The sequence below is a fragment of the Xiphias gladius genome, chromosome 22, assembly GCF_016859285.1.
Source record: "Xiphias gladius isolate SHS-SW01 ecotype Sanya breed wild chromosome 22, ASM1685928v1, whole genome shotgun sequence".
Lineage (NCBI taxonomy): Eukaryota > Metazoa > Chordata > Actinopteri > Istiophoriformes > Xiphiidae > Xiphias > Xiphias gladius.
The window spans coordinates 1923988-1996076 of record NC_053421.1 but is presented as its reverse complement, the minus strand read 5'-3'; the positions used below and the strand labels follow the sequence as shown (position 1 = coordinate 1996076).

At 39.2% G+C, this 72089-nt stretch overlaps 3 protein-coding genes across 5 annotated transcripts in view; 1 reads left to right on the top strand and 2 right to left on the bottom strand.

Moving 5' to 3' along the window:
- enpp2 (ectonucleotide pyrophosphatase/phosphodiesterase 2) overlaps nucleotides 1-24351 on the bottom strand; it is a 36532-nt gene extending 12181 nt beyond the window's left edge. For 2 of the 3 annotated variants that reach the window (XM_040118753.1, XM_040118755.1), the window contains exons 1-15: nucleotides 24262-24351; nucleotides 23361-23466; nucleotides 18786-18941; nucleotides 16849-16974; nucleotides 12792-12852; nucleotides 11133-11230; nucleotides 10806-10885; nucleotides 10100-10219; nucleotides 9353-9408; nucleotides 7092-7157; nucleotides 6311-6383; nucleotides 5798-5906; nucleotides 5460-5585; nucleotides 4879-4910; nucleotides 4588-4715 (exon numbers count right to left, since the gene is read on the bottom strand). In XM_040118753.1, coding sequence (XP_039974687.1) covers nucleotides 4588-4715; nucleotides 4879-4910; nucleotides 5460-5585; nucleotides 5798-5906; nucleotides 6311-6383; nucleotides 7092-7157; nucleotides 9353-9408; nucleotides 10100-10219; nucleotides 10806-10885; nucleotides 11133-11230; nucleotides 12792-12852; nucleotides 16849-16974; nucleotides 18786-18941; nucleotides 23361-23466; nucleotides 24262-24279 — 1355 coding nt within the window. In that variant the 5' untranslated portion in view covers nucleotides 24280-24351. Of the gene's footprint in view, nucleotides 1-4587; nucleotides 4716-4878; nucleotides 4911-5459; nucleotides 5586-5797; nucleotides 5907-6310; nucleotides 6384-7091; nucleotides 7158-9352; nucleotides 9409-10099; nucleotides 10220-10805; nucleotides 10886-11132; nucleotides 11231-12791; nucleotides 12853-16848; nucleotides 16975-18785; nucleotides 18942-23360; nucleotides 23467-24261 lie in introns of those variants that run through there. The other variant, XM_040118756.1, reaches the window with a different exon arrangement.
- A 3853-nt stretch (nucleotides 24352-28204) lies between these two features.
- Nucleotides 28205-60076, bottom strand: taf2 (TAF2 RNA polymerase II, TATA box binding protein (TBP)-associated factor). The gene is made up of 28 exons (XM_040117708.1): nucleotides 60034-60076; nucleotides 59554-59733; nucleotides 59239-59293; nucleotides 58550-58710; nucleotides 58199-58317; nucleotides 57734-57875; nucleotides 56340-56571; nucleotides 54817-55001; nucleotides 54505-54618; nucleotides 51020-51119; nucleotides 50102-50187; nucleotides 49882-50017; nucleotides 49597-49751; nucleotides 48373-48487; nucleotides 48041-48150; nucleotides 47306-47371; nucleotides 46955-47081; nucleotides 41967-42092; nucleotides 39099-39239; nucleotides 38377-38487; nucleotides 37876-38069; nucleotides 36979-37118; nucleotides 36439-36508; nucleotides 35704-35813; nucleotides 31448-31677; nucleotides 30487-30651; nucleotides 30101-30203; nucleotides 28205-30004 (listed from the first exon to the last, which is right to left on the bottom strand). The coding sequence occupies exons 2-28, from the start codon at nucleotides 59601-59603 to the stop codon at nucleotides 29706-29708; spliced, it is 3642 nt and encodes a 1213-aa protein (XP_039973642.1). The 5' UTR covers nucleotides 59604-59733; nucleotides 60034-60076; the 3' UTR covers nucleotides 28205-29705.
- Nucleotides 60077-64881: 4805 nt separating this feature from the next.
- The window catches only part of zgc:114181 (uncharacterized protein LOC619255 homolog), an 11068-nt gene continuing 3860 nt past the window's right edge, over nucleotides 64882-72089 (top strand). The window contains exons 1-7 of the mRNA XM_040116706.1: nucleotides 64882-64927; nucleotides 65795-65905; nucleotides 67487-67630; nucleotides 68353-68515; nucleotides 69507-69595; nucleotides 70303-70500; nucleotides 70639-70723. Of these exons, the coding sequence (XP_039972640.1) occupies nucleotides 65795-65905; nucleotides 67487-67630; nucleotides 68353-68515; nucleotides 69507-69595; nucleotides 70303-70500; nucleotides 70639-70723 (790 nt within the window). The 5' untranslated portion in view covers nucleotides 64882-64927. The remainder of the gene's footprint in view (nucleotides 64928-65794; nucleotides 65906-67486; nucleotides 67631-68352; nucleotides 68516-69506; nucleotides 69596-70302; nucleotides 70501-70638; nucleotides 70724-72089) is intronic.

The following is a 72089-nucleotide window of genomic DNA, read 5'->3' as shown; positions in this document are numbered from 1 at the left end:
TCCTCTAATTTAAAGACAGCCACTTTTTATTAAGTGCCCATTAAAACACTACTCCCAGTTATACACCATAATATATATGGATGTGTGGGTGTGGGTGTGCGTGTGTGTGTGTGTGTGTGTGTATGGGTGTGCGTGTCTTGGGTGAAGCCAAAAGCATGTTGAAAATGTAAATGACTAGCTGAAAGGGAAATGAGACAAACTCAGTGTTTCATTTGGTGTTAACAGTTAGTTGGTTTGGGATTTACGCAGACACTGACTAATGTAAATGTGTCTGTGTGTGTGTGTGTGTGTGTGTGTGTGTGTGTGTGTGTGTGTGCGTGCGTGCGTGTGTGTGTGTGTGTGTGTGAAAGAGAGAGAGAGAGAGAGAGAGAGCGTCTGTAAATGTTCCAACACTCTGCTCACAGCTCCGGTGCCAACGATTAGCCTGTCTGTCTATCTGAGCTGCAAAGAACCCTCAAAGATCTCTTTCATTTAGCAGCCCTGGATGTGTATGTGTGTAGCTGTGAGACAGAATGTAGCTCTCCCATGGTTCACCAACCACAACAGCATGACAGCTCCATGCAAGGATGCTGAACTGACAATGAACATGTACAGATACACACAAACACACACACTCATGCACACACACAAACACAAACACACACACACACACACACACACACACACACAACACAGTTCAGTGGTGGAGACTTCATGGTTTACGTTGTCACTGAATCACTGCAGTAAGACTTTTCACTGCTTTACATCAAATGCTTGTCAGACATCATTTTAGCAAATCATTAATGTTTTAGCAGCTGAACTTTTGACAAAGATGTGGATTGTTTACATGAGTGTGACTTGGGACAACTCATCTGAAAACTTTTTAGAGCTACATGTGTTAATGTTGTGTCGATAGCAGCCCATGTTGACATAAAATGTGTTTCTAAGTAATGCAAGATGTGCAGTAAAAAGCTTCACTGATGAGGAGGCTGAACATGCCACATCTACACTGACTGTACACAATGTTAGAGCCACAAATTAAAACTTAATTTCTTAGAACTTATTCTCTATCACCTGGCTGACTGGTTTGGATTTAACCCTTTGAAGTCATGGCATGTTTTTTGCTTGTTTTCCCTCCATTTATTAACAGGCTTATGAGTCACTATGTCTTAGCTAGGCATCTCATATTCAGGATAAATTAAGCTACTCAGAAATGGCAACATTTGGCCTCTGACTGGTCCTATGCATGTTGTAGGACAGTTTTTATGATGAAAAGGTTTACACAATTTGAAATGATCTGGGTTTCTCCCTGTATGACCACAGATCTGCTCTGCAAGGGTACAGCAAATCTGATGATAATGATATAGGAGAGTGTAAATCTCCCATTCACAGTATATAAAAACCATTTTGATTGGACATATTGAGATTAAGCAGGCATTCAGACCAAAAACAGCCCTGCGTTAAGACAATGTAAGGGGCATTGTGGTGGGGGCATGCTGTTTCAGGTACCGGTAAGGAATGAAAAGTAAGGCCAGTTTGAGTAATAGATCCACGGGCCCGAAGGCTTATCAGATGCCAAAACACTCTACAGCAGTGTATAATACTATGAAACAGGATTTTAAAACTCTGGAAGGTTATCGTGGTGAATTATTTTATGTTTCGTTGTGACAATCACAAGATAAACAGTAGAAATTTGGTGTTCATGTTACAAAGCACTCCACCAGGAATGTGCCCTTACATGAACAGATGTGGCCAAAAGTGTTGGTACCCTTCCAATTTTTTCTGAAATAAACTGAAACTGACAAAAGTAATTGGCATCCACTGTTCTCTGTTCCATATTTAATAGAACAGAGATGTAGCTTTTGATTTTTGTTATTTTAAATAATACAAAAAAGGAAAATGGCATGGACAAAAATACTGGGACAATAACCTAATATATTGCAGCACGCCCTTTTGAGGAAATCGCTTTTTGTAGTTCTTAATGAGACTTCTACACTTCTCAGCTAGTTTGGCCCAGTCTTCTTGAGCAAACTGCTCCGGTTCTCTCAGGTTTCATGGGTGCCTGATCCCATCTGTGATGTTCAGTTGGATTTAGATCAGGATTCATAGAAGGCCGCCTTGGAACGGTCCAGTGTTTTCTTGTCATCCATTGTTGACTGCTTTTAGATGTATGTTTTGAGTCATTACCCTGTCAGAGGAGCCATGACCTGCGACTGAGACAAAGTTCTGACACCAGGCAGTATGTTTGCTCCAGAATGCTTTAACAATCTTCTGATTTCATTGTGCCCTGCACAGATTCAAGGCATCAAAGCAACCCCATTACATAACTGAGCCATGTTTCACAGTGCAGATGGTGTTCTTTTCTTTGAAAACTTAATTTTTTCTTCTGTGAACATGGAGCTCATGTGTACTTACCAAAAAGCTCCAATTGTGTTTCATCTGTCCAAAGGACATTCTCCCACAAGCACTGTGGCTTGTCTACACGCATTTTACGCAGTCCAGTTCTCTTTCAAAGTTGGGTCTTCCTGGGTCTTCTTCCACGGAGCCCTTCATTGAGAAAGCGACATAATCGAAGCTTTCGAACTTTCCCTCTGTTCAGTGTGGAGTCTGTTTTCCTCTTGTGGCCACGTGCAGAGAGGTCCTCATAATATTAGCAGCTGTGGTCACAGGAACATGAAGCTGCTTGGAGATGGTCTTGTAGCCTTCACCTTGACCACACTTGGCAATTCTTGTCTTCCTCATCTCCTCAGACAGCTCTCTTCTTTTCTTTCTCTTGTCCATGTTCAGTGTGGTGCACACAATGACACCAAACAGCACAATGAGAACTTTTCTCCATTTAAATGGGCTGAATGACTGAATATCAGATTGAAGGCATCTGTGATGCTAAATGAAGAAACAATGGTCTGCTTGAAATACCACTACAATGCTTTTATATATCACCACTTCTAAGGAGTACCAATAATTATTTCCAGGCCAGCTTAGAAGAGTTTTGTAAAATAAGCAAGAATTCAGCTCTTTTCACAGCTTCTTTGTTTTATTCTCTGGCAACCCAAAGGCATGCAGGTATGAACGACAAAAGAGCTTTTAATTGCAATACTTTTCAGGAAGAACAGAGCATTGTTTCAACAAGGTGTAAGGATACCAACACTTTTGGCCACGTCTGTATGTGATTAACTACCGTAATGTCTAGCTGGCAGATGTTGTGGTGCATTGCATTGGGCCAGATTCAAACTGACATTCACTCTGTGAAAAAAACGCAGCCTTTCGCATTGATTTGAATGGGGTAAGTACACTGATGCAGTGGGAGGGCCATAAAGGGGGTGTCATCCAAAACAATGCAAAAGTTGAGTCTTGTTCAGCTTTTGCTGCAACACAATGTGATGTCATCTGGCAAGGCACTGCATTGTCCAATTATATACATGCAAGCGTGAATTCCTGGTGGATCACTTTGTAACGTGACTAGTGTATTTTGCTGTTTACCTCAAGACTGTTGCAACGAAAGATAAAATAATTGTTGCCGTGATAAATTTCCACAGTTGTTAAATCTGTGTTATTACTTCAAACCACTGTGTTGTGCTAATAAGCTTTTAAACCCTAAATCAATTCCTCCAACTGGAATTCTAGGATGGTATTTCATTGTCTCACTGGGATATGAAACAACACGCCACCACGAACGCACGTCACTGTGCTATTAAAAGCAGGGCTTTTTTTAGTGTGTATGGTGCCTTACATTTGTGATGCATGGAGTTGTGTTGTGCTGTATTGTGCTGCGTTGCGTTACACTGAGTTGTAGAAAAAGTTGAGCCATGTTCAACCTTTTGCTGGATGACCCTGTGTGTTTTTTTCTCCATAGCCCTCTGCGTTGATACCCCAGCTGTGTGGCTGAACTGGGCACATTCAAATGAATAACAGAGCCAAAAGACTGTTTCCATGAGGGATAAACATGTTTTTGCATTTTTGGTGTTACAGTTTTCTTTGGGTGATGTAATCCGGACATATCATTTTACCATGGAGTGAGTGAGAAAGCTGCACCTGTTTACATTTTGGTGAATCTGCATCATGGAAAGTCATCCTGCATTAACGAGCTGTGTGCTGTTGCCACGGATGTACATACAACAATCGCCCGGATTACTTTTTTTACTTAAAACATAGTACAATAAAATCTGAGGTTATTAGAGCTTTCTTGTATTTCTTGTCACCTGAGGTTCCCTGTTGAGCCTAATATGATACAGTATTGTAGCAGGTCAAAGGAGGAAAGAGAGAGTTCTCAGTCCATATTTCTAGGTTTCACAGTGTCAGTGGAAAGTGTGACAGGTAGAATACTGCAGGTCAAAATGTATTCCCCCTGGTTTGGAAATTATAGAAAAGTTATGAGATATGTCAGTTTCCTGCAGATCTCTCCAATCCGAAAGCTATAATCTAAGATTTACTGTCACTATTTTAAACATTCAACACTACAATGAATGTCTTCTTGTGTGCCCTGTGAACTTCCAATGTGGCTATTTCTACTGTATCCCCCATTTGTCCAGAGGTGTCCAGTTTAGCTTCTAAACACTCCTGTTCAAATCATATATATTTGCACTTCCTGTTGTAGTAGTGGTACTATACCTGGCAATGTGCCACTTCCTCTCCACCATCAGATGAATCTCTTCAATTCGTCGATTGTTAGCGTAGTGCAGTCTCTTAGGCAGGTGCTTCTTAAGGTACGGCTTAAAGTGCTGGTCAGCTTTCTTACACTGAAAAAACAAGTATCAGTATTGCATGTCTAACCTTACAGGCTCTACAATAGTACAATTCTCTTGTTATTAAATTTAACAAAATTCTCTATCAGCTCTTTTAAAATTCACAATGTTCATACTTAAGGAGTCCTCATATTTTTCATGCAGGCCTTATACTTACTGTTAGATTTGCAACAACAGCCTTGGGGTCATCTGAAAAAAGAACAATGGTCGAGGCAGTGAAAACTGTTGCAAAGCATTTAACATCCACATATACCGCATACGATATTTTAACATACAGAAAAACTGAACTTATTGACCTTCAATTGCTGTACTGCTGAGAAGTACATTACTAGGACAAATAAAATAAATGTCGATTTTACAAGAAGTTTAAGTTGTACCATCACTTTGGTTTGACACAGCACAGTGGTAGCCACTATACTCTAGATACTGTGCACACTGCCAGTGATCAGATCAGATTATTGTTACATGTTTGCTTATGAAGGTCTAACAGACCAAAAGCTCAGAATACAGTGAAGCTGTATCTACAAATAAGAGGGCAGAAATCCTAAACAATGTCAAGTGAGGATTCGTGAAAAATGGCAAGGGAGGCACAAACACAACAGGAAAAGAAGAAACTGTACAAACAAATTAAAAACACTCATACAAATGGGTATCAGTGTATGTGCAAAAGAGGATGGAAGACCTCAGTAAAAAATTAAACATCATAAACTTTTCTCCTGGTCCCTCCATCTGTCTCACATTTAGGGTTGTTGGGGTATCTGGAGCGTATTCTGCCCAGGGACCCAGGGATGAGGATGATGTCATCAACATCGGTCATGTAGTTACTGAGGAACTCAGTGCGATCGCAGTGGGCCTCCTCCATACCTGAGAACACACAGGAAGATTGCCGAAGTGCGTTTGAGCAAAGCTCTTCTATTTAAGTTGTGTCAGTGGAGCTGCTTTTTGTTGGTGTAGTACTGAGCATGCATGTAACCTTCCCTGCTACCTTTCATGTAAGGTTTCAAATAAAAGTAGTCTTTCAGCATAATAATTTGATGCCACAGTGTTTGTTTTTTTGCTGGTTTTTGTGTCTGTACCATGATCTCCCACCAGGATGATGTTGACACAGCGGTGAAGTTTCATCTGCTTTAATCCGTCCATCAGCTGGCCAACGATTCTGTCAATAACCCTCAGAGGGTTGTTCAACTGGAAAGCACGAAGGGAGTCATGATCCAGTGTTTGTTTTGATGATACATAATACAGACAAACATCAACACACATCCACTCACCCCACAGTATACACACATACACACATACAGTACTTTGCAAAAACATTTTGGGCACTTTAGATGTTTAGATTCTTATCCATCCCGCTATCTAATCAAGGAGGCGTCTGATTGGTGCCAAATTCATTATAACATACAGCCAGAATCATAAAGAACTGTCTTCAGAGACCAGAACAAGGAGTCCTGCACCAGATGGTCTGGCCCCCACAGTGCCCTGATCTCAACATCATTGAGTCAGTCTGGGATCACATGTAGAGACAAAAAACACTGAGACAGACTAAATCCACAGAAGAACTATGGCAAATTCAGATACACAGTACTCACTTCTGTGCTCATAGGCCCCATTTTGTGTCCATATGTGTCTGGTTGTTCAGAGTGCATTGCATAAACATAGGGCCTGAAACAAGACACAGGTCATATTGGATATGTGTTTGATACAGTTGTACTGGCAGTTATAACTAACAATAACTATGGCAGGGGATTCTTCTGAGTTTTTTGATATGACAGAGAATAAAGTAGCTGAATTTTTGGTACTCATATCAAAATTATTCTTTTTGAAATACTTGACTTTGCAGAATATAAACTTGCTATATATATAATCTTAAATCTTCTCTAAAATGAAGCAGCTGTACAAGAAAAGCAAAACTGCAATACGTCCAATACTACTACAGTTCTGATATAAATTAATTAGTAAATTAAATACAAATTGAAAACATTCATTAGATGAAAGTTTTATTTGATGCCCAACCCTAATAATAACTTTGGGCTTCCAACACAAGTTGTTTGGAGGCCCGTAAAAGGACTGTTAGTTCACATTTAAGTCAGATTTTATGTTTTAAGTTGGCATATTCAACCAGTTAGAAACATTATAACTGAGAAAAAATGCACTGTCATTAGCAAATTAACGCAAAAGTCTATTATCATTCTGAACACTAAGTTTTAGCACAAGATTACATTATATAACTCAAAATAACTAATGAGATATGCTGAAACTGTTTTTCTCCCACTGTAGCTAAGCTTTGGCTACAAATGTTGACAAAGAAAATAAGCAAAGCGTGAGAAAACAGATGATGACAAGTGTGAAAAAATGTAAAACTGAATTCACCTCTCTCCTTCAGGGAGGTGGAGCCACTGCAGCATGGTCAGTATCCTCCTCTCTAATGGGATGGCACTGGAAAACACACAAACACACAATGTAGCGTAACACTGGTTATCATTTGAAGAAAACCATAGCTGCTAGGGACAAACAAGCCAAAGACATAAACACAGATTTTACGATAATAGAACCATTAAACCTCATAAAGTTGAGGGTTGTAGTGCATAACACATTTAAAGCCTTCTCACTGTTTAAAGGGTCTGAAAGTGAAAGGCTGCCTGTGGAGTGATGAGGCCACCAACCAAGCTGCTGGCTGTCATACAGCCCACAGCTGTCAACCATCAAGCCCAGGACCGAGGCCCCGAATGGGGCTTGATGTATGAGGCAGTGGGGGGTGACATGGAGGTATGGTTACACTGCGTTAACACTTGACAGCAAGCTTCTCTCTCCATGTCTGCTCCCTTTCTATACTTTTGTCTATGTTCATACTTTCAAATTCCTTTGTCTTTTGCCCAATGTCTGTTTTTTTATACTTTTTGTTCTTCTTCTCTCTTATTTCTATCCTCCCCTGTTCTCTGCTTGTGGTCGGGGGAGACTCCCAGAAAGCTGAGTTCAACAAAGATCTTCAACATCCCTGGCCCCCTTTACCATGTGGATCCCCACAGTGGTGCTATAACACTAAACTATGTGATGTGTTTTATAAGAAGGCTTTCTTAGCCACACAGTAATGTCAGCAAAGACTTCCAGTCTCTCAGCCTCCCTGTCATACGCGTACTCCTGTCTCTTTCTGCTTATTCTCTTTCTTCTTTTTCTGTCAGTGCCAAGTGCAAGAAAAGCAATGTGAACCATACTCTGGCCCCATGGTTCTATGGAGTGGCATGTCTTTGACCCCATTCACAGAGGAATCCTGCGTAGTTTAAACATGCCCATTTGCACAAATTGCTGTAAAAACAGCCCAACGCCATCCCTGCTGAGATCTGCCTCCCGTTTCATCAAAGCCTTCTCTGTGCTGATAAATGTGGGTTCCTTTGTGTTCCGCAGGCTATAGCTGTAGTGCGGTGGTCTGAGGGAGCAGAAGGAACATGAAGGGGCATGTTCTGATGACTTGGAGAATTTCACCACCAAATCATTAACAGTCTCTGAATTCTTTAGAGTCAAAGCATCTGCAGTGTTTTTCAGACACATTAACACCAAGAATATTTATTTAAACTCTGGAGAGTTTGCACTTTGTTTTGGCAGGTCAGAACAATGCCAACTGAGCTCACAAGCTCCTACATCAGATCCCAGTCGTCTTCCAAATACAATGCAGCTCGGTTCATGTCAGAAACGAGAACATAATCTGACCCAACAAGCGGTAACAAGTCCATGACAATGTTTTATGGATACAAGGAGATGGATGTTACCATTTGGTGGTGGTGATTGGAAGCAATTACTCATGACACTCAAAACAAAATAAGCCACCATGCTCAAATTATGGCAAGGAGCACACACACGGTATTCATGTCATGCCAACATTAGTTATAGTAAATCTAATTTGTGGCAGGCCCTCCTGCTGCCAAAATCTTATCTGGTTTACCAAAATTCAGTGTAATAAACAAGCTACTTCTGACTGCCTGGGAGGTTAGTTTACAAACTCTGTTTTACTTGTTATCAGGCAGAGAAAACCCCAGATACAAAAGTGCCAAAGTCAGCTATTCTGGAATGGATCAGACCAGATAAAACCAAATGTACTGTATATGTACTGTACTGTACATGTATCATTAGTTTTACATTGAGCCTTTCTGCCCAGGGCAGCACGGTGGTGCAGTAGTCCAGCGGAAGTGCCTGTGAGGAAGTCACTGAATACATATTAGCTCCATAGCCTTGCTCAGGAGATGGTGTGAATAGGTTTGAATAATCAATCAGTCCTGGTATTGCTGGATCATTGTCACACTGTCATGGCAAGTCAAAATGTCTGCTGTGACAAGGCTTCACTGACCTGGGGCTGGCCTTGATACCTAAGCTTCGTGCAAAGGGCAGCAAGTGAAGAAACAATTTACTCTGTAGATAACAATAAGATACCAATTTAAAAAAAAAAAAAAAGTTCCATTGAGGAACCGTGAGTCATTGTAATTAGTTTTGAATTGATATAGTGACTTTTTACCTTTTCTATTGTGCCAAGCATCATATATTGCTTGACGATCCTCATTCAAAGGGTCATTTGACTGTAGATACTATTTTACTAACACAGAAATTACTTTATGCATGTGTGTGTGTTTGTGTAGACTTACATAGGCCAGAAGAAGGTCGCAGCCTTCACTCCCTGTTTGAGTGCTGTGATCCATATCTAGGAAACAAACCGTACAGTCTCATTGTTTTACCAGTCTGACATAGTTTATTTGGACACTATTGGAGAATTACCCAGGACACAAACAGAGTGTGAGGAAACCAAGCTCATTGTGTACAGTACACTACAGTATGATAAGAAGGATAGAGGATCCCTCCATATGGGTTTTGTGGGAAGAGACCAACTGCTGTTGCTCCAAGTGATACAAAACCATATATGTTGGCAGCGTTGATATGGTATTTTGAAAGGTACTGGTAAAGCCTTGTTAGTTAAGCAATATATCCTGAGTCCTTATTCTATTTGCTCAATTTGGCAAACAACATATTCAATCCTAGCAAAGGTTTGGTCTTTAAGTAAATCCAGAAAAATGCACTCCAGGATTCTTAATGTCAAAGCTTTGGTCTTGTCAGAATTAAGAGTGATCCCAAACAAGCCTTTTTATTAATCACATTTTACCATCTGTCATTAATCAATGGATGATAAACCTATCAGACTTGGTTCCTTAGATCTGAGTCCTGCTATTCCTATTGTAGTTGGCTTCAAAGTAAAAGCCTTTCCTGCTTTTGTTGGCCTCTGATCTGTGACCTGACAGATTCATTTAAAAAGCACTAATGTTAAAAACCAAACACAGAAAGAGAAAAAGAGAAGAGAAGAGAAGAGAAGAGAAGAGAAGAGAAGAGTCAGTACTTACTGGTTGTCCTCCCCACCAGCGATGATTGAGTTTCTCTCGGCTTCTCAGGTTGAAGGTGGCATCAAACACAGGGTCATACATGGAGTTGCCAACGATACCATGAGACTCTGGATAGAGACCCTGAGATTGAAAGATTGATGAATGAAAATTATTACTTGGATCGATAGTTTTTCTCCTCTTTTCTCTACCTTTCCTATGAAAACATTTAAAGATGATACTGTATATAAGTGTGCATTGCATGCATACTGTGATCCCCCAGTTTCATGGTAGCCATTTTAAGCATTTCCAGAAGAGGAATGTAAACTCATTTACTCAAATATTATCCTTAAATACAATTTTTGAGGCATTTGTACTTGACTCGAGTATTTATTTAAAGCTTTGTTTTATACATTACTTCTCCTGAAAGACACTTCATAAGGAATTATTGCACATTTTGCTCCACTACATTTATGCAACAGCTATAGTTCCTATTTACTTTGCAGATTTAGATTTTATGTACAAAACAAGTTCAGTAGAAATAAATAAAAATCTAAATCCTCGGTCCGCAACTTTTTAAGCTCAACTTTACACTGTCATGGCCCAAATTTCATCAGCCTCAACTGTTCTCTGTCAGCCTCACCTCAGCTGTACTTTAAGCCTAATGCTAATTTTAGCATGCTGTATTTGCTTTTGTTTACATGACATCATCAGTGTCCTTGTGCCATACCGTAGCCAGTGAGTAGAGGTTGGGAAAGGTTTTGGAGGGATAAACAGGTCTCATGTATGGAGCATGGGTTCCACAGGTTCCTGAAAAGAGGAACAGAACAGAACAGAACAAACACCTTAGTTAGCACAGTCACCCACTAATGACACTACATCGGTTAGTGATTGTCTATTCACACTTATTTCTCCATATAATAATAATCTCACTTCTCACCCAATGCACCACCTCAACATTGTTGTCTTCTCCCTCACCACTGAAACAATAATGTCTCATTTTCAGAGATCTTACAGCTAAACCAAATCCATCTCATAATCCCCATTAAGGCCTTACTGAGTTTGTCGATGTTGGGTATGACAGTGTTTCCTCTCTTCACGTAAGAAGCCCTAAATCCATCCACTGACAGCATGATGAGTGGTGGACGCACAAACCTGCACACACACAAAATGAGAGGAGGAAAACAAATGCTGTTATATGAAATCAAAATGGGAAGTAAATAATTCCGATACTGTATGTGGCTTATAGAAAAGGTCCAAGGGAGGAAACAAAGTGCACTTTGGAGAAACGAGAGAATGTCCACAGGCAAAAGAAGTCTGGAACCCGTGGACATCACCAAATGCTGAGTTTCCTCGCTTGTGATGCTTTGCCAGGCCTTTGCTGCAGCTGCCTTCAGTTGCTGCTTGTTTGTTGGTCTTTCTGCCCTAAGTTTTGTCTTCAGGAAGTGAAAAGCATGCTCAGTTGGGTTGAAGCTCATTGGGTTGAGGTGACTGACTTGGCCATTGAAGAATATTCCATTTCTTTGCCTTGAGAAGCTCTCTGGTTGCTTTTGCATGTTTTGGGTCATTATCCATCTGTACTGTGAAGCACCATCCTATCAGTTTTGCAGCATTTAGCTGAATCTGAGCAGACAGTATAGCCCTATACACTTCAGACTTCATCCTGCTACTTCTAACAGCAGTCACATCAATAAACACCAGTGAACCAGTTCCATTGGCATCAATACATGTCGATGCCATAACACTGCCTCCACCATGTTAGACAGATGATGTGATCATAAGCCGTTCCTTTTCTTCTCCATACCCTTCACTTCCCATCATTCTGGTCCAAGTTAATCTTTTTCCAAAACAGGGCAGGCTTTTTTAGATGATTTCTGTCTAAATCTAATCTGGACTTTCTTGAGTGTTACCAGTTGTTTAAACCTTGTGGTTAACCCGTTTTTATTTACATGATTTACTTGATCTCAAGGTGTCTCTTGATTGTTGACTTTGACAATGATACACATACCTCCTTGAGAGTGTTCTTGACCTGGCTAGATGTTGTGAAGAGTTTTTCTTCGCCGAGGAAAGAATTCTGCGATCATCCACTTTAGTTGTCTTCTGAGGTCTTCCAGGGCTTTTGGTGTTGCTTAGCTCGCCAGTGCATTCTTCGTTTTTAAGAATGTACCAAGTTGGTGATTTGGCCACTCCTAAAGTTTCTGCTATCTGTCTAATAGGTTTGTTTTGTTTTTTTCAGCCTAATGATGGCCTACTTCATTTGCATCGACACCTCTTTGGACTGCATATTGGGAGTTCCCATGAACGGCTCCCAAATGCAAATTCAACATTTGGAATCAACTCCAGACCTTTTATCTGCTGAATTTCTCATGATATAAAGACGGAACAGGCCGCACCTGGCCATGAAACTGATCAATTATCAATTGTCCAATTACTTTGAAGACTCTGAAAATGAGGGATTATGTATAAAAATGGCTGTAATTCATAAATGGTTAATGGTATTTATGTTAAACTTGAATTAAAGCTGAAAGTCTACACTTCAATCACATCTCAATTACTTCGTTTCAAACCCATTGTGACGGTTTTACAGAGGCAAAACTACGAAAATTGTGTTACTGCCCAAATACTTATGTACCTAACTGTAAATAGGAAATAAGAAAAAGGTTGTGGTTGTATCATTATCACTTTATTCTGCTTTACTGCTCATATGTAAACGTACCCAGCTGGACATTCAGGGGTCTTGATTTCCTCACACTCATCCTGCAGCCATGAATTGTCTCCTAAAAGAATACAATCAGAGAGAGATGTTAATATTTTTAGCTGTGCTAAAGGCATGGTACTAAGGATGGCAATGTTGGTTTGTCGATCATTCAGTCCACAATTTTGATCAGGACCAAAATATCTCAACAACTACTGGATGGATTGTTATTAAACTTTGTACAGACATTCATCGTTCTCAGAGAATATACTACTGACTTTGGTGATCCCCTGAGGAAATTCTGGATCAATTGCCATGCAATTTGGTTCAGACATTCATGTCTGCATCTGGATTAATTTAAATAACTTTGGTGACCCACAGCCTTTTCATTACCAGGTCACATTTTAAGTTTGTCCAATGCTTTTGTGTAGTGCATACAGCCCCTGCTCCCACGAAAACAGAAATCTAACCTCTTTTTTTAGCCATTCTCCCCATACACTGAGTGACCCAGGGGATGTTGGTGTGTGTGAAGGAGGACAACATCTGATAACACACACAAACCTCTTACTGGATGATCCCTTTTCCATACATGAGACCTTTTTTTTTAACATAGTTCTGGCCCAAAATGAACAAAATAATCTTTTCTACCTGTATTTTTGCAAGATCAGACGAAGTTTACATTGGTATGTACTGCCCCCAGGAAATAGCCATATCCTTCCAACACTGACAAAAGGTCTCAACTTTTTCCACCTATTTGGCTTTTATATGTTTCCAAACTAACTGTAAACCATATTGATGAAAGTATATACAACCTTAAATAGTGTTACAATTTCACATGAGTACTGTGTGAAAAAGTTTTTTTTAAGCAGCACAGGTAGGTACTGACTGACATGTTTTCCCCTTGGGCCTTACATTAGCTGTATGGGTTCTCTGCTGAGACTGTTGAGTACTACAACCGTATACTTGCCACGACATTTCCCTTATATGCCAAATTAAGGCCAGTATGACACAGCATGCTTAAGAGAGCCCTTGGGAGTTTCGGGGCTCTATGGATTCATACATATACTAGAGTAAGATGGCAGACTCAGTGCTTGCTAGCCTATTAGTTCGTTAGCTTGTGGATATTAGCCTTTTTACTTGCTGCCTGGGGACTTTGGAGAAACTTGCTGCTGCAGTTTGGTTAAGTTACACAACTTTTAGTGCCTGTTAGTGTTAATAATTGTTTTTCATTTTGATTTAAAAACTTTTATCCTCTCCAGGTTAGGTCTTATTTCTGCTACTGTCAAAATGCAACATACACACGAGCTGGTAGATTTCTGTTTATTTACCCTAAAAGCACAGATGCAGCTTAATATTTTGGGAGCATACTGTTTAATTTCCTGAGGATACCAGCATATCATGTTAGTATGCCCTGCACTCTAACACAATACTCAAAAACTCAAAATATTCAATACATTTAGAGGTGAGGCCCAGGTATACTGACTGAAAATAACACTCGAACATCCCCACCCTACATTAAGAGGTGTGCTAAAAAGCATTCCTTGGTTCCAGGTTCCAGTTCCAACAATATTTCCCTGCAAACTCTGCACCAACTCTGACTAAGATTTCAGAAAACCTATTTCTGATATAAATAGCACAACTTCATGTATTGCAATTTTTTTTTTTTTTTTTTTTGCATGTTAATATTAATGAGGTTTGGTGTTTGAATGATATCTCTGTCGTTTATGATAGCAGCAAATGTGAGGATAAGTAGTATTTCCACTAAATATAAAACTACTATCAAATTTATATCTGATACGAAATACAATATATGTCCACATATGAGTAAAGTAACATCCGTTAATAGAGGGGGAGCCTTACAGTGAAGGACCACTCTGCAGCGTGAGATGAAATTCAAGGACATTCAATTTGTATGGGACATGAGCAAATCACTTCACAAGGCACTGTGGGAATACAGGCAAAGGGGGACTGGCCCACGAAGCGACCAAAGAGAAGGGGTCGAAATATATAAATATTAACTTTATGCAAATATGGGTGAAATTTTCTAAGTCCCTGACCTCCAGGATTACAGGTAAAAACAAAAAAGAAGTGCTGCTTGGAATAATGTCACATAAATTGTTGGAGAAATTGCAGGTTGCTTATTTGAATAAGCAAGTGGCGGAGGCAATGTGAGATTTGTTTGCTTCCATTGGGTCTTCACCTTAAAGTTCACACCAAGACAAGGATAAACTCCTCTGGTGCCGCAGTTTTAACCCAAAACTATAACTGATTCTGACATTCTTTGTCATGTTCTTTGAAATGGTTTCCCCACGTCAGCACACACGGCTGCCTCTTCTCCTAAACTGAACTGAAGAATTGGAAATGAAGGAGTGAAATAGCAAAGACTTGCTGTAACCTCTCAAGTCTGCGCCATGTCAGTCCCATGGTTTGTCTAGCCGAACGAACCAGGTCACCCTGACACTGAACTACCCACCACAGCAGAGACCCAGACTCTCTCACTCTCTGTTTCCCTCTTTCCACACACAGGAGAGAGGGAAACACATCTTGCAGTTGCCTTGGCAACCAATCTAAACATTGCTGTCTGACCAGTGCTACCTCAATGACCTGCAATGTTTGCCAAACACTTGCATTAAACGTTATCATCACCAGTTACATCTGTCTGAAGACTTCCCCTGCCTGAAAGCTGACTATTCTGCTGTCTGAGGCCTACTAAAGTTCTGATTGACTGCTGAGCTTTATGCTGCCAGCTGACCTGCGGGAAGATGAATATGGACTGCACAGTTGTCCTGCCAACATCCTTCACCACACACTTCCATAGGTACTGTCTATGCATTATATTAAGTCATGTGGTACACCAAAGTCTTCCTACCAGAAATAATCTAACTCACCTCTTTAGATATTAGCATAAACCTACCTAAACCTTCATAGATATCATAGTCATCATTTAATGTAGCTTTATCATGTACTCTCTTTATTTGAATGTATTCTGTTATTTGAATATCTCCATCATTACTCTCTTGCTCTCCTATCTTTGATTACTGATTATCAGTCTTAGTGTCTTGATCATTTATTATCTTTTATTAATATGGTTCTACTTGTCAGTGTCCCTATTTGAATATTTATCACATATATCTTTTCTCTCTGTTTATTATATGTGTAAATATCCTAAATAAATTACCATATATCTGAGAGGAGTTGTCTTGACTCTTTTGTGTGTGTAAATCTTTTCACATGAGTCCCTGAAGTTCCTAAGAACTAGAAGAATGACTTTGCATCAGGAAATATATTTTACATATTTCCATCCTAAGTTCACTGAGTACTGTGTCCACTGCATGTTCTACCACTGTGGGGTTGCCACAAACCCAGTGACACCGCAGGTTTATGACCAAATACCCACAAAGCTAATGACACCAGCCTCAACTGTTTGTGTTTGTTTTGTGTTGTGTTAGCATGCTGACATGCTAAATTAAGATGGTGAACATGGTAAACTTTATACCTGCTTAACATCAGCATGTTAGCAATGTCAGTACGAGCATGTTAGCATGAAGACGTTAGCATTTAGCTCAAAATACCCCTGTGCCTACATACAGTTTCACAGAAGTGCTGGCATGACTGTAGACTCTTAGTTTTGCTTCCTGGTAGATGGTAGTATTTTTTGATCGGCCCACCACTTTGATGTTGAAGGAAATATTGCAACAACTACTGACGATTCCAATTTCGATACCGAAACGCACGGCTCCAAGACGATGATTCCGTCTAGCTTTAGTTATCCCCTGATTTTCCTCTTACGCCATATCTGTGACATTTGTGATTCAGAGTGAGATATGATCTTGATATCTTGACCTTCTGGATAGATTACAGTGCAGTCTGGTTCAAACAAAGATCATACACAAATTTGGACAGATTGGCTTTCTTTACAGTGACCATTACAGTATCACAGAGCTGCTTGTTGTTTGATAGACAATGATCAATGTTTTGAAAAACTCTGATCTAGATCCTAAGCATATCCATGCATGTCATTTGTATTGAAAAGAAAATGTATTGAAATATTTTTAATGGACATATTAATATAGCAAACCTTTACACAGTGTCTTGTAGTTGGTACAACAGTCTCCTCTGGCCAGACAGTCATCGGAGCAGTGGCAGGCATGTTGTTCATTTCGAGTCTCCCCACACCGATCCTTACCGCACTCATAGCCCCCCTCTGTGTATGTGAAGAAAAAAGGGAGAAGTTAGGTTCAAAGAATAAAAGATCTTTAAATAAGAATCAATAAGGGAATTAAAAAGTGAAACCACAAGCACTGAGAACTGAAAGCTGATATATGAATTTAATAGTGTTTTGGCTGCAGACTTTCTGTGCAGGCAGCAGCACAAATTCTAAAGATGATAACATCAGATGAGAGTTGTAGCTTAAAGTAGGATATGACACCGTCAGGGTTAAGACCCGAAAACAAGCATAAAAGCAAGTAAATTATCATTTTCTCGCACAGGGAAAATTACAGCTGCAAGGAAGTGTTAAGCCAAAGACCACTGGGCTGAGGAAGAGAACATAAAATCAGAGCACCAATACTAGAAGCCGGGGGGACCAACAGAGTCACAGCAATACACGAACAGGGAGAAATAGCAAAAGCTACAGCTTGCACAAAAATTGAGAAACCTTCAGTCCCATGTCAAGTGCATGCACATTAGGGCAATGGCTGATTTCTAGCTCCTACAGCTAAACTGTACAGCTGTATAATCAGGCTTAAAAATTATATCTAGATATATTTTAAAAGGGTTTAAAAGAATATTTTCCTAATGAGAACAGTAATTTTGCTCACCAGGGTTTAAGAAATGCAACAAATATCAACAAAACAGAGCAGAAATAGGAATTTAGATCCAAAATAATTGGTTTCTGGCTAAATGGCTGTATAGTATGGCAACATACTGCAAAATAGTAGGACCTACAACACTAAATCAACATCCTCAAAACAAACAGTGGTGAAGGGGAGTATTCAGACTCTTTAATTAAGTAAAAGTAGCAATACCGCACTGTATAAAAGCTCCATTACAAGTAAAGGTTTTGCTCTCAATCTGTTACATAAGTAAAAGTATCTATGTAACTTCAGATAACTGCAATTAAAATATCAGTAGTAAAAGTAGTAAAAGTGGTTATATGTTTGATTTCGTATACTGTCTACTGTTGGTAGCGTAACCTAATGCACTGCTACTCATTTTATAGATTAATCGTATGTTTTGTAAGTAAATCTACATTTATAACTAGTAACCACAGCTGGAATATAAATGTGGTGCAGTAAAAAGTACAATATTTCCCTCTGAAAAGTACAAGTACCTCAAAATTGTATTGAGGCACAACATGTGAGTTTAGAGAATAGTTATAATGTTCATGTATCTTATGTGTAACATGTCCTTTGACAGAAAAGTTCTGCTAAGGTGAAATCATACTGTAAATTAGGCACAGCCTATCCTTTCTCTCACATACACAAACAAAATCAGCAGAGTCACAGCAACACATGAAAGTTGCATCACACATCTGATTTTTCATTTTTGTTGGAAAAAATTTCTGACCACCTGATGGATATTAAATGCTGGATGTTCAAGGATTTCCTCCAGCGTAATGACAAAAAAATCTGGGACTGTTTTAGTTGGCCTCTCTGACCTAACCTGCACCATCCACAGCAACCTTGATTCCTGTTCCTCTGAAGTAGAACACACTGCCAAGAATCTGGTAGTCATTTTTGTTTTTCAGATCATGGCAAAATGTCCACTACTGTTTTTCTCTACTTTAGGAACATCTTGGTGCAAGTGAGTTTAAATTCTAAGACTTTTTTCTTTTTAACTATGTAAATACTACACATTTCAACACCAAGACACAGAAAGTTAGGTGTGTCGAAAGTCTTGTTTCATCAAATGCTCGCTCATTTGTTCTTGAAAATGAAAGTATGCAGACAGGGGGGAAAGCTACATAGAAGGAAAAGACAAATCAGAGGCCAAGTGGGGTGGATGATGGAGTACCTGTCCTGAGGCAGAGCTGGTCAAAGTCAGAGCAGCAGCTGTTGTAGGTCTTACAGAGGTTGTCACAGCGACAGTTTGGTGGCTCCAACTCAACCAGCTCAAAACACCTGTTCCTGCAGGAGCCGGAGGTCGGTATGTACTGAGACACAGAGCGAGCTGCAGAGCAAAGAAAAAGAGAGTTTTTTTTTTTAATTAATCAGTTTGAAGCTGCGCTGAGTAGCTTTGCATGTTGGTGTCTCTGATGAAACACATCTGCAAACTGTTTGAACTTCACTATGCAGAAATGGTTCCCAGTGTCAGTAAACTGCTAGCAGACCAGCCGCTCCAAACCAGAAAGTCTTCCAGGTTTCAGTCAGAGCTAATATTTAGTAATGAGGTGTGATAAAACATCACAAGGTGCCAGTAAATCCAGCTTTGTTTTTCAGTTTTGATTCAACACTTTCTGTGAGCACGTGAGTGTCTGTATCACACATGAGAGTTTTTTCATTTGTCATATAAAGTGAAAGCACATGATCTCCTTCTGTTACAACCCAAGAATTATTTTACAGTGTTATATGAACATGGAAGTAAGACACAGAGTTGATGAAGTTTTTAAGCCTTTGTCTCTGCATTAGTTGTTCTCCAGTCTCTTGGTATGTGTCAATTGTATGTCAAAAATATTTTGGAGTATTTAAATATAAAGATCCCTGGCTTTTCTGTTCCGATACAACGTTACAATACATTTGATAACTCATCCTTGTTTTTCATGGATTTCTTCTTAAACGAAGTAAGTTTGTTTCGTTAAGTGGTTATCCTCACATTATGTTTGGTTCATGGTACAAATGGTGCTAAACCTGTAACCTGTTTACTTACATGCTATGATGAAAAGTGTGTGTGGTTGTCAATGAACAAAAGATAATTTAAAAAAAAACAACCTGTGTAATAGTAAAATAATACAAACACAAGTGTATCCCAGACACAATTATTGGCACGCTTGATTAATATTTGGTTGCAGAACCTTTGGCAAAACTGGCAGCCTCTAAACATTTCTTTTAGCCATCTAGAAGCTTCTTGCTAGAAGCGTCTTAGCGCTTTTCTGACCGTGAAACTTCTTGATAACATTATGAACTGTTGAAACAGGGATATCAAGATCTTTGGCGATTTCTTTGTAGCCTTTGGAATTGTTATGTTTTTTGATAATAGCATTCCTGATGCTCTCAGGCAGCTCTCTTGTTTTTGCCATTGTAAAAAAGAGAGTGGAAACAATCAGCCCTTTTAATGCAGTAAAATTATCATTCAATGGTTAATTCAGGTCATGTGAACACTGACAATTAAGCACAGGTGAGTCCTTTTTGTTTTTTATTTTGTTTGAGAAAGAAATTTAATTTCATCAAATAATTGTGTCAAACGTACATTTAATCTCTGTATTTTTTATTTCACTCTATGAAATTTTTCTTCTTCACTTGAAATTCAGGGGTGCCAATAATTTCAACCAGGACTGTATAGAATGTTGACATCCCTTGGATTCATGGATTCATATCTGCTGTTGTCTACATTTGAATGTGAATGATGAAAACAGTCTAGCAGACAGGTTTGTACAGAGTTTTCACCGTCACACACACATACAGTTCAGCCGTCATTCATTTTTTTGTTTACACCTGTGTTTTTCCTACTGTGACGTGACAAGGTGTCTACTGTGAAAAAGGACTAGATTCTCCCATGAGAAAGGCCTGTTCCATTAAAATCAATACAAACCATGTAAAAATCAAAGATGGTGAAGAATTTCTTCCTCACCCTGAGTAGAGTGCTGCTCGGCAGCAGTGTGCTTAGTACTGCCAATGTTGGCCAGTTCATTTTATATGGTTTGATTCTACTTTATTGGCAGAGACCTTTCTGTTCAGAGTTAATCCTGTGTTTTTATATTTTTGCACTGGCTTTACAAAGTTTTTCCCACCTTACAGGGAGCTAAGATTGACTGGAAGGAAGGAAGACTGCTTGCCTTCCAGTAAGTTTGTTTGTTTGACATTCTTCATTTAAAAAAAATCATGAGCTTAGTGACTCGAATGTCCAGGACTTTGATATGACATCCCTGGATGAGGGCTAGCGTTACCTGTACATATTAAGAGATGGAAGAGATTTGAGTATGCTGTGTTTTGATGGGTTAAGATGAAGTATTGTATTTTGTATTTAAAAAGTACTTGGTTGCAATGCTTGTTTTGGATTTGTGCTGATTTTTAAGTCTCGTGACTGAATTATGGAATATAAAGAAACCATAAATATCTTCAGATACCACCTTGATGAAGGCGAGATTGCAGAAAACCTTTGGTGAATGAAACATGGTATATTGGAGAGGAGTTGTGTGACATGTTTTCATTTTTTCAGTGACCGTCACGAAAGCTGATACAAGAGAAAGTCTACAGCAAGGTGAAGCAAACCTCTACCTTCTTGTGCCGACAGGGTTTGAGAATCTGGTCCAGAAAATGAGCTCCAATGCTCTCTTAATATTGACTCAAGGTAGAGCAACACAAACACACTCTCTCTCCTCAAAAAAACATATGGGCTGTCCAATCACGACCTTGCAGGGTCACAGTGATCCATTGTCCGCATGGTCTCTGCTCGCTCATTTCATATGCGCTGGCAGACACTTCATATAGAAAATAACCCAGCAAAATAAACAGAGCTAAAGAAATTCCTCCGGAGCTGCAGTTGCTGGTGAGGCTGCTGCTTGGTTCTCGCATGTTGCTCATGTTTAGAGGAGCGATCTAGGAGACAGTCGGGAGTGGATGTATGTCACTCCATTTGATGTTGAAGTGACTGATTGCACCTGAAGCTCACATAGTGTTCAACATTTACGCTTCTTCTAAAAAAAAAGAAAAAAAACCCTCAAAAGTGTTTTTTTGCGTGTGTCTTGGACTTCAGCGTAGCCATGTCCTACCTACACTTGGCCAAAATGCATTAATGTCTATCCAAAACACACTTCACATTGCCTGTGCTGAGCCATCTTGGCGGCTCAATTAAAGTCTGTGACTTTTTATTTTTGAGGTTTTGCTTTACTGAACATGTGTGTTTTTAATGTATGTTGAACACAACTGTAAAAGCTTTCACATAAGCTTAATGCTCCTAGAAAACACATGCATTACAGACAACCACACAATACTTATAGTGCAGTGATGTAGGACTGCAACTAACAATTGCTTTCTTTTTAGATTAATTATTAATCAATTAATGGCTTTTCCAATTAATCAATTAATCTTTTGGTACATACAATGTCAGGAAATAATGAAAAATATCCATCCATAGGTTTTGTCCAACCAATAATCCAAAACCCAAAGATATTCAATTCAATAAGCAGCAAAACTTGACCTTTGAGAAAGCAGAACCACAGAATGTTTGGCATGTTTGCTTGATAAATTACTAAAAGGATTGATTATCAAAATTACTGTTGATTGACCTTCTGTTCCTTGACTTATTGACTGATTGTGTCAGCACTAGTGTGATGATTACTGATCTACTGTTATCCAATGGAATACAATTCAAATTGTAGCAAAAAGTACTCTGTCATGCTGACACACTGTATATTCTCACCAACAAAGCATGAAATAACTACATTCACTAAACTTAAATATTCTATAATGTAGAGCTGAAAAAAATAGTTGATTTATCAATTCGTCAACTGTCAGAAAATTAATCAGCAACATTTTGATAAGGGATCATTCATCTGTATTTTTCAAATGAAAATGACACACATCACTTCATTCGGCCTCTCCATTTTCTTATGTGATAGTAAACTGAATATTTTGGGTTCTGGACTGTTGGACATCTTGGACTCTGGGAAACTGGGAAGGGATTTCTTCTCTATTCCTTGACATTTCATTGACCAATGAAAATAATCTGCACATCAATCAATAATGAAAATCCTCTTTAGTTGCAGTCCTCATATAAAGGACCCAAAGTGTCACAAGATAATTAACCGGGTTGGAAGGATGAAAAAAAACAAATTTTCCAGACAAAATTCTACTTATGTTTTAGACTTGTCTTTCATCTTTGCTTTTCTTTGTGGATTGCTGGATAACTACACACCTTCAGAGCTCTAGACAGTATTACAATGTTACAATCTGTGAAGGGAAAATCACTGGTTGAACTCCTCATAGCTCATAGACACATAAAACCTGTAATGAGGAGTTACATTCCTTTGTATTAGAGGAGCATGAACCACACACTGTATATCACATACTAATATATGTTAATAATCTCTAGAAGGAAGGAAATGCTCTTTTTGCTGAAATTGTATCACACCAAAGGAAAAAATGGATTCCCAGGTGTTCTTGTAACACCTGGCTCAGTGACCCCTGGATTTTATTTGACAGACAGATAACCCTGCCAGTTTGTTACTTTACTGATTCTTGTGGGAAACTTTGCTCTTGTTTACTATCTACAATGAGGTCAGTGGTCAATGTCAGAAAAGCCACCCGGAAGCCTGGAGGGTTTTGGTGTCATTTTCAAGGCTATCTCAGCTGTGTGAATGCTTGCCGGCTCCAGGTCAAGCAGTTCAAAGATGTTCTCACTGTTTCCCAGTAACAAGAACTGTGTACTCACACTCTGTCCTGGCTGAAGTCCCGTCCTCTCCTGAGCGTTTGGCCCGGTCGTAGACAAATCCCGAACACACATCGGTGCCACACAGCACTGACAGGATCCAAACAAACTAAGACAACAACAACACTTCTGACATTAGAAACACCACTTTTGTAACTGCTGTTTAGGCTAGTCAAAGTTTGTGTGGTTTATTCTCCATAAGAGATACAGCAGCCACTTGTTGGACGATATACTCTCAGCACTTTTTCATTACTCTTAGGAAAAGCCTGTCAGGTTTTCATGACTATATATAAGCAATTCATGAGCACGTTCCCCAATTTGGTTTGCTTTCCTTTTGGTGTAAATATTGAAAAATGCTTTAAAATGCCTTGTCTTATCATTCAAACGTTTGGTGTAAGCCTTCTGTAGTGCACTAGCTGTTGCAAAAGTCATTGCCAAGTTGATATTTTCAAAGGTTTGGGAAGCATTACGACCATACATTTGGACACTTGAACGAAGTACAGCTTCATAGAGGTGTTCCTGTATTGAAATTGGTCTAACACGGGTCACGCTGACTGCAGTTTCTCAGTGACCTCTCAGGACTGGTGCGGTGCTTAATTCAAAGTGAATAAAGACCACCCGCATAACATATGCATCCGCATAACAATCGCCTTTGACAGTTTGACGAATCGTTTGCCACTTGGAAATGACAGATTGTTCTGCAAATGCTAAGCAGCAGGAAGGAAAGCAAGCGAGGGGGGTATTCTGAGAAAAAAGCTGAGAATATCAGGAAAATGTCCTTTTGGCCACAATGAATAACGCAAACTGCCAAACTACGCGGATTACGCATGGATTTACGCACGGCGTAGTCTCTATTCTGAAGTGACCTGCAGCTAAAACGTGTAGACATGGACTCTTACCGTACCAGTTTCTGCAGCAACATGTTCCTCTGACGGGTTGAGCGTAGTCCGGTGCTGTAGGTGGGAGAGTGACTGATGCTCACTCCGAAACCCAAGGACCACCAGAGAGGAGGACCGTTGAAGACAACAGGAGAGAACGGAGGTGGGGGGGGCTGACGGGAGCAGACCGGATTCTTACTGGACTTGCGTAGGAGGAGGGCTTTTATCTCAGCCACGATTTAGATGTTACAGGGAGACCAAAAAAGAAAGAAGGGAGGGAAGAAACAAAGTATGTGGTCCGCATCAGGAGCAGAGCTTTGTAGGCTAGTTGGGTAGGCCATCAAGTCTAACATGCACCAGAAGACACACTGCAACCATGTTTAATTTTTCCCACTATTGCCTACCGAGAAATGAAAACTTTAGTAACTGTTCAATAACTGACTTTAAATGAGTTGTTTACCAATCGTAAGATAAACCGTAGTGGTCGCTTTGCAAGTGTACAATATCTGAAAGGAAGGAATGAGTTCAGTCATCATTTCAATAAATAAAGGGATATTAACTGCGATATTATTTCAATGGAGAGGTAATTAATGCCTTTATAAAATATTATAGAATATCCTAACTATGATTGCATCATGTTCGCAATTCTATAATTATAAACATTCATGTTTATTTTTCTTCTTCTAATGGTTTTTCTTTAAATAATTATGTATTTTTCCTGCTGTGACTGAGACGTTAAGGCCAATCCTCACCTGTCTCTGTTTTAATGGGAGGATTAGGCAACGAATTGCCATCATTTCTTCATTCAGGCAGAAGCAGTTGTTGGCAGCTCAGTCAGATCAGTCACACTTACGTTGGAGTCTCAGTTGGGAAACTTTTTCTGTCTCTTTTGCTCATTAGCACTAAGTGTTAATATTGGTGTTCCTGGTATTTACAAATGACAAGCAGGTTAGTCTGGCTTTGAGAAAATCTCAGTTTTGCAAATTTATTAAAAAGGAAAAAATGAAATATCACACTGAAATAAGTATTCAGATCCTTTGCTATTACAGTTGAAGTTTAGCTCGGGTGCCTCCCATTTCTCTTGATCATCTCTGAGATGTTTCTACGACTTGACTGGAATCCACCTGTGGTAAATTCAATTGATTGGACATGATTTCGGAAAAGACAAACCTTCCTTTATAAGGTCTCAAAGTTGACAATGCATATCAGAGCAAAAACCAAGTTATTAGGTGGAAGGAACTGCCTGCAGAGCTCAGAGACAGGATGTTGTTGAAGCACAGATCTGGGGAAGGCTACAAAATGTTTTTGCTTCATTGAAGGTTCCAAAGAGCACAGTGGCCTCCATAATTCTTGGATGGAAGAGGTTTTGAACAGCCAGGACTCTTCCTAGAGCTGGCTGTCCGGCCAAACTGATCAATCGGGGGAGAAGGGCCTTGGTAAGAGAGGTGACCAAGAACCTGATGGTCACTCTGGCTGAGCTCCAGAGATCCTGTGTGGACCCCTAAGACCTAAGCACCTAAGATTCTCTTGTCTGATGAAACCAAGTTTAAACTGTTTGACCCCAGTTCTATGTGTCATGTCTGGAGGAAGCCAGGCACCACTCATCACCTACCCAATACCATCCCATCAGTGAAGCTGTGGTGGTGGCAGCATCATGCTGTGGGGGTGTTTTTCAGCGGCGGGGACTGGGAGACTGGTCAGAGTTGAGGGAAAGTTGAATGGAGCAAAGTACAGAGATATACTTAATGAAAACCTGATGCAGAACGCTCTGGTCATCAGACTAGGCTGAAGGTTCACCTTCCAACAGGACAGTCACTCTAAGCACACAGCCAAGAGAATGCAGGAATGGCTTAAGGACAACTCTGTGAATGTCTTTGAGTGGCCCTGCCGGAGCCCTTACTTGAATTCAACTGAACATCTGAAAATCCCCAAATCCAGGTGTGCAAAGTTTGTCGCATCATACCCAAGAAGACTAGAGGCTGTTATCGCTGCCAAAGGCGCTTCAACTAAGTACCAAGGAAAGGGGTTGAATACTTATATCAATGTAATATTTAAGTTTTTCCTTTTTAATAATTTTCAAGAAAAATTTAAATTCTGTTTTGGCTTTGTCATTATGGGGTATTGAGTGTAGATTGGTCAGGGGAAAAATGAATTTAAAAGATTTTAGCATGAGCCTGCAACATAACAAAATGTGACAATTAGTGAAGGAGTCTGAATACTTTCTGAATGCACTGTATGTATATATATATATATATATATATATATATATATATATATAGATAGATAGATAGATATACGGGTGACAACTGAAAGGAAAGCCCAACATAAAGTGTCTTAGTAAGATGTTGGGCCACCACTTGCTGCCAGAACAGCTTCATTGCGCCTTGGCATTGATTCTACAAGTCTCTGGACTCTACTGGAGGGATGGACACCATTTTGACGATGGTGGTGCAGTACGATGTCTAACACATTTGGTCCAAAATCTTCCATAGGTGTTAAACTGGAGTGAGATCTGGTGACTGTGAAGGCCATAGCATACGATTCACATCATTTTCATACTCATCAAACCATTCAGTGACCCCTCGTGACCTATGGATGGGGGCATTGTCATCCTGGAAGAGACCACTCCCGTCAGGACAGAAATGTTTCAATATAGGATGAAGGTGATCACTCAGAACAGCTTTATAGTGATTTGCAGTGACCCTTCCCTCTAGGGGGACAAGTGGACCCACTTGCCAGCAAAATGCCCACCACAGCATAACAGAGCCACCGGGTCCCCTCACTGTAAGGGTCAAGCCTTCAGGCCTGTACCATTCTCTTGGTGCATATAACAATAAGGGGTTTATGCACTGCAACCCTACTATAATATCCCTCTCTATGTAATTGTTGATTGTCTGTTGCTGACACAGTCTGATCATGTCCTGGATAGATATTCTCATCTGAGCGAGATTTGCTCTTCTGTTTTTCCTGACATATCACACTAATGCACCTGCATCATGGTCATCAAATGTCGACCAAAGTGTCTGACCCTATTAACTAATGTTTTTCCCCTAGATCTAAATGCAGATGTCACTTCAGTCACTGTTCCTATTGAAACAAAAGCCAGTTGAGCAGTCTGTGTGACTGAATGTCCTGCAATCCATGCCCCAACAATGAACCCTCTTTCAGAGTCACTAAGATCTTTTCCTCTTGCCATCTTGATATAAAATCATGATCAACTGGGCCTGCTTACTGTTTCCATTCATTACCGCTGAGCATGATGGGATGTTAATTCCTTAATTGTACCATGCAGTGGACCTGGGTGGAAGCGTTTGCATTCATCATGTTTCGGCTGCGACGCTGCTCCACTACAAATACACGCGTAGTCGTTTATTTTATTTTATACCATTTTATTTTGACTGAAGACGTGTCAAGCAACACTGAACAGATCCAACCATGCAGGAAGTCATACACAGGAACGGCATCGAGCAGCTGGCCGATTTTCAAAATAAAACGACCTGTGCAGACTCTCGATCACATATCACATCACTCAACCGTTGGCACCAGGTCAGAAGTCATGGGAAGCCTACTTACCCATGGTAGAAGCACAAAGATCAAGGGGAGATGAACAAATCAGCAAGTCAACAAAATCTTGCAATCAGGCAGAATAAACGCTCCACTCCTGAAACTGTCCCGGTGGGTTATGAAGCCGTGTGAAGGACCGAACAAAACCACGTCACAGACGTGTCATCAATTTTAGGGACGATATTTGTTGTTAAATTTGGATCAGTTAAATCAGTGCTTATAAGACAATAAGTAAAATAATCAAATTTGTTGGTGCAAAAGGGTGCTTGAAAATCTACCATAGGAAACCTGAATGCAAGTTCTGTATCTTGGCAGTTAATGCTGAGATAACATAACATAACATAACATAAAATATTTCACTATGAGTGGCTGCTGCCACGACTTGTCTTTGCTGTACTCTGTCCATCTGGTGAAGGTACAAGGCTGGAATCCTGGTGGGAGGGTCTGGCTTTACAATGCTGTCTTGTCCAATGATATCTTCGAGTTGTAAAGAGTACCACTGGGAAGAATAAGCGGTAGGAGGTCTTACTGAGACATTGTTCTCTGTCATTGGACTTGCTGACTAAGGTTTTACTGTTGTCAGTGATCTTTTTTAATCTAAAGAATAAAAACAAAACACAAAGAGTAACAACAGATGTAAAAAGGGTAATTTTATCCAGTTTATTTTAAGAATAAATCAAAAAGTGTTACACGGAAATTACAATGTAGAAAATATGAGGCTAAATTAAGTTGCATCCTTAATTTTCCATAAAGCCTCTGAATTCTACTTTAAACTGTTATCTCTCTTTCCTCCACATTTCCACAGTCACTTTCTCAAGTACTAAATGGGAAATTCACATGAACTAAATGGGAATAAATCCTGACAGGGACTACTTAACCAGTGTCAAGAATCTTTACATGAATGATAAGATTTTATTTGTCTTATTTAGGGAAAAAGAAGATGAAATTGGAAGGCTGATTATGTAAGAATACCCTTTTTTTTCTGTATATATTCTGAATACTGATTGCATGTTCTTTTCATTGTTTAAAACCACATAATCAGCCCTGAGAAACAGTGCCAGAGTAAACCCAGCCATAAATGCCTTTGTGGAGCTGGATTCAATCTAGTCAAAACATTCATGAATATAAAAGCATCTTTAATCAATGATGACAGTTGGGAAACAAAAAGTGTTTTTTTAAAAACACTAGTATTACTTGAGTTTTAATTGTACAGCACACTTAAATTCCTCTGTTTAATTTTCATCTGTGAGCAGACAGGTAAATGTTATTTGCAGGATGTTAAAGACACTGGAGGCCCAGTCCAGACAGAATGCTTAAATCCACACCACGATCAATCTTGTTTTGCCTCAGAAGCCGCTCACTGAATGTTGGGATTGAGCTGTGGGGATGAGGCACACCAGAGTGGTGTCTATGTAGGAAGGGTGGGTGTATGAGGTCAGCTAAGACTGTATTTGACTATTTGTGGAGAAAGGTATATGTGGTTGCATGCCCCAGACAGCCTGGAAGCAATGTTACAAGTCCACAAACTCCTGCAGGCTGTGTGTGTGTGTGTGTGTGTGTGTGGTGTGAGGACACAGGGACACCTCTGGAGGGTTTACCTTAATGACACTGCACTCTATGTTTCCTCTTAAGAGTCAAACATTGCTGTTTCTGTTGAGGAACTCAGTGTTTCCATTTATCTAAGGGTTATAACACTTGAACGCCATAATTGAACATTTTGTCCAAATCAGTCTTCCTCATTCATTCAGTACTGTGTAATGAATATTTAGTTAAACTGATCGTGCTTTGCTTCCATTTTGTGTCACTGTACTCACAGCGATCAAAGCTTGCTACTGCAAAATGGATGTATCCAGTTAACCCTGACTGAGCCAATAGCAGTTGGAAAACCAAACTTCTCTCCAGATGCTTAGTCAGACAGAGATGGTGAGCGTAGGGATCTGCCACTGGCTGGGCTGTTACTGTAGGTGTGGGAGTTGTCCCTCTCTCTCTCCTTCTCCTTGTCCTTGGTTTCGTGCTTGTGCTTGTGCTTGTGCTTGTGCTTGTGCTTTTTCTTCTTCTTCTTGTGCTCGTGGTGGTGGTGGTGATGGTGGTGGCTGTGCTCAGTCCCGTGTTTGGAGGACGAAGAGGTGGTCTCTTTGGAGAAGGATGGCAGCGGCATGGCAGGCATGGAGAGCATGGACTGTTCAACTGACGGTGGCTCTTTACCTAAAAAGAGAGAGCATGAGTGTGTCTTACCTAGTTATGGGTTTATTTGAAATATGAGTGGTGTGTGTGTGTGGTTTTTTTTGTGTGTGCGCGTACCTGGTGTAGAGGGTCTCTCTAACAGATTGAGATGATGGTGAATGAAGGCCTGACTATCATGAACAGTCTCCATATCAATATCTTCATCTTCCATGGTGTTAAACTATAACAGACCAGAACTACATATTAATACCATGTGAAAATCACCTGTATATTTCTTGTATAATAAAGACAAACATTACAAAACATTTTTATTTTTGTGAGCCTTTGTAGAAGACAGACTTTACAGAAACAGAATATTGCAGATGTCAGTAAAACATATGTCCATAAATAATTAGCCTGAAAAAAATTTTCAAAACAGAGCACAAAAGACTTTAGAAGAGCACGGCAAAGCTGAGCAAAACAAAGCAGGGGTGTAGAAACAAGTGAAGTCAGAAGTCCTTTACCCTGATCTTGTAGCGCCCTCCTCTTCCATCATCATCCTGTTGCTGCAGTACCTGTCCAGGCTCTGGAGGGGAGTCCAGTGGGGTCTCAGCCTTCCTCTTCAGGCCCTGAGGTGGCTGGCCGACCCCACATACCCCTAATGAAATAGGATCTGGCTCTTCATCTACCTGTTAGACACAAACAAAGAAACTTGACTGTCGTATTATAGCTTACTTATTATTCTTTGTAATAATGTAACATTAATAAGAATGTGAGTTTGCAGCACATTGAAATTAGTGTATATGAAACCAATGGGGAATTAATTTTTGAGCAGAAAAAATGGAATACTTAACATGATTACATATTAGAATTTCACTGTCAGTATCTTTGAGAAATTGGCAGCAGCTTCCTGACCTTTGTCAGTATTGTCATTTCATTCTGTACAGTAGTTAACCTGGGCCCAGGCTAGGTAATACTGATTTAGTCAGCTGTCACAGAGATGTTATTATAGCCAAAAGAGTCAAAAGGGTGCCTATTACAGTGATTATGGTTACAATGGTGATGCAATGAGAATGAGGTAGAGCCAAATTATGTTGGCAGTACTATACTGCAGTATCCATAATTTCGTAGATCCAACCTAAGATAAAAGTTTTTATGAAGTAGTTATCTGTATGCTATCTGAAAATTACAATGTAGCATTACTCAACCAAAGACATTCAAACAGAAGGAAACAGAGACCCCCATGCAGCTCACTGATCACATCGCCATTGGCAGAGAAACCAATGAAACTCGAGTTGTTGCGTGATGTAGTGTGTCTTTAACTAATGTGCTGGTTGGCTGAAACCACACAATTTCCAATCAAAATACAAATACAACTTGTCAAGGAATAACTTAAAATGTATTTCAATCACTAGTTCATGACAGACATTTTCTATTAACACTCAATTAACTGTCCTGAAAATTAAATGACCCCACACCACTTACAGCTGTGTAACTCATGCCGACACCATGGATACCTATACTGGCAGGCGTGTCCATAACAGCGCTAACCCCTAGTTCAGGCTTGATGGTTGGGTTAAGCACAGCTTTCTTCTCCTTCAGGTTGAGCACGAGGCCCAGTTCTGGCAGTGGCAGGCAAGAAGGCCGGGTCAGACCAAACAAAGTGTAGTAGAGGTTCACAGCGTCACAGCGTAGCCGCCAGTCATGTGAGGTACCTGAGAAAAAGAAGGTGAGATGGAGACAAAAAGTGAAGTTGTGGGGTGTCCTGATGACCTTGGGGTCTAAGATGCTGGCAATGTCACTGCAACATCCCTTGTTCAAATTCAGCCAAGGATCTTTGTTGCATGCCATCCCTCCTTTGTTTTCCTTAGTTTCCTGTAACCCCGCTACTGTCTGCTACCAAAATTGAGAGAAAAATGTCCCAAAAAATACTAAAAAAAGCCTGTCAGGTGATCAAACACATTACCATCAAGGTTGCCCACATAGCAGAGCAGCCACCATCAGTGGAGGCACTAAAATAAATGCAAAGAGAATGAGGTAGAGAGAAATGAAAAGTCAAGTGACAAGAGAGAGGCAAGGAGGTAGTGTGAGGAAAAGGGAAAAGGGAAGGAAACAGGGAGGGAGAAGAAAGCTACATCGAGAGTTGGAGGAAACAAATTTCCAGAGTTACCAGCAATCCTGATCTGAGGTAGGGTTCTTCAATTACACATTTTACATTACGTTCCCAGAGATAATATGAGCACAACTAAATATGAGATAATGAGTGACATGAATGCTAAATGCATCATTATATGGTTAATTTAGATGCAGTGTGTTGAGAAATTGAATGAATTAAACAACAAATATTGCTGAAGAAAGTGATTCAGAGGCCAGGCGCCTACCATGGGGAGTGGACTGTGGCTTTGGAAGAAGGTTGAAATAAATGACTCTAACAGCAGCAGAAAGTACTTTGAGGTTTACGTTCTTAATGCGCTGACCTTCAGCCAGTGAAACATCATCTTGCTTGAGCGTGGTGTTATGGGGGGGGCTAAAACAATACATTTTCATGACATAGTCATTAAGGTTCCCACACCCTGGTCACTGTGTATTTAAATTGGCAGCACAGTCCGGTAGTCCTACAGCAACCAACACTGACTGATCGACAAAGTTCACTGGAAATAATGATCATAAATATTTTTGTTCATCCCTCATGCTTGTAGGTCAATAAATAAATAATGTGTTGCAAAAAAGAGCTCAATGGTCTTTAGGAATATGGAACTGTGAACATATACTTATATATATTTGGGTTCTGAGGTCATGTTTATTTGGACTGGCAGACTGAACCGTTATGGCCTTGCTAGCTAGCTGAAAGACACATAGGACCCCCTGGAAGAGAAAGTAATAATGAAACCTGAGGACACAATAGAAGGCAGAACCACGTAAGTATAAGGTAGAAGCACTGCATCAAAAAGCATGATTGGAAGAAACAACTGTATAATAATGAAAGGAAAAGACTGGGAGCTCAATATTTCTTTTGAAGCACCCTCTCAGCCAATGAATCTACTGTAATTACCTCCATGGAGAACGTGATACTTGCTGATACAGATGCTGAATTTATGAAATGATGGATAAATTTATCTAAGAGACATGAGTACCGTGTCTGATTATAGTGTCTGATTATATTCTTATTGTAAGGGACTTTAGTTGGAATAGACACTGGAGCAATGTATGTGATTCTCTCTGTCTACTAAACAACATAGAGAACAAAAATCATATGAACTGAATAAGCAGGCATAAAAAAATAGACCCATGAAAGAGGCAGTATAGGGGTGGTGGTAAACTAGCTTTTCTTTGATCTCTGTCAATGGAAACCCTGCTGGGTTCTTGGTCACTTCAGTTACCAAAGCCATTCCTGCCTGGTTACTGAGTTTGGCAGCTCAAGGAGCCCTGGTGCTTCCAAACTTCTACGACAGAGATGGAGCCAACTGTGCTATTAGAAACTTTCAATGCTTTAGAAGTTTTTAAAAAAAAAACAACTTTAAATCAAGTCCATGACATGCCATGCTATAACAAAATTTGGAAGGGCTGTTAGAACTTTCTGAAGCCACTGTTGTTTTTGAAAACATTCAGGCAACACCAGTAGCTTTTGAAATATCTCCTCAGATGTATGAAACCCCAGTTTAACCAGAAGAGAACTGGTAAAATGAGTCTGGCTCCTGTTGTGGAGGATATTGTGCTTTAGAGTTTTCCAGTACAATGGTGAATAGGCACTGCTGGTTTTGCTAGACAGTAAGAAAATGTCGATCATCAGGATTAAATAGTTTCTTTTAAGGTGACATACAAACATAAACAGGTCTCTGCTGCATTATGTTTTGTCTACAAGGAAAATGAATTTTAGCTCAAATGGATTTACTTAAACTTTTTGCTGGGTGAAACCAAGGAAATATGAGTGAATAAAAAGTTTTCTTGGTTCTGTTGCAGGCACTGTGTTAGTTGTTATAGTGCTGTGAGAGCACTTATTGCAAGAACTAAAATTACTGCCTTGTGGCTATATGTCTACGCCAGACAAGGTGCAGGAAATTTGGTAACAACCCTACCCTTCTGTTCCTGAGTTGTGGCGTTGAATAAAGGCTATAAAAGTGTTTTTGGAGAACATTATGATGTGACAGTGAAGTTGACCTTTGACCACTTGGATATAAAATGTCATCACTTCATCGTTTTATCCAATTAGACATTTGTGTCAACTTTTGTCACAATTAGTGTGTGAATTATTGAGTTATGGCCAAAAAAGTGTTTTGTGAGGTCACAGTGACCTTGACATTTGACCCCTAAAATCTAACCAGTTCATCCTTGAGTCCAAGTGAATATTTGTGCGAAATTTAAAGAAAATCTCTCCAGGCATTCCTGAGATAACACGTTCACGAGAATGGGAAGGATGGACAGACGAATGGACGGATGGACAACCCGAAAACATAATAAATACTGAACGTGCATTAACCGGACTCTCATCAGTATAATTTTCCCTAGTTTTGATTAGATCCTAAGAGTCCTCATAAGAGCAGTGGAAAAAGCTAAGCTGTATTTTGTTCTTGAGTGAAATAGCCAAAAAGAAACTGTCCAAAACCTATTAATCATCTAATGCATTTTGAATCCAATATTGTATATCCCCAAACCTAATGAGACATGTGCAGCCTTAGGCTAGTGTTATACTTTCCACATCCACAAGTATGTGAGGCGAGTGACGTAAAGTCATCAGAGTGTACACAAGACTCTTTGCGGACATCCGAGTCCCTTCAATTTGGTATGATGCTACAAGGGCACCAACTGCGCATTTTTTGCACCAAGCGGACTCCAAGCAGACTTATACCAAGGACAGCTTGGGCCATGGTGTCCGCAGCTATCAATGTGTGCATCCGCAAGGTAGTATAATTGAAGCTTTAGTGTTGAACAACTCTTTCCCATCATAAAAACTTATTTTGACAGTAATGAGAGAATTTCACCATCTGAGCTGCTAAAAGACAGCTCAGTTAGTACTAACAGATCAGAAGGTGATGCACTGTCCTTTTCTTTATCTACTGGCTGTCGGAAAAGACAATTAAATTTGGCAGGAAAATGGCAAGATAAAAACTGGAATCAAGTGCCACATTTGTTTTGATGTCACAGTTGCACAGCTTCATTCACCACACCCTCAAAAAGCCATCCACTGCATCTGATCAACAATGATGTGAAGGATTTAGAAATGGCTGGATCATATCTTGTCACGAGCTCCTCAAACCACACTGATACACTACACATACAATGCTACAGTGACAGCCTGCTGAATTTCTATCAGTCCAATAAAAGTTTATAATCATTTCTGTGCAGGCGTGAGTAGGACAGCTTGACAGACTCAGTGACACACAAGGATTTTTTATCTTGCCTTTCATAAAGAGTGCAGGCGCATGTATATGTTTGTGTGGGCTTTTTTTTATATCCCGGTGGGGACTTTAAACTGAATGCACACTAACTCATGGGGACTCATATCACTCGTCTAGACAGAATTGAGGTCCCCATGGGTCCAGACTACTTTTTGAGGGTTAAAACTTATTTTAGGATTCAGGGTACAATTACCTTAAGGTTAGGGTTATGGTAAGGCTTGGGGTTAGGCATTTAGTTGTGATGATTAAGGTTATGGTAAGTGGCTAGGGAATGCATTATTTCAATTAGTGTCCTTACAAAGATAGAAGTGCGTGCATGCGTGTGTGTGTGTGCATGCGCCTCACCTGAGTTCATGAGCTTCCAGAGTTGGTCGACCAGCGCTTCATTACAGAGAGCAGAGTCTGTTGTCTTTGTGAAAGGTGGATTCTTACATAGCATACCCAGGATCTTATGTCTGATTGGACAACAAACAAAAAAATTTAGACAAGCAAAAAATAAGAAAGAAGATGGAAACCCCCACAATAGCTGTTTGTGTGTCAACTGTTCAGTTATTTAACATTAACTACAGCCTTCTTTGAATAACAACCATGCATGATCACTTATCCAGAAGGTAAAATAAACTACCACTACAAATCAAAAACACCTTTGATTTGAGGTGAAATTTGGCAGTGACATTCTCTTACTTTAAAATTAAACCTTTAAAGATTTTTGATGACACAGCCTGTTTTCCATTTAAAATTTTATAACCATGTTACTTAGACGGTGTGACAAAAGTGCTAACATGTAACTAACATTCCATATGTGCTAACATTCCATATAGGGCTAAATTCCATTGGTCCTGAGGTAAACAGACATCAGACCATTAGTAAACTTTTTTCTCATATTCTGGCCATATTGTTGCCATGTAATAGTAAAATGTATGACAGAACTGCCAACAAATTTGAGAAGATGAGATGTAAGGACATACAAAATAAGAAAAAAAAACCTTGAGACAAGGACATTGTAATGTAGGGCATGAATATGTGTTAAAAGAGTGCATATGTGCACTAGCAGCAAGTATGTGCTAGGTGTTAGCTGACCTGACATAAAGAGCTGGGTCATTCTGGACCATGATGAGCAGCCACTGCAGGTCTGCTGTACTTCTTTCAACTAGAGAACAAAAAACAATTATCATGTCCTACTTATACACTTACTGGCATCTTATCTAGGGGATCTGGCCCATGGCAGCAAACAGACCTCGTCCTATCAGTCCCACATGCAAATAAATATAATGTGTTTAATTTTTTTTTTTTTTTTTAAGTGTAAAATGTTGGGGATTCAAAATATAGGTTAAAATCAGTTTGTACTGATGTGGTTATTTAAAAAATCTGGGTATTTACAGGAAAACTCTCAGCAGTAAGTACCTTACACATACTATGAATACTATGCTCTATCCAACTCAATTGGTTTCCCCAAACTTATAACAGACTCCGACTGATTAAAGACTAATATAAGAGCCACTAATGCTGATCTCCAGGGGCATGTGAGCTAGATCAACGAGCTCCATAAGAATACTACTAATAATAATATAATATAAAATATAATAACAACAGCTAACACACTTGTGTTAAATGTCCTACCTCTTGTATAGTCCACCAGAGCCTCCAGTGCAGCAATGCGAACGTCTACAAAGTGTCCATACTGAGCATAGGACTTGAAGAGTGATGGGTCGCTGGGAATATGGCCATTCTTCTGAAGCTGACGAATTGCTCTCAGACAGCTAGAAAAAGGGGGAGGACAGTAAAGTGAGTGAGGAACTCAGGAAGGTGACTAATAGAAAATAGAAGAGGCTATGAGCCTTTTCCTATGTCTAGATAATACCAAAATGAGCTTTTTGCTTCGTAAATGAGAAATAAATGATAGAATCCTCACATCCTAAGACTTCATCTTTATCATCCACTGACTTCATTAACCTGGTGTTTCCTACATATGCTAAGCTAAACGTTATGCTGCCTACAGATGTCTGTCTGAAATGTAAGAAAAACAAGTAATACAGACATGAATAATTTAAACACGAGGAGAAACATGGCAAAGATTGACCTTATATTCTGAAATTCCCATTGATGCTTACAGGCAGAGGACATGAAAACTTTTTCAAATAAAGACATTTTATATATTTTGCATTATAGTTTCATTGAAATGTGTCTACCATATCTGCAACTCCAACATAAATTAAAAAAAAACAACAACAAGCACTTCTAGTTATTCAGTGGTCAAAATAGGTTTGAACCCTTCCCCATATCACTGCATACTACACTATTTTATTTGTTATATAGGAGACCAAATTCAGTTTTTATTTGGACATTGGAACAGAGAAAACTTTACAACAAATTTATCAGGCTCTCTTACGAATAGTAAGCAACATGCCAGCATTTTTAAATTATTTTGTCATGTGGAACTGATATGAAGAGCTGCCAGGAGAACATGTTTTAGGAATACATCCATAAACATATACAGGAACACATTTTACTGTGTACCTGACAGTGATGGTGTTTCTGAAGCTAGGCAGGAGTTTCTCCATGTTGAGGAATCGGGTGATCTCCTCCAAGATGAGACGGACGTCAGCATTTAAATTGTCCACTGTCCGCACCTCATTGTTGATGCTGATGGCTGGGGTCAGAGAGTTGGTCAGTGCTTCAATCAGATCTGCACGGTAGTAGTTATCTGAAAACTGAAGACATGCAAGAGGGAGAGGAGGAGAAAGGAAAGAGAAAAAGAAATGAAAGAAAAATTAAAATCCCTCTTTGTGGATGCTGACCATTGGGGCCAAAGATTTACTTTTGGCATCTATAAAATAGCAAAATTTAAAAAAATTTTTTTAGGTTTTTAATATGGCAAAAGAAGCCTTCTTATCACTCATGTTCATGACTCCTATTAATATCGTCATGATAAATACGGTATATGTATTTGTTTGTTTTTGCTTTAAGTCTTTAAGAGTTACTTTGTTAGAGTTAAAGTGAGTAAATGTGTGTCTTTACTTTGTTTTTTCTGTTGTCGTTATACTTGATGAGGTCAAGTATAAAGTTGAGGACATCTTTGGGACAGAGGTTCTGGACATCTCTGAGTAACGCCATGGCCACTGGCATTGTCTGACATGGAAAACAAAGATGAAACAGCAGTCATGATATGATTCTGCTATGAAAAAGATGAAAAAAACATAATTTGAAAGCTCAGCTTTACAATGTGTTTTATTGTAGTGCTTGGCCTTTTACATAGAAACAACCAATGCTGGAAATTTGAGGCTGATTTGAGTGATACATCATTTGTTATTTGCTTTTTAACATGCACATAAAAAACATTTTTCGTAAGGTTGTTCTAAGTGGAACATTAGAACAGCTGAAAAATAAACTTGTCAGGGCTGTCTGGTGAACAATATATGTAATAGTAACACTGTTTATAAATGAACTCAGAACATATTTGTGGTATTTACCTACACAAAACTCTGGTTTCTTATCAGCAAATATAAACGCCAGTACTGATGCAGTATATCTGTGATAAGCTAAAATCAGACAGAGGTATCAGCCATTCTGATACACCTGTTGGGCCTTCTTGTAAGACCAACAATAAGGCCTTGAATAAGAGTTCAAGTTTGGTTGTACAGTCTGTTGAGGGCGGCTTGGCAGCTAACGACGCTGTTAGTGTGAAGTATTGTGTGTTAAACTGTTTGTTCCTGCCAGTGCATTTTGTTTATTTGATGTACCTTTTGCAGGAAGTAGCTCTGGAAGTTGATGAAGTTGTTGGTCTTGACAATGTTGGGACAGCTTTTACAGCAGAACATTCTGGTGAACAGGGACTTCATAGCTGGCGGGCCCTGCCATGTGCTCACCATGGCATTGGCTATCTACAAGGTTTGCATGCACCAACGAGAACAGATTAATACAATTTTACAGTGAAAGTCATTCAATTACTTAATTCAATTCAGTTCAAGTTGCAGCATGTGGTGGAAAACATCTGCCAGCTGTCCTCGGTCTGCTGTCATTACAGTAAAATATTAGGATTAGATTCAAGATTTCTGCAAAGCATATGAAATGTAAAATGCACACAGAAGTATAAACTACACACAAGTTGTAGTAGTTATTTAAGAAATACTGTATGGCACACAAATGACAAGTCAAGAATGTTGTAAGTGGTATAAGAATGTCCTTTCTGCCTGTTATAACTTTTGCAGTGAAAACTAAACTACAATGTAAAATTCAAAAGTGCACATGAGCAGCTCATGAGGTTTCCATAGGTATGAAGACCAGTGGCTCCAGTGGTCTTTGAGTTCTAACAGGATATTGGGGAATTTATGTTAATGTGGTAATAAAGAGCTAAGGGTCACTGGCACAGGATGTTGTCATTTGGTTAGATAAATAGAGCGGGTGTGCACACCGGAATGTTCCTGTATGTGTGCATGCATGCATTCACGAACACGTCTTTAATTTTTGTGTGTCAGTTTTTCAACATATGCATGCATTTGTCAGTTTTTATGTGTCTTTCCCCATGATTTTCAGCTCCAGGTTGTTCCTTCTTCCTTCCCACATTTTTTTTTACCAAAAACCAGCAATTACATGCTGTCCCAACCAATCATAATGCAGCCAAGTCCATCTGAGGGTTAAAGTCAGTCATATTTCACTTTGTGGTCAGTGTGGGTATGTAAGTCTGTGAATGCATGTGTTTATGTGCATGTTAAGAGTGAGTGAGTGTGTGAGTTGGTGAGTGTGTGGGTTGGTGAGTGTGTGAGTTGGTGAGTGTGTGTAGTAGTAGTAGTAGTAGTATAGTATAGTATAGTATAGTATATACCAAAGACCAACACGGCAATTTAATGAAAGACGTGAAGTGCTGCCATTTCAGCCTCCACTCAGTTTATCATGTTGTGAAAATATTGTTTCAGGTGGAATGGAATGGCGGAAATCCAGTGGGTTTAAAGTTGGAACAGACCAAATCCAGAGAAGGGAGAATTTCCTGTAGCTACAGAATAGGATTATTCAGTCAACTGAGTTTAAGTGCAGCAAGGGTTAAACTGACGGGTGGCCATGCTAGCTTGGAAGTTATCTTTTGTTATAATACTGTAGCTATTTTCACAATATTGTTTCCACTAAAGATTTTGTAAAAATTTTACCAAAATACTAAGTAGATAGAGGAACACAAGTTATGCGCAATATGCTTTCATCTACCATTGCAAATGAAAAAGTTTTGTCTCAAATTTTTGACACAAATTCAAAACAGAACTGACTCACTCTAGTTTCAGTGCCTCGCTATAAACTGAACGACTTTCTCTATTTTGTTCCTCTCACCATGAATCATTCGTCCAAACATCCCAAACCTTAATTTCTCTGACTACCCTAAAGCCTTACTTTCTTTCCTCTTTTCCCCGTTTTCTTTGATCTACTAATCCTCCCACATACTCCTCATATCTCTCCCTCAAGTCTCACTCCACTTTTGCCAAGCTTACTTCTATATATATTCTACATCCGTTCCTATTTTGTGACTTTCTGTATATTACTTTCAATAATTTTTATTGCCATTTGAAGTTAATTCCAGAGCCATTTGAAACACACTCAAGATTGTGTTCCACAACATAAACCCGATTTTTGTAACCTCTGACACATTTAATGAGTCACAGCAAAGAACCAAAACAAAACCAGATCTTGGCCACCTGGAACCACAGGTTTTGGAAGGCCCAAGTTCAAGACCTTACATTGTTAATCGTTTAGATCATTTGTTTTTGTGGAAATTAGGCTCATTTATACTTCAGTGAAAAGGTACCATGTGACATGTATAAACAACAGAGGAGCTCTGTTAATAGTTCAGTGACAGTACACTCATTATCATTGCAACCAGATATCAAGAGGAGCTGAGAAACTTTTCATTCAAAGACAGAAACAGTAGACCATAACCGAATGTTGCATATTTATTTTGAAGAAGATGAAGAGAAGGTGGCCGTATGACCAAGACCAAGCTGATTTTGGGAATATTAGGGAAAATTAATTTTCACCTTTTGATAATCTACTCTATCCACACCATGTGTAAATCAATCACTACTGAACTCCCATCAGTCCAGCATCTTGCCATCAGCCTCCATATTCTAGTCAGATTCCACATCCAGTTACAGTTGTGCCTTACATATGAAAAAAGCAAGTATGTGACACCAATTGCTGACACTCAAAATTTGTCAGCTTGAAGTCAAAACTATTATCTTTGCATCATGTAGTAAGTTTTTTGCTGAAGTATAAATAAAGCTTTAGTGACAATAGTGGTGACTTGTATTTATATTAAGGGTGTACCTATGATACAAACACCAGAGTTCCCCTCAAATGTTGTGTGGTGAACTGATTGTAGGTCACATGAATACACCCTGTAGTGTCACATGTTCATTCAGTAATGTTCTTCCTTAGCTATGCCAAGCTGCTGCCCAGAGGCTTTGTTTTATAAATGTCACTGTTCAAAACCCTTATGCTCCATTGTTGCTGAAATACACCCACACCCACACCCACACCCACATCCACACACACCCACATCCACACACACACACACATCCACACACACACACACACATCCACACACACAGGCACACGTATACACATACCCTGGCCAAACAGAAGCAGGCCTGCATCCGGACTTTGTAGAAACATTGTTCTTGCTCTAGGATGTCAGTCAGAGCCAGTCTGGAGGCGGGGGTTGGGAACTTTTCCAGCGCTGAGATAGCCTCCTCCTAGCAGAGAGATATGGTAAACACTCAACCTTTGCAATTAACTAAAGGCTAAAAGAACACCAACTCAAATATGTCTAATCAGCTTTGGTTGGCTAAGAAAGCAGACACACATATACAGCATATAGTAACAGCCAAATTAATCCTTAGTTACAACCTGCAAATGAAAAGAGCACCAGAATATACAGTATGAAATGTTAATTAAATGTATCTGACTTTAACCAGTGACAGCAACACTCAAATTGAGAAGCTGCTACATATATAGTTTGGTCCATACGTCTTTGGACAGTTGTAATTTTGCCGCAGTACACCAACACAATGGATATGAAACAAAGGTATTCAGATATGATTGAAGCTCTAATTCAAAGGGTTTAATAAAACTCTCACATCAACCGTTTAGGAATTCCAGCCATTTTTATACATAGTCCCTCATTTTCATAGGCTCAAAAGTTATTGGACAAACCAACATTATTATAAATTTAAGGATTATTTTTAATACTTTGAAAAAAAATCCTTTACACTCAATGACCACCTGAAGTCTGGAACCCATGGACATCACCAAATGCCGATTTTCCTCCTTTGAGATGTTTTGCCGGGGCTTTACTGCAGCTGCCTTCAGTTTCTGCTTATTTGTGGGTCTTTCTTCCCTCCGTTTTGTCTTCAGGAAGTGAAAAGCAAGCTCAGTTATGATGACGTCAGGTGACTTGCTTGGCTATTAAAGAATATTCCATTTCTTTGCCTTGCTTTTGCCTTGTGGGTCATTAACCATCTGTACTGTGAAGCACCATCCTATCAGTTTTGCAGCATTTGGCTGAATCTGAGCAGATAGTATAGAACTATACACTTCAGAATTCACCCTGCTACTTCTATCGCAGTCACATCATTAATAAACACGAGTGACCCAGTTCCACTGGCAGCCATACATGTCCATGCAATAACACTGCCTCCACCATGTTTTGACAGATAATGTGGTAATGCCTTGGATCATGAGCCATTCCTTTCCTTCTCCATGCTCTTCTCTTCCCATCATTCTGGTTATATCAAGTTATTCTTGGTTTCATCTGTCCAAAGAATCTTGTTCCAGAGCTGCGCAGGCTTTTTTAGACTTTTTCTGGCAAAAGTCTAATCTTGTATTTCTGTTCTTAAGTGTTACCAGTGGTTTCCACCTTATGGCAAACCCTCTGTATTTACATTCATGAAGGCACCTCTTCATTGTAGACTTTGAAAATGATGCGCCTACCTCCTCAACATTGTTCCTGACCTGGCTAGATGTTGCGAAGGGTTTTTCTACACCAAGAAAAAAACTCTAATCATCCACTTTTGTTGTTGTCCGTGGTCTTCCAGGTCTTTTGGTGTTGCCTCTGCTCATCAGTGCTTTCCTCTATTTTAAGAATTTACAAAATTGTTTGGCCTTTCCTCAAAATTCTGCCATCTGTCTGATGTTTGTTTTCCAATTACTTTTGAGCTTCTGAAAATGTACATCATCAATTACTCTTGGCTAATAAAAAGGAATGAGTAATGCTGTCTCTTTTTCTGGTACCACAGGTTAGGAGTCTCGCTGCAGCACTCTGCATCAGTTGCAGGTGAGATAAAGAGGACTAGCTAATACTCAGATACAGAAAGTTCCAAGAATGCAGCCTTGAGGAGATTAATGCAGTGGTTACAGTCTTCACGTAGTTGAGAGGTAGGATGGACTTCAGTTTCAGCAATGTTTCTCAGATGAAGATAGCTACCTTTCACCACAGAGTTGATCTGTTTTTCAGATTTCAGTGCTGAGTCAAAAATGACTCCAAGATTCCTGGCATGGGCATGAAGGTTCAGTGTCAATGGTCCTAGGTGGCTAGCTATAATCCCTGTGGTGTTAGGGGAACCAAAAACAATCACTTGTGTCTTGGTGTCGCTCAACTGAAGACAGTTAGCCATCCAGCTTTTCACATCCTGGAGGCCTTTAAGTTTGAATGTGACAGTGGAATCCCCTAGATTCAATAATAAGTATATTTGCATGTCATCAGTGTACTAGTGAAAAGAGACATGTTTGCAGAAGATAGACCCCAAAGGGAGCATAAACAAATCAAATAAAGGCCCTAAAATGGAGCTTTGAGATACTCCACAAGTGATAAGGGCAGTAGAGGAGGAGAAACTCAGAATCTTAACAGAGAAAGATCTTTCTATTAAGTATGATGCAAACCACTAGAGGGCACATCCTTGAGGCGGTTTAAAGGAATGCACTTATCAACCATGTCAAAAGCCACACTGAGGTCTAAAGGTAAAATGGCACATTTACCAAGAAATCAGTAGGTCATTTGAGACTTTGAGAAGAGGTGATTCTATGCTATGACAAGCCCTGAAGCCTGACTGGAATTTCTCCATGATGTTGTTACTGTCCAAATAGGACAGAGACTATGTATAGACAACTTTCTCCAGAACTTTGGACCGGAATGGGAGGTTAGAGGTGGGGCAAAAAATAATTTAGGTCTGATTTGTCAAGGTTAGGCTTTTTAATAAGAGGGTGGACTATTGCATGTTTAAAACAGGATGCGACAGTTCAATTTGCAAGACTGCTGTTTATAATCAGCGGAACTAAGGGTCCTAGTGTCCAATACTTCCTTTACAAAGTACGTAGGAACAATGTCCAGGGGACAGGTGGTGGACTTTGTGTGAGAATTTCTATCAAAAAAGTGGGATAGAGAGACAGGCTGACAGACACTGAAGATAGCAGAGCAGGCAGGCACCGGAGAGGGATCTTGGGTGGGCGGGGAAATATTAGATTGTATGTTATAAATTTTTGTTGAGAAAAAGTTTAAAAAGTCCATACAAATGGCTGTGGTTACCTCAAGACAGGTAGCAGCAACAGTTTTGACAACTGAATTAATTGTGTGGAACAGAACTATAGGGCTGTGGGAATTTTTGGTGAGAATGGTGGCAAAATATTTTGCTTTCGTAACTTTGACAGATTGCTTGTAATTTGCAGCCTTTCAGTATCTCATATGAAATCTGTACCTGTATCTATCTTTTTTCCATTTACATTCAGCCTTTCTACAAATTTCCCTATGAGCACAGGTGCCGTTGTTCAGCCATGGCTGTAGTTTGGCTCTTGGGTTTTTGACTGTCAGAGGGGCAACAGAGTCTCAAGATGTGTCAACAGACTTAAACTTTGTGACCAACTGTTCAGTGCTCAATTGAAAGGGCTGGGTCTTAATACTACTAAATAGAGAGGAGGCTCTGTCAGCACCTGAGAAATTACTTGTAGTACAAATATTTATAGAGCAAAGCTAACAAACAGGTATTTGAGAATTGGGGACATTATGAAACAGGGTGGAGAACCTGACACACTGATGGTCTGAGACACCCAAATCGTCCATATCTAGGGAGGCAATGGTCTAACCTAACCTGAATACTAAGTCAAAGGTATGGCCACGGTTGTGAGTTGGGCTGGCAACATGCTGAGTAAAGTTAAAAAAAAGAGTCCATGGTTCCAAGAAATTCAGCAGCAGAGGCATTGGATTGAGTGTCCACATAAAAATTAAAATTCCCAAAGATTAAAATCTTGTCAAAGTTTAAAACAATTGGTAATAAATACTCAGAGAATTCAGTTACACATAGCAATGGATTTGTACCACCTGTTTTAAACATAAAAAATGTTGTTAACAGTAGAATCAATGGGAATGGGAATGTAAATAATATTGTAATTTTTTAAAAAATGACCGCAATACCCCACCACATTCACTAAACCTGGGTGAGCTAGAAAAGTCATAATCTGGAGAACATAATTCTAAGACCCGGCTATATACGCCAAACTCCAAACAAGTTCCAGTGAAGAACAAGAAATCTAGGAGGGTGGAAGGGATAAACTCATTTAGAATAAAATTCTTATTTGAGAGAGACCTCACAATTAGGGGTGCCAGTTTACACATAGTGATTGGAGATGGGACACTGGTGCGTTTTATGTAAAGAAGATTTTGTTTACCCTTTTAAAAGAGCAGACCATCTTATCACAGCCTCCTCAGAACCCTGCAAAGAGAGGAGGAACTACCTCATCCTTTTTCAGCTTTCCCATGATTGACTGCTGCCAGATTTGTGTCAGCAACAAGTGGAGAGCAGACAGCAGCACTGGCTGCAGCTAGAGAGAAGTCCAGGTTGCATGGTAGCAGTTACTGGACTACGGGGGAGAACTACCAGAGGCATTTGTCGGGGTTCAGTCAGAACCGCAGGAGCATCAGCTGGGAAACCCGGAGTGTCGTCTGACAGGGTTGTGGTTGGAGAGGCTTAGGCAAAGGGGTGAGGCAGCCCTATCTGAGTGTCTCTTTCGACCGTGGACCACCACTACGGCCCAAGACAACTGATGTATAAGTGTCGAGTAGGAGGAATGCCAGGGACAAGTGGAGGGATCCCACAGGGCTGTGTCCTCGATGGCTGCACTGAGAGAGGCAACACGCTTGGACTGCCCTGCTGCTACATCTATGGTGCTGGACAGAAGGGAGACTTTCTTTCTTTATAGTCCTTAATGTCAGTGATCTTTCTCTTTGGTTTCTGAAGGACCAAACAGTCCTCATAGGGCATATTTGGCAAGGTTGTAAAATCCAAGAGTAAGATTGTTTAAAAACTCTCAGTAAAAAGCGACCAACAGATAAAACAAAAACATATTCAAAGGAGAATATGTTTACCAGAAACACAAAAAATAAAAGACAAAATATTAGAGATAATGTTGTAGAAACCAACAAAAATTAAGTTTTTGGTTAATTTTTTGAACAGAGTTCTTAAGTGATGCCGACACATATGTATATGCATACAAAAACAAGTTAGTGATTTAAAAAAATTTAAAAACAAAGCCACCGTGGAAAACTATACTCTTGTCATTAGCCTACCTGTGCAACTACATCCCTCTCATAGCGCAGCTGATACTGCCACATGAAGTCAGCCTGCTCAAACTCCACCTTCCTCAGAATGGACATGTCTGGGTCAATCCGGATCCAGAGGAGAGGAGAATCAGCACTGCAGAGGAAAGAAGATAGAGGGACACATTAAGGGAAAGAGATGTAAAGTACCTCAACTCAACTCAAACAGGTACCTGTAAGTACATGTAGAAAATAGTTCCCAGAGATCTATAGTGCTTTCACACAACACTCAATTTTAACAAGGTATAAATGATATGAATCGTGGATATAGTCAAGTAAATTTACTAAAGACAGCAAACAGTGACAGCAGTAATGTCTTACTCCATGGCTGTCAAATCCATGTCAACCTCCTCTCCGTTCATTAGTGGGATCTTCTTTTTCTTGTTTCTGAGAAAAGAAACCAACAGAACAATTAGCGATTAGAAAATCCAAAACTAAAGCCCAACATCGGGCACATTCATTCACTTTTTTAAAAAACTATTTGTCATTGATATTTCTGTTACACTAGAGTAGACAAAAGTGAACTGAGGGAACAAACACCAAAGCTACAGTAGAGACTGAAAACATCAACATATCAGGTAGAACCAGGAAAAAAACATGTCAACTTTAAGATTTAAATTAACTCACAGACACTGGCTGTCATATACTGGAAATAATGTATGAAAACTACTTTTATGATACAATATCACAGCAAACACATACTCACAGCAAATAATATATTATCACATTGCTTATCATTTAAAAACAATTTACCAACATAAACATATATATACACACACACACACACAGGATGTATATATATATACACACTCATTCACACATACAATATATAAATACACATATGCATATAAATACACATATACACACACACACACGCACACACACACACACACACACACACACACACACACACACACACGCACACGCACACACGCACACGCACACACGCACACACACACACACACACACACACACATTAAATATAATAAAATATTAAGTATGCAAAATTCACTAATCATGAGAGAATGAACTAGTGTGTTTTTCTGTAGTATGTACCGTCTGCTCTTGGAGTGGCAGGGGATGTCATGTTTGAGGCTGTTCTCCTCTATCTGCAGTGTATGATTGAAGGACCCATCCAGCTCCTGCACTGTCACCTTGATGGGACCCTGCAGGGAAATATACATCAGATTATTTATCAGAAAAAAGTCCAAATCCTGTGTGAACCAATGAAGTGGGTCAGGATTTTGATGATACATGTAATAGTTCTTTTAGCCCCTTTCAGACATGGGATCTGCCACATTCTTGGCTTCTTTATCTGTTATATACATGACTTTTAGTCTAAACACAGATAACAGACTCATTCCACATACTGTATCTTAAGGTTTTACCACATATTTCTGAGTTCCAGATGATGTGTAGTCCTGACGGATCTCTAGCTCTAGCACGTTCCTCTTCCTGTTAAAGGCAAAACTTCCAAAGAATTTCACCACACCACTCTGATCTCTGGATACCGAAAGTTAAGATATATGAAGATGACCAAGAAAAGTTGGGGTGAACATAACCAGTAGAGAGAGAGAGGTGGTGCTCAGATCTGCCTGACAAGTTATATTTTTTACTAATGACATTTACATGACTTTACAAGTTTTGACTTTTCAATTCAAGAGCAAATGATGAAAAGGTAAAAACTCTCATAGTGTCAGGTTTCCAAATTTGTTAAGAATTATTCGTAAAAAGTTATTTTTAAAACATTGTTAAAAACTTTTCTAATAATTTCTTCTTGTAAATTACGTCTTCTTGTTAGGAAAGCCATTTCTTGTTAAAATGTGTTAATTTTTTCCTTTCTTCTTTATTGTTGCACATTTCCCTTGTGTATATTCTGTATGACTCCATTTAATGTTAATTGTTGTTTATGCTGTTTGATCAGCTTTAATCACTTTTGATAATTATAATCTATATTATGTTTCCTGAAAACAAGAAATATGATTTCCCTTGAGTATCAAATTTTGTTATGTCAATCTATGTTTAGCAAAAATTTCTATGTGCGCTTGCCTTGATGATGACATTTACCATTTTTGTTTATTTTAATTTTAATGGGCTTGTTCACCCTAATTTCGAATGCATGCAGCAGGCACAGCTGGCGTCATCTGAGTGGCAGGATTTTTCCCGGGTGAGACCCCATTGTTAATATATACTGTACAGTGGCTTCAGAAAGTATTCAGACCCCTTCACTTTTAGCACTTTATTGTGTTGTAGATTTAATTTTAAATGAATAAAGTTGCCACTTTTACCCAACAATCTACACTCAATAACCGTTGATGAAAACATTTCAGAATTTTTCGCAAATTGGACTGACTGGTAATAGTTTATAAAGACAAACACCCATGTATCTAATGTCATGCTAATCACACCGTACATTAAGAAAAAAAAACACCATGTCCAAGGAAATCTCTGTAGACATCTGAGATAAAGTTTTATGGCTAGGCATACATCAGGGCAAGGATATAAATCCATTTCTAAAGCTCTGAGTGTAACAGGGCATGAAGGACCTCTAAGGACTCAATGGTCACTCCGACTGCTTGTTTTCAAACAGATCCATTACAGATAAAGGATACACCCATTGTTTGATGAGCGGGCCTATGTCTTTGCCAGAAACGTTGGAGATGGATTTGAGGAAAGCGTGAGTGGACAGAAGCATCTGGCTCCACATGTGACTCTGGTATTTCTGGGATGAGGCTGTACTAGCCAGACTCAGGAGCTTGTTGAAAACCTAAAAGGAGGGCAGCAAAGTCAACAGCAGAAAAAGAAAAAAAATAAAGACTAAAGCAGTTTTTATTACGTCGTTAACCCAATTCTGAAAAAGAGACAGAAAAGACAAGAAAATGCTTGTTGTGCCTGACCTGCAACATGAACTCCATGCTTATCCTGTTTTCTATCAATCTCATCACCAGGTGGGCCTTACACTGAAACATCTTGTAGTACTCCCAGGACAATGTGTGTGGGTGCTTGATGGAGAAGTGAAGGTGTGGAGTTGGACTGAAGAGAAAAAAGTTCAGTTAGTGTGATCCAGAAAATTACTTGTCGATGCACAGGGATTGAAATTGAAATTAAATTTAGTACTTGTCTTTCTCTTTGCCTCCACTGAAGGTTGGGTGCAACAGAACCCCTCCCATCTTTAGTTCATACTCCACAATCTTATCCAGCTCCTGTTTAACAACAAAATAATATGTATATAACATTTGTGAAAGCTCAGTAAATTAGCTTTTATAATAGTGAATGATTAGTTTAAATGCAGTCATGTATATAAATAGATACACTATGCACATCATTTCTTGGGCTGCGAAGATTATTTTCATCATTGATTAATCTGCCGATTATTTTTCAAAATTGTGAAAGGTGCCTGCTATAATTTCCTATAGCCCAAGATGATGTATTCAAATTGCCTGTTTTAATCGACCAACAGTCACAAAAATATTCAGCGCATGTTAGTTATGATAAAGAAGAGCAGAAAAATCATCACAACTGAGAAGCTTTAACCAAGAAATGCTTGGTATTTTGGCTTTAAAAAACAACTAAAAAAGTTAACTGATATCTAATGGACCGTGAAAAACACGCTCCTCACAACTTCCGAGTACCCAAGGTGACATCTTCAGATGTCCAAAACTCAAAGATATTCAGTTAAAAATGATGACAAAGAAAAGCTGTAAATCTTCACATTTTAAAAGCTGGAACCTTAGAATGTTTAGCAATTTTTGAGTATTTTTACTTGAAAAATGACTGAAACAAGTAATCGATTATCAACATAGTTGCCAATTATATTTCTCCTGATCAACTAATCAATAAACCAAGGACTTGTTCCAGCTCTGATCAATTCTAAGAAAAACTTAGCACCCACAATTTAGACCCCATTCTAATCATAGCCTAACTGCAGCAGTTGGGCAGCTATTACCAGCTCTGCTGACCAATTTACTAGGGGGAAAAATCTGAGTGTTATGACAGGACAAACAGAGAAAAAACATTTGAAAAAAAAACTATTACCTCTTTTATCCAATGCCGATACTCATTGACTCCAAAGGTTTTCTTCAGGTAGAGGCCGTAGATGTAACCTGAGATTCCCTTCAACACCCATTCATCCGCCCTTGAGAAGAAACAAAATATTATGTCATGGCAATTTAGGCTTCCAAAGTACAAAACATTACAAAATATCAATGAATCATTATGGGTGAATTTAATTCCCTGCAAGATTTATGGTAAATCTCCAACCTTTCCACGACCTATTCAGAATGAATATGACTGCAGTTTAACTCCATAGTTTCTGTCCATTCATTTATTTTGAAGTGAATAAACTTCAGATTTGCAATCATTCAGACTTTGTACAGACTCTGTTTACCATCAGATATATGGCAACGAGAAGTGGCAAGCTACTTAACAATCCTGCCAAAATAAATTACACAGAGTTACAAAACTAAATCATTTGAAACAGAGTTTGACGATAAAATCCCTTTCAGTTTGACTTTTCTAATCCTTTTCCCACATTCGCTTAGGCTCTTTCAAAGTGGAAAACCTTTGGAAAGCATTTAAGGCCACTCTTGAGTTGCTTCATCACTTTGTAATAGTGAATTCTACCCTCAGGGTATTTCTTGGAAGGAACTTGGCATGGCATTCAAAACTTTCATTATTTAACCTGGATTTATTAGCTTGTAAAAAAAAAAGAGACAACATGCTGATTCAACCTTGGTGGTTTCACCACTTGAAGCTGAACTGAATCCCGTCTGGTTTATGTAATATAGATGATTTGATCTTTGTATCTGCTATAATCAACATTATGGAGAGAAGTAATTTACTTGATTTGATCCACACTTTGCTCTACTACACTGTCTATGGATCATATTATGTCTGCTATTTAAGAATTGTGGAATTTCCTTTCTTTTGTGATCTCAACCTCACAGACCACCGGAACCTTTCTTTAAATGAAGTCCCAAGTTCAGGCTTGGAAAAGTATGATAAAACACAAAACCTTCAGAACTCTCAATACGGGTCCGTAGAGGTGTCGATGCAAATGAAGGAGGCCGTCATTTGTCTAAAAAACAATAAAAACCTATCAGACAGCAGAAACTTTAAGAGTGGCCAAATCAACAATTTGGTAAGGCCAGATTAGACTTTGCCAGAAACCCTCTTAAAAAGCCTGCCCAGTTCTGTAACAAGACTCTTTGGACAGATGAAACCAAGATTAACTTGGATCAGAATGATAGGAACAGAGAAGAGCATGGAGAAGGAAAGGAACGGCTCATGATCCAAAGCATAACACATCATGTGTCTGACATGGTGTTATTGCATGGGCATGTACAACTGCCAATCGAACTGGGTCACTGGTGTTTATTGAGGATGTGACTGCGATAGAAGTAGCAGGATGAATTCTGAAATGTATAAGGCTATACTATCTGCTCAGATTCAGGCAAATGCTGTAAAACCAATAGGACGGTGCTTCACAGTACAGATGGATAATGATCCAAAACATGCTGCGAAAGCAACCCAAGAGCTTCTCAAGGCAAAGAAATGGAATATTCTTCACTGGCCAAGTCAGTCACCTGACCTCAACCCAACTGAGCATGCTTTTCACTTTCTGAATACAAAACTCAGGGCAAAAGACCCACAAAAAAGCAGCAGCTAAAGGCGGCTCCAGTAAAGGCCTGGCAAAGCATCTCAAGGGAGGAAACTCAGCATTTGGTGATGTCCATGGGTTCCAAACTTCAGGCAGTCTTTGAATACAAAGGATTTTCATCCAAGTATCAAAAAAAAAAAAAAAAAAATACTATACCAAAAATAACACTAGTATTTTAATTTGTTTAATTAATAGTTTGTTCAATTATCTTTGAGCTTCTGAAAATGAGGGACTATGTATAAAAATAGCTGTAATTAATAAAACGGTTAGTGCAATATTTTTGTTAAACCCCTTGAATTAAAGCTGAACGTCTACAATTCTATCACATCTTTTTGGCTTCATTTCAAATCCATTGTGTTGGTGTACAGAGCCAAAATTACGAAAATTGTGTCACTGTCCAAATACTTATGTGCCTAACTGTATACGTTTGACAGGCTACGGAGCACAGCCTGTTTTCAATTACAGGCCACAGTTAACCCCCACTCTGATTAATTGCTAGCAGGCATCACCATGCTTTGCTAAAATCAAAGAGATCTGACTGACTTTCCTTAGGTCTTTTCTTACACACCAGTCAGCTCAAAACATTAGCAAACCAAGGTCCCACATCTGATGCGTGTTTAGACGTCTGAGAGGATAAAAGAGGAAAGGAGAGGAGCAGAATGGAGGATGAGAGGTAAAGGAAGGACACGCAAGAATTTAACATGAACAGCACTAGAGGCACTAGAATGTTTAAATCCTACTGATGGGTCTTTTAACACAAGCAAACCCCCCTGAATTGTTCCCTCAGTCTCTCACACACACCAACCACAGTGGCAAAGTTGTCAGGCAGCAAACACAGCGATCCATCATATTGGCCAATGCACTCATTCAGGCCAGTGCTGGCCCATCTTGTGCCTCCTAGTACTGAAAATATATTTTAGTTCTGTAGTAACTCTCTCGTCACCAGCTTTAATGGAAAAATCTGAGAGCTAAATGATAACACAATTCTCAAAAAGACCTGAATACTACGGAGTGAATGTGACAACCTTAACTTCAGTGAAAATAGTTTGTACATTGTGTATGTGACTACGCTTCGAAACACTAATTCCAATTTGGCCACTGAAGCTTATTGTAATCTGTCCACCGCTGAACACATATCACCTTTTCCCCATGAAACTCAAAGTCACAGAATACTTCAAACGACCTAGTTCGTACAACATGTTGTCTAATCACATCTGAAGGTAAAAGAAAATTATTTATACCTATGATGAATCATGCAAATGAGGTTAATATTTGGACAGTCTCTTCTTGAAGGCATTCATGGTGTTGCACTCAGTTGGTCAAATGAACACTGAAATAAGTAATTGTGTAAAGAATGTAAAGAAAAGAGAGCTTGATAACCCTGGTTTGATGGTCCAGACAGGAATTCAGACATGCATGATCAAGAAAAAAAAAAAAACTAGACATACAGTAGATGTAGGTTGGTAGTGAGAGATTTCAATCCATCCAGAAAAAAACATTGCTTCTTTCAAGGACATTAGATCTTCAGCTAATGTGAATACCATTGGTAAGGAATCTTTCAGTGATAGGATGTTATCATCTCAAACCCAGTGATATTCTATTGGCCACAAGTGCTAGGTTCTTTCTGCAGTAACAAGCTTTGTTTTGGTTGTTGCATTGTTTTTGTTTTATTTTAGTTTCCTGACAGATGCAGAAAAATGCACTCAAATACTGTCATGCAGTCTTTTGACTGACACTGCCAATACCCAATGACAATGGAACCTTCAATAGTTTCAGGCTCTAAACAGCAAATCTGACTTTGTGGACTAGACCTCATGTCTCAGGTTGGACATTTGCTAAACTATGAAAAGTTATGTCTCACCATGACATCCTGGAAATGAAACAGCCAAAGAACTGCTGAGCCAAGGCCTGGGCCAGACAGCGGCGAGTCTGTGGTGTCTGGTCTATTATCATAGCACTGTGAAGCAGGTTGGTACTGAAAGACAGAGAGGCAACAGCTGAAGTTTCAGAGTGAATGGGAATGGCACACACGCACACAAGGTTTCTATAGCTGGTTATTTCTTGCACACAAAAAACAGGTTTGCACGAACATGTGCATGAGTAAAGAAATCTACCAATCCCATCATGACCTGAAAGGACAGAGGAGCAGGGGAACACACTATATCATGATTACCTAAAGATGCTCATGGATGCATAGGAGGACACTTGTACATAGGCCTCGTCCACAAACACAGTCTTAAAACAGGAATAAGGGTAGCGGCATGTCAGGATCTCTTCATAGAACTCGAATATCTCGTGCAGATAAGACATGGAGTGTTTGAGCAGTGGCAGCAGCTGTGGCAGGCAGAAATGGGTCACCTGTATGGGGACAAGACGAAGTATAATGTTAGTTATCAATTGGGACTTTCTATATTTCAAAAAGTTTTGATAATGGTGCCAATACAATTAGGGCTATAGCTAATGATTATTTTCATGATTGACTAACCTGTTAATTAATTGTTTAGTCTGTAAAATGTCAGAAAAAGGAAGTGAAAAGTGAAAAGTGAAAAATATCTATAATAAAAAGACAAAGTTCAAACCCAAGGATTTTCCATTTTAAAAAAAAAACAACAGAAAATAAGCAAATCTTCACATTTGAGAGCTGGTACTATTAAAGTTAACTCTCTAGTGAGAGCACAACAGTAATACTATTGCCTGTTCTGGTTCCTCTGTCTTACCACTGTCTGGGAAATACAGAAACTGTAAAATTAATGACAGTTACCATAGAATACATGGGATGTCCCCCTGGTATTTCTTTACTGCATTTACTACAATCACAGAGTACACAGGCTGGGTGTGCATATACTACATTCTACCTCAATGAATTCATCAAATAAATATGTTTGGGTAATTAAGGTTATGTGATTACAATGTGCAGTCTGTGTGTGCAGGAATTTAGGAGTGAAGGAAACCTTAATGTCAATACTGCCACCTTGTGTTTAGGGACATCTAGAACATACAAAGATTGACTAAATATTACTACATTACAACGACTACATTTATTACTACATTGTAGCGAGCAACAGTTTAGTCCATCTCATAATGTTTTACAGATGGCTGTATTATGTAGTGTTTTTGAGCAATTATCCCAGTAAATATAGTAGTTGACACTTTTTCCTCTTACTACACATGTATGTGACCAGTGGGTTGGCAGCAACTATCTGGCCAAATTCAAGAAGGGTCAAACCTAGAGATACTCCTTTTACAGTAATAGAAAACATAGAAAAGTAGCAAATCCTAACATCTGAGATGCTGGAACCAGAGAATGTGTGTATCTGGGCTTGGTAAATGACTTAAATATTGAACTGTTTTTCAAATTTTTCGTCTTACTTTCTGTTGATCGACACTAACTTCCTTAGCTCATTGAAAAGGACTCTCTGGATATCTTTGCATGATCTGAGTTGTTGACTCCTCTGACTTGTTCTTTGTGTTACTGAAAACACTGGTCAGAAAGTTTAAGTGATACTTTGCTTACTATTTCATTTTATAGAAGTAAAATCAAATTTTCAGAAAATGAATCACAGCATTGTATCTTTTTCTGATCTAAAAATAATCAAAGTAGACATTAAAAACCATGATACAGATATCATTTTCCAATACCAAACTACATGCAGCAACATCATCATTTAAACCCACCACTGTTCACTATAAACCCACCTCATGCATGTAGGGGTCTACAAGGATTTCAAAGGGCCCCACAGCAAGAGAGATGTTAGGGGCTGCTGTTGGAATTGGGAGGACATAGTGGAAAGTCTTCTTCCTCATGTCATGGGTGTAGATGGTCTCCACCAGATCACCACAGGACACTGCCACCATGGAAGCATCCACGGTAAACTCCAGCTTCCATGTACACAGCTCTGAGTAAGAATCCACGCAGGGGAACCAGAATCTAGGGTAGAGGTCAATCTTATGAGCTTTAAGAATAGTCTAAAAACACGAATAAATACAATGCCTAATGTTATTTGGGGTTTACTAGTTGACCTTTATAGGCAGGTGTAAGTGTTAGTAACAGGAAATGTCCAAAAGAGAAAGGAGTGAAGATAGTGAGCTTAGAGTGCAAGGAAGAGTCTATACTACTACTTAATTTAACAGACAATGGTTGGAGGACGTAAGAAATCTAGCACTTTAAAGAATAATGTTTTGTACATTTCCCCCTTAACATCGGACCACCTAAATGAAAACAAATGGATTATTTTTGATTGTTACACCTTTGTGATAAGTTTGGACATCAAGTTTTCAAGGATTTATTACATTCTTGGTCTGTCAGACTGCTTTGAAAGTGCAGTATACTTTAAGGTTTCAGCTGTATATTCTGCTATGCTTTGTAAATAGAATTTTTTTTTATGGCAAGTCATTTTTTTAAATGACCATAACATAAGAGTCCAATCCATTGATACATACAGGTATATTACATGTTCATTTTCATGTAGTTTTCAGAATAGTAGCAGTCCATTAAAGTTTGACATAGTGCTTGGAGTCCTGTCCTGCCTGCTCAACAGTGGGTAGTCAAATGTTAAGGCCTCAACAGGAAACCCTGCACAAAGACAGCTGGAGATAACTGCTGACAATATTTTAACTACTAGACTAGGTAGAAAATGTGACACAAAAAGCATGAGCAGCAAAGGTGACAAAGTCTGTGCTTATGCTCTAGCACGGGAAACCAGAAACAAGACAGATAAAAGACTGAAAGTTGACCATTCCGATTGGTATATACAGAGTACTTGCCAACTGTTATTTAGAAAACAGTTCATGCTTCACTCTTGTTCTTACTTTCAATTTCTGTGGGCAAAGACTGAAACGTACCCAACAACCAAATTTTAAATTATTCAAAAAGGATCTAAATGTCGCATCAAAAATTGTCTCAAATGTGGCTATAACTGCATGCTAGCAAACGGACCAATCCACCAGGTGATATACGGTATGTCATGGTTAATTCTTGCTGGAATTAATTTTTAACTGCCATTGTCTATGTATGGACAGCTCTTAAAAACAAGGTATTTATCTGAATCAACTCCTATAAAACTGGGTAATTATAAACACATTTTTGATACCTGGTAGAGTTCTGGTATCCAAAGGAAAACACATGAGCTCCTCTCTCCGCCATGCTGCCCTCCACATCAGGAACAACAAAGTGGAGACCCCCTTTTGGCTGGTCCAGGGAAAATTCTATGTACACCTTTAAAACTTTCAAATCTGGAGGGACACAAAAAACAGGAACATTAGTGTATTAGCCATGACCTTATGGTTTAATTTCTGTATGTAATTAGGTTTGAACCTCATTTCAGTTGTGCTAAAAAAATTTGGTGATCCATCTCATGTAACCATATCAACCCATGTCATAAGGAATTAAAATTTTGGACTTTTACAACAATTTTGTGATGATGATGTGGGACTTTTGTTGACAAAATGATAACTTGTTTTATACTCCAAATCCTCTAAACTTCACATTATCTATAACGCAAAAGACCTCTGTGAGCCTCTTTAATTGTTAGTGGCCTGTACACTTTGCCTCTTACCATCTCCTTGTTTCCAGAGTTCAGAGGGAACTTTGATGACCAGCTCCCCATGTCCTGCATCAGGGTCCACAGCACTCACTGCTGCTGTATAGGCACTAGAGAAATAGTTGAGGTTTCTCCTGCAAAGACACACATAAAACATTTACACAAAATAATATCATCACCATACATACCTCCTAAAGTAGGCAGACAATAAAAATAAAAACATTTTCTCTCCAATACTTTCTCTACTACTACAGATAGGAGTGTCTTACCCCACACTTAACTGTAACAACCGAATGTATTTCCAATTTTCTGAAAGTTAATCTAATAAGCAGACAATGCTTGTGTATAATACACTGATATACTCACTGCTTTGACTCATGGTGGCACACCTCCAGCGTGGGGTCATTGTAAATGAATGGGGCTTCAAGTTCATTGACTCGAACCCTGTAAATGCGGCACTGTTTGCTGTTAAGCTTGATCCTGTTCAGGTTGACCACTGTGGGGAATATAGTCAGTTCAACATAACCCTAAGGGATGCCAAAAAAAAAAAAAAAAAAAAAAAAAAAGACAGCAGTTGGTGAAAATGGACTACAACTATAATCATTAGCGGAAATTGTTTCATGGTCTGGATTAGAACCCCAGGGTGAGCTGCATAAAGGAATTTGTTCACTGAAAAATATTCCAAACACAACACAATTCTGTAGGGCTGTAACACAATAAAAGCTTAGGTCTGACATATAATATTTGCATTACATCTAGTAAATAAAAACTATGAATCATAAGACTGTTCAATACACCTAAGTTGCAAGTGTAATACTTTTTCCATACAGTAAGGAATTATCCTTAATGCAGTTGGTAATTTCCCGTGATTGAATGAGTATAACGTGTAAATAGATGGAAAAGAAAAGAGGGAACACTACTGTAAAGCAGTCAATTCATACTGTCAACTATAATATTACAAAGGGTGCAGTAAGTGGATAGGAGGCTACTTGGTGCAATATTACACATGGAGAGCCGTTTTATACTTTTTGGTATACTGTAACTGCTGTACTCACGATGACAGACTTCCTCTGGAAGTTGATGTTGTTGATGCACACCATCTGGTGGGTCGTAAAAGCAGTGACAGAAAAATTAAGTCAATGTATGATGTAAATCTGAACAATGAACGTAACTATATATTCCCTGTCAGCAATATTTAGATAAGATATGCTCACTGTTTTTTACGTGCAACGCTAATGTCTGTAAGCTAAGCAAGAGTTGCCTATTTTTAAGCTGACGTTATGTTAGCTAAGTTTACGTTAACTTTGCTTTACTATCAAACATGAATGCAAACCATTTCATCATTTTTTAGGCAAAAGAAAAGAACTTATAATTTAAAGGGGCGCGGGCTTTCAAATCCTTTATCCTTCTTCCTGTTCATCTTCGTTTGTTGTTGTGTCTTGAATGAAGTTTCAACGTGCCGTACCCCTGCTCCGAGACGTTTCCTTCTTAACAGCCGTGTTTGTCTATTTGGGTAACTTCAGATTCAGCAACCTCTTACATCTGCCAGACTGCAAACAGTAAAAAGGTGCCCTCTAAAGCGACAGTAACAAAAACTTTACATGTAACAAAATAACGACGGTCGTAGTCAAATCCGAATCAGCACTGTACTAGTCTCTGTGTAATGAGTGCCTTAGCTTCGGTTTGTATCCCCCAGGAGACGGCTGTACAGTGTTTTTGTTGCAACCACAGTTTCCTTATCGATAAATATAAGTCTGCCATGACTAGCAGTCGGTATTGTATAGAAGAGATAGGTCCACATAATGACTGCAGCAGTCGCCGCGCATCAAAACATTCGAATGTGCCCTTACTGTCCGGCGGCTCATAGCATTATGGTTGCGGCGTCAGTGTTTTCAGCCATTTTGTTAGTAACCTCTGACCTCCCGCGTAAAAATGACAACAAACAAATTGATCCAAAATCAAGAGGACAATCGTCAAAATTTACAGTGACATTTATATAGGTAATATATAATTGTGTATAAAGTAAATGCAAATTAATCCAACGTATTTATATAAAAATAAGTCCGCACGTCTCTGCTGCGTCAGAGAGGGCGGAGACTGCCTACCAGCCGAGAAGTGCATGAGCTCCGCGGGAGCGCGCACAGCGACACCCTGAGCTATTGATTGTTTGAATGATTTATACTACAACGATTTCATTTTCACTGTGACAGTGCACCCCCTATATGTGTGAGGACTTAAATGGTTTCAACTACACTTATTTAAGGCTTCTTTGGCTTGAGCGAGTGCATTATAATGTTGACTCTAGCCAGTAAACATTTACATTGTCAGCAGGAAAGTAACTGGCATAGCTGTTGTTGTGACCTGTTCAGCCACAGTCTCTCCCAGTTCAGATGTGGAAACAAAGTACGGAAACTCAATTGAATAAGTATGAGTATTTATTCGCTGTCTGCAGAGAGCGGAGATCAATCAGGTCAGCACAAGCAGCAATACCATGAAGAGATCTGACTTGAGCTCTATGTGTGTGTCTTTATATGCTGTATGTTTCAGTCAGCCCAATGGGGCGTAATGTAAAGCCCGCCTTGTGGTTTATTGCTTGTTCCTATTTCCTGTTTCCTTGACCGTTGGGGTCATGTCCTGTGTTTCTGTGTTTCCTGTTGATCAGTGAAGTGTGATCTCTTCTTGGCTTACATGTAGCTGCATATAACATAAGGCACAATAGATAACACAACAAATATTGAATACCCACACTGTGTACTAAAAAACATGATGGGAAAATTCTAAAAACAAGCTCAGGAACACCTCCTGAAATTCACAAGAGTGGGTTGTTTATTCTTGCATAAAGGGAAGAAGTTACACACACAGAGTCTGCAGTGCAAATGTTCAAAAATACAGGCTTCACATGAGACTTTTATAATGCCAGATGGGCAGAGGCTTGTATTCTCGCTGACATATATAACACACATGGTTCTTTGCTTATCATACAGGAATAGACAAGTGAGATGGCCTTGAGGAGAGGAACAAGAATGCCCTTTTCCTCTCTGGTGTTCACGTCCTCCCCTGGGCGAAGCCTCTGTCTTCACGAGATAGTTGCACAGACTCTCACACAAGTCATAATACAAGGTCAATACGAGGTGATTACACAGTCATGAGCATAAAGGGTAAGGATTTTTCCAACATTTCCCTCCTGTTTATACTTTATGCACAAAATCAAAAACATTGTAAAAATGTTTTTTTATACAAGTGAGTCAGAGTACATCTGTAGCATCTGTACACCACACTTCATTCAGATTTTCATAGTATACGTCATGGGCCATTCACTCATCATCACAGGGTACATTCTTAAGTATAGGTCATGGAATCAGATACATTATCATAATCATCAGTTTGTATTTGTGGATACATCGTTGTCTTTGTTATGGCAGTATCAATTAGTCTTTGGATAAGTCCCCGTAGGCATGGTATGCAGCAACAACCAAGACAGAGAGGAGGGCCGTTGCAACTGCAATAGAGACTAGAAAAGAAGAGATTAATCCACTCCACCTCCCAAACCAATTCTCCATCATTCTGGTAAAGGGGTTGTCCACACCTGAATTTTCTGCCAGCTCCTCTGAGAGAGCTGTCAAACCCTGGATGGCTCTAGTAATGCTTCCATCAGGGGCTGTTGTTTAGAACAAAGGTACAGCACACATCATCACACATTTTGCAAACACCTCCTTTTTCAGCTAAGAACATATGTAGGGCCATTCTGTTTCTTCCATGACAATAAACTAGTTTTCTCTAATTGCTATTCAATCAATATTTTTATTGGTCGTAACCCACCAGATTCAAATCCCGCAACAACTTGGTTGCTGTTTCCAACAGTTTCCAACAGCAATGCATAAAGTCATGCAGATACAGGTCAGGAGCTTCAGTCAATGTTCTCATCACGCATCAGAATGGGGGAAAAATGTGATCTCAGTGACTTTGACCCGGGCGTGATTGATTGTACCAGATGGGCTGGTTTGAGTATTTCTGAAACTGCTGATCTCCGGGGATTTTCACATGCAGTAATCTCTAGAGTTCACGCAGAAAGGAGCAAGAAACAAAAAACATCCACCAAGCAGCAGTTCTGCAGATGGAAACACCTTGTTGATGAGAGAGGTCCAAGGAGAGGGGCCAGACTAATTGGAGCTGCCAGAAAGGCTACAGTAACTCAGATAACCACCCTTTACAACTGTGGTGAGCAGAGAAACATCTCAGAATGCACAACACATCCAACCTTGAGGTGGATCGGCTACAGCAGCAGAAGACCATGTCAGGTTCCACTCCTTTCAGCCAAGAACAGAAATCTGAGGTTGCAGTGGTTCACAGGCTCACCACAACTGGACAGCTGAAAGTGGAAAAATGTAGCCTGGTCTGATGAATCTGCTGGGGCTGGTGGCGCTGTAATGGTGTAAGGAATGTTTTCTTGACACATTTTGGACCCCTTAATATCGTTCAGTCATGGGTTGAATGCCTCAGCCTGTCTGAGTATTGTTGCTGACCATGTCCATCCCTTTATGGTCACAATTTACCATCTTCTACTTGCTACTTCCAGCATGCTAATGCACCATGTCCAAGGGCGGATATTTCATTTTACTGTGGGGGGACACAGGAAAACCTAATTACTACTATCTACACTGGATAATTGATAGGTAAATAAATTACGGGTTGTACCAGCGTGTAAACTTACCTGAAACCGTATACCTCTGTCTGACTTCTCCCTGACTCTCTCTGCCCAGGTCTGATCTCTGTGTTGCCTTTGCCTAATGACACCATTATGAAACATTTCCATAAGCACTTAATTCCTTTCTTATGAAGATTTTATCAAATCATGTTTGATATTAACGGCATATTTATACTTACTTGACGTTTCAGTGCACTGAAAAATGTTCGGATGTCTGTTTTTCTTTTCTCTGCCATTGTAACTGACCCGGCTGTCTGAAAAACACACACACACACACACACACACACACACAAACACACACAGCATGCAGATTATTTACAATTCAATTCAATTCAATTTCCTTTTTATAGTACCAAATCATTACAGAGCTTATCTCACGGCACTTTTCATATGGAGCAGGTCTAGGACGTACTCTTTATGGTTATAATTAATTACAGTAGTAGAAGAGAAGAAACACCCATTAACTGAAATAAAGCTAATAAACTGTATTCCTAATTAGATTTATTTTTCCTGAAGAAGCAGATCTCTGATGTTTTGCTGTCCTCAAATAGTCAGTGAGTCGGTAGGTTTAACAAAAGAAAGCTTGTAATGATAAATAATGAGGCTACCCTGCAATTAATGTAATGTCCTTGATGTCGCGAGGGAGTAAATCCAGGCATCTTTTTTGTTGTGCAGTGGACTTCATATTTTTCCATGCAGATGCTTAGAAGAGTCTTTAGGGATTCTGAAAATAACATCAGAACAGCGGGAAGTCTTTTTAAACGACCTCCTGGGCTTTTCAAACATTCCGGTTAGTGACTGGAATGTATGTTCATCCAGTACATGAGAGACACAAAGCGGAACTAATGCTTCAGCTGCAAGCAGAAATGCTCCACTATGTTCACCAGCTGGTTGCTAAATTTGTCTGGCTGCTGACGCTGCTGAGAAAGTAGTGGACAGTCAGGCTTTACCAAACAGTAACGTTTCAAGCTATAATACCAAAACAGTGAAGCTGTAAGATGCTAAAAGGCTCCATAGAATTGAGGGTAACAGTGATAATGCAGAGTTAGATGATCATTTCTGTGGGTTTGTCATTACCGCCCTGTCACATTCTAGGTAACTAGTCACTGGCCCACTGTTAATATAAATATCAGAGTATCACAGATTGATTAGTGCAGCAATTAGGTACTGCAACAAAATCTGCAGCTTTTATTCACTGTGAAGCTTTATAAAGGATCATCAGCAGCGGAGTCAGTTTAGGGAATATTCCAACCAGGTAATTTTTTTGGCCACTTTCTTCTGTCCAATCAAAGTTGTCTGTTTCATCATGATTAATTCAAATCTGTATGGAAAATAAAAGAAATTTGAATACTGCCTGCAGGCACGCACAAACTCAAACACACACTGGTAAAACGTTACCAGTGGGTACCAGCTAAGGGCTTTGGTTTTTTGAGCCCCTGTAAGTTTTATTTTCTTGTGAGTGTGACAAATCCCCAGTCTTTTGTCCTGTCTCACACTGGGGCACACATAAAGAGACAGGAAGTTTTTACCAAGGACAATTTATCCAATGAACATGAAGAGGTGATGGGATTAAATATTTTCAGACAAACTGTCTTAGGGTAATTATATAATATAGCTGCATGTCAACTAGGAATGCTTACAAGTAGCTCAATGTTAAGTTCAGCACAATGGGACACTCACCTACTATGGAACAAGAAAAGCCATTCTACTTTCATCTAGGGGTTTGCTTGGAGATTCCAAAACACAAACAACAGGAATTTGTTCATTTCACCATGCTGCCTTTGTTCCTGCTGAACCCCGTTGTGCATTCTTGGAGCGAGATCAATAGATTGAGTGTAATTCCTGTGCCTGTCAGCAAGAAAAATTTAATTTGTCAGCTGTCTTGGCACTGTGTCAGGAAAAGTTTGACTCTGTGACCCCGAGGCGCAGTAGGAGTGTGATATGAGGGGAGGGTATATAAATGTGTATGCAACAACACGGTGCCAAAATCCGCCTGCCTGCCTGAGGAGACAGTAACACACATTTCCAGTAGAGAAAAGGTAAGACAAATGGTCATCCATTGAGTGTAGTATTACTATGAAAATATTCACAAGTAAGTGGGCTATAGTGGACTTTAAGTTCATGTGTGCTTCTGGGAATTTGGGGATTTAAACACCTGAGGAGGAGTTTACATCCTGTTAAATTAAATGCTATAAATTCCAAATGGTGGCTTTTGAAGGTGGATTTTTTTTATAGACTGAATTTTCTTAAATATGACTTTTTTTTAGACAAGAATATGATATTTTCCACCACCAGATTTATATTTCTGCCTGTGCATGGAAGACTTTGAAACTGCATTTATAGTATATTTATGATTAGTTGATCGAAAGAAATGGACAACCATTCGGATAATTGGTTGAGTGTTTCATTCATCTTTCAGTAGTGAAAATGAGAGGATTTGCTGCTTTTCTTTGTCATATATAATTGTGAACTGAATATCTTTGGGTTTTAGACTGTTTGAGAAACAAAAAATCCATTTTAAGATATCATTTTGGAATCAGGGAAGTTGCGGTAAGTTGCAGGCATTTATTGCCATTTTTTATACACAACGATTAATTGAATGAATAATCAGTAGATCAAGCAATAATTAAAATAATAGTTAGTTGCAGCCCTAATTTAGACCATTTTGAAGCAAGATGAAATTTATAGAAAATATGTAGGTAAATGAGACAAAATATTAAAATAATCAGAAGATTTCACAGGTTTCTTTTTGGTGGCTAATGATTTCTTAGGTTTTTGGGGTTGGACTGGGGGAATCTGGACTACAGCCCTGCATGTGTTTACTGTACTGGGAGAGTTTTCTTTGTAGTCAGACATACTTTAGTGAAGTAATGACCTTTTACACAGCCATCTGACTCTGCCAACAGATGAATCTTCTAGTTCTGCCCGCCATCTTGCTGGTTATTTCTACCGTCCATGCTTTCCAGTATACAGAGCTGGTGCAGTACATTGACAGCCATGAAGAAGAATATGTAGAGGTACAATATATTCTTCTTCTTGTTTTAGCAAGACTTCTAAGAGTTCAAGCACTGAACTCTTAGAAGTCTTGTGACACTATGAATCCAAGCATAAGAGGTACTGAAAACTAGTTGTTTTTATTAGGTTTAGAAAAAACTACACCACAGAGACGGTAAGTTGAAGAGCAACCACTTATGCTGTAAAAACTCACTTATCTCACTTAAGGAAGTTATACTGATTGCATGGATATCAAGCAATTTTATGTTGTAGCCACTCATTAAATTCAAATTGTGCAGAATAATCCATTGCACATGGTAATTGACTTCTGAATTCTTGTTGGTTAATGTACTTAAGTCACTCTGGGCTGTTGGAAATAAGCATGACTTAGTTACTCTTTGAATATTTCCATTATTCAGCACAAAGTGAAACATGGCCAGATTCACTCTCTTACATCAGACTTACAAACTTACAACTACCCCCCATAGAGCAAAAGTAGGTAGGTACAGTAGAAACTAAAATAACCCAAAGACAAGCAGGCATGAATGAACATCTTAGATGTTACACATCTACAATAATCACTAGTAATCACAAATATTGTACATTATAGAGAAACAACCGTAACTCAATACCTAAGTACCTAAGTAAAAAAAAAAAAGTAAAGTCAATGGGGAATTAATCAAATTTTATAAATTTGTATAGTAATACAAATTATGTATAGGAGTGTATTGTAGAGCTTAATTAAACATCAGAAGTAAAGTGGACTTAAGGAATTTATGTAAACCTTGGTGTCACAGTTTGAAACAGTTTTCATTTGCAACATGATAACTTTTCTGTCATGTCTGTTTTGCGGGAAAAGCCGTTTTTGTTATTTCCCCTACAAAGTTAAAATAATAGAAAATAATAGAAAGAAAAACAAACTGTATTTTAAACAGAAGCAGATCCTCTGTCCCCAAAATCTTTCCGATGTGGTCTGACAATTTAAAACTTTCAAGATAAAATTGCTCCCAGTGCACAACAAAGATGAAGTCATGTAACGATTTTTGGAAACTAGGTGGTGCTGTCGCTTTGCAGTCTTTTATTTTTACTACACCATTGACAAAACCCATGAGAGAAACATGCATGACTTTTTTTTCTAATAGCCTGTTTTTTTAAAACTAGGTTATTTTAAACATCCAAAGACATACATATAGAAATGCTGATTAAATTAAATTGCATCAGACCAGAATTTTGATCATTTGTAACTAGAAGTTGATCACAATGATTTTTCAACAGGGAGAAAAATAATTCCAAAAAACTTCATGCAAGAGTCATCAGTGTTAATGGATATGTTGCATATCTTCACTGCTCAGGGAAACAAAGCCAGTTTTAGCCAAAAGGTGTATGGCAGTATGGCAGTATAACAAGCAACTTTTTATTAAGAGCAAATATAGCCTTGCTTCTTGTTTTTTTCATTAGATTCCTTGATTTAAAATGAATCAAAGCACCTTTTCACTGGACACTAGTAGTGTTCAGCAGTCGTGCTATCATATCATCATATTTTACATGATGGCAAAAGGATTTGAGAAAGATGATGATGTTTTGAATGTATATCTGTACTCTAGGCTCTGCGGGACTGGGTTGCAATCGAAAGTGACTCCAGTAATGTTCTGAAGAGACCGAACCTACACAGCATGATGGAGATGGCGGCTCAGAGGCTGAGGCTGATGGGAGGGACTGTAGAGCTGGTGGACATCGGAGAACAAGAAGTCAGTGACAGAGCCGTTCGTCTCTGCAAACCAGCCTTTCATAAATGCTGTCTGAGATATTAGAGCTTTGTATATAATCATCGGCCTGATAGGTTAGTAAATTTTTTGTATTTCAAACAGAGAGGTTGGCCCTTCAGGGAGGGTGACAGTGGCAAATGAGCTCCTAACTTCAAAAAGGCAGAGGAGCAGTAAGGACTGAATCTACCCCCTCATTACTGACTGAGACCCATCACAGCTGCTTCCCAGACTCATTAAACATATAGTTTGTTTTAGGTCAAACTAGAGATCACTTTCTCACCAGTAATTAGGACCAACATAACATGAACTGTTATATTGTGTAAGGGAATGGTAAAAACAATAACAGATGACCTTTTCACATAAAACTACGATATAATGATGTTTTTATTTCAGAAAAGCAGAGCTGAAACAATTTTCTGTACCTCTGCGTTCTCGTAAGATTATCCATCTCACACTGTGGATCACTGATATTCCTTTGATATTCGAGAAATATACACTCAAATTGAGATGGTACAGAACGTGCAGCTAATTCAGCATTGTTTAGGTGATAGACTTTACTGTTGCAACCTGTAAAACCAAAGTACTTGCTGCACCGCAGGGTTCAACAGAAGTTGAGAAAAACTTGAAAACCAAAATGACTCAGGGATGGAAAAATAACCATATGTAACAGTGCAGCACTCAAAACTCTCCTTTAATTTCTGTAGCTTCCTGATGGGCAGACGTTAGCGTTGCCTAGAGTGGTGATAGCTCAGTTTGGCAATGACTCCAGCAAACACACAGTGTGTGTCTACGGTCATGTGGACGTCCAGCCAGCAAAGCTAGAGGATGGTTGGGCAACGGATCCCTACAACCTGACTGACATCAATGGTAACAGCCTTTAAACTCCTCTGTCGTCATTACCAGTTCATGTTGTGCAGCCAAACTCTGTTCAAAATTTTCTAGTGGTTTCTAGTGGTTTTCAAGGCTGGATTTTGGGAGAATGTGTATAAAGTTATTCACAAGATGGCTGGAATATTTCCATCTGATGGAATGGTGAAAAATTCAGTGTAAACATCATATTCAGTAGCTGAATTGTCTTATTAAACATTCACAGTGCTGATGGAAAAAGTAAGTGAACCCTTGAATTTTATAACTGGTCAAACCTCCTTTGGCAGCAATATCCAAAAACTAGCTCTTCCTGTGGCTGCAGATCAGACCTGCACAGCGTTCAGGAGAAATTTTGGTATTTAGTGCCAATTTTACACCATATGTGGTGCTGTGTGTTCTTCCTAATCAATTCTGCCTTAGTTTCATCAGTCCACGAAACACTGTATTGTGGGATGTCAAGCTTCTCATTGGCAAACTTCAGCCACGCAGTGATGCGTTTTTGGAGAGCAGCGGCTTCCTGCACGGTGTCCTGCCACAGACACTAGGTCCATGCAACCATGCACCATGATTTACGTATGGTAGACTCATAAACAGAGATGTGAATAGCAAACTCAAAAGGTTTGAGTGTTTTTTTATAAGTCAAAGTTGGTCTAACCCACACCTCCAGTCTGGTCTCATTGCATGGACTCCAGTTAGCTATTGTTGATGTCATTAGCCAAGGGCTTCCCATACTTTATCCAACCTTCACTGTGAATGTTTGAATGATGTTTTCAAGACAACGACTAGAACAATAGAGTGATTTTTGTGTTATTAATTAAAACAAAATAGGAAATACATTTAAATACAATTAAATGAAATACAATTTAATAACTGAAATTAAAAGAACAAACTAGGAGTTGTGCAGTAAGTATTTATTAAAACCCAGACCACTGTGAGGGCTACATCTATTTGATAACTAAATATAATGATTCTTGTGTGATTGTGCCTCTAGGTAACTTGTATGGAAGAGGAGTATCGGATAACAAGGCCCCAGTTTTAGCCTGGATCCATGCTGTGGAGGCTTACCAGGCCCTCAACATGGTGAGGGAAAATCGCTGTTATATTGGATAATTTTTCATGCCACAGATCAACAAAATCAAATGGGAGTGGGAGCTGCAGAGGCACTGTGACCTCAAGTTAGAACAAAGGACAATTCAGATCACGTATTTGATAATCATCTTTGTCTTGGAAAGAATTGAAATATATAGAGGGGAAACAGAGAGAGATGCCTAGGCAAGATAGACCCAAAAGTTAACTCCCATTTACTTAAGAAGACTGTTTTAGTTGAGTAAAATACTCTTTAGATTAAGCGAGAACAAAGAGAGTACCCTCAGGATAAAGAGAGTAGAGCTAAGCTTCAGCCAAAACATCTTGTCACTGCTGTTTCTGCAAAGTCACTGCAGCAGTCTGTTCCCGCCATCCTTGCTGCTGCTTCATCTTATGAGAAAATAACAAGGCTGAATTCATACATCAAAAGGCATCAGCCAGATGCTGGATGCATTAAGGGGAAAGAGCTTGTGTAGGTGTTGATGAGAGTAGTTTCAAATTAAGCTAATGGCTCAGGATTTTACAGTTTGCAAAGCCTGTTGAAACACCATTACAATTTCAAAAAAACAGGCTTGTCATCCAAAAATACGTTGTTCTCAGATGAGGCTCTTCTCCAATACTTCATCCTCCATCCAAACTACTTGCTGCCACTGTCAAACACAACCTAATGGAATAACATTGCTTTTATTTTTGTCCACCAGGAGCTGCCAGTGAATGTGAAGTTTCTCATCGAGGGCATGGAGGAGACTGGCTCTAATGGCCTGGATGCCATGATCCTGGCCAAGAGAGACACCTTCTTCTCTGACGTGGATTACATAACCATCTCAGACTGCAACTGGCTCAGCAGACGACCCGCCCTCACCTACGGCACCAGAGGCAACTGCTACTTCTTTGCTGAGGTTTTGTATCATAAACATAATACTCTGATTTAAACAAACTATGCATAATTCTTAGGTTATACACGCATTCTGCACCTGTGTGCTGCTGTGCTACTTCATGCTATTTCATGGTAAAGGTTTACTCGTGTGTGTTTGCAGGTTGAAGGACCTAAACAGGATTTACATTCTGGAGGGTATGGAGGCACTGTGATTGAACCAATGACTGACCTCATTGGCATTCTTGGTGAGTGTATTTTTAAGAGTGCAGCATCTAGTAAAATGGTGGTGGGTGCTCACAGAACAAACATTGTATTCTACTTTTATTTAGCCTTTATATAAGTAGGAAGTCTGATGAGAGACATTATGTCTGTCCCAATACCCACACCAGATTATTTGCAACTAGTCAAGTGCTTACTTGTGTGATGTATTTCTGGTAACACTGCTCAGAATTACTTGAATGCTAATCCTGTGTTCACGCAATGTTGGCAGAATGGGAATAACAGGAAAACACCACTTGTCGCGACTTGGGGATAGCTTGCGTTATAAGGTATTAGCCCTAGTGCTAACCTTGAATTCACAGCTGTTAAAGAGCCTAAATTAGCTACTTTTGTTGTGTTATGTATTTTTAACACTTCATTACCGAGTGAACCCAAATACAAACAAACATTGCTTAACTCCTACAAAATCAGCTGTATCAATTGTATTAGTGTTAATAGTGGATTTTATTTTAATGTAACTGCATTTGCAGCCATTCTGCAAACAGTTTTTTGATATCTTTTCACCAAGTGTAACTATAGGTGCTTTTTTTGAAAAAAGTCACCAAATGGGTGTGAAAAGTTGATAAATCTAGTGACAAAAGCTGAATCCAAATTCCCACCTTCCAGACTTGAGGACTGAGCCCTCGCGGACTTTTATCATACGTACAGTGACGTCTTCACTGTGGACACATCTAGTCTGTCAGGGTGCTAGATCGCGAGGGAATGAAAAATGCTATGAGAAGGGACATAAACACCTCATATGTTTCCATGGAGATGAGCTGAAATTTGTGACCATGTAATTTCAAAGTGTCTTTCTGAGCAGTTGTGAACGGCACTGATCCCGGCAACTTATGCATGATATGTGAAGGTGTGCTGCTTTACATATTAGCCAGGACAGATCGGGCCGGAATATGCAGTAAAATGTTCCCTTTAAATGTTAAACCCTCAACTGAGGATCCTCATACCGAAGGTGGACAAAAACCAACTTTGCCCGTTTGGTTTTGCAGATCATAAGAAATCTAAATGATTAAGCCTATTCATGTGCTGTATGTGCAATATGAAGCACATAAGTTGTACATATTCTAAGGCAAATAAACGAAGTCATGTTTGGTCAAACTACAAGAAAACAACTGACATATATTGGTTTTTTTAAATGATGTAAGACAAATGACATGATATTTTAGTAGCACAAAAACATTCAGTAGGCTATAGGTATTTTCCTAAATCAGCCACAAGAGTTGTGCAGTAATTTGTGAGACTGCAAGTACAGGAGGATGGGTTTTAAAGTCTTTTGTTTGAAAGCACCTTCCCTACTGAAAGGTCTCCGAGCAAGGTACCGAATCCCTCCAGGCC

Excerpts from the sequence above, each read along its gene's own strand:
- taf2 (XM_040117708.1), bottom strand. The coding sequence starts at position 59,603 with ATGAACAGGAAGAAGGATAAAGGATTTGAAAGCCCGCGCCCCTTTAAA. Across the intron at positions 58,711-59,238 it reads TCCAGAGGAAGTCTGTCATC|GGTTATGTTGAACTGACTAT; the intron begins GTGAGTACAGCA and ends GGCATCCCTTAG. Across the intron at positions 56,572-57,733 it reads GGATACCAGAACTCTACCAG|ATTCTGGTTCCCCTGCGTGG; the intron begins GTATCAAAAATG and ends CCTCTACCCTAG.